Source organism: Gossypium arboreum, chromosome 10 (assembly GCF_025698485.1).
Source record: "Gossypium arboreum isolate Shixiya-1 chromosome 10, ASM2569848v2, whole genome shotgun sequence".
Classification (NCBI taxonomy): Eukaryota; Viridiplantae; Streptophyta; class Magnoliopsida; order Malvales; family Malvaceae; genus Gossypium; species Gossypium arboreum.
Window position 1 is genome coordinate 28,914,574 of NC_069079.1, and position 72,089 is coordinate 28,986,662.

Genomic DNA, 72,089 nt, shown 5'->3' on the forward strand with positions numbered 1-72,089 from the left:
AAATAAGACGTGGATGGGAGATGCTATGACATCGTTGAACAATTGATATTCGTGTAATATGTATCGATGATGAATGGTTATATGGAAATATATGTACAAAATAGTTGTATGAAATAATTAAGAAGATATATAAATGAAATAAGTATAGGTATAAGGAATTTAATTTATGTTAAGTTTAATATGAACTATTACAGAAATAAATATACATAAGATATAAGGAAATGATGGTGCATGAAATATTGATATAACGAAATGAATGATATATGCTTATGAAGAAACGGTAAGAGAATAATATGTTTCGTGACATGTACATATATGATTATTTTTGATATGTTGATACAAGGAAATTATGTAAGTTGAGACTATTATTAAACTCAAGTGTGATATGCCGAGAAAATAGGTATATCAATGTTGAAATTATATAAAATATGTACAAGTATACTAACAATCTTGATGTTTGATACTTAGACAAGTGCCAAGCTATTGATTGAACGGTAAAATGTTTATTTGTATGATACATTGAATCGGTAAGTATTTAATTGAAATTTCTGTTAAATGATATGTAAATCTTGTTAATGCCTCGAAACCCTGTTCCGGCAACGAATACGGGTTAGGGGTGTTACAACACCAGTATCTAGGTTTGTCATTGCAAGTGCACATTCACTACACCAAATTGTTAACATGAGAAGTCAACGAGGAGGAGTAAACAGGGAAGATGGTGATGGTTCACCCTAGTAACACGAAGAACTGTCACGTTAGATGGATTTAAAGGAGGAGAGAATGGTTGGGAGTAAGAGTCAAAGGATGATCAAGGGATGGAATGTTCTATTCTATTGCCCTTCCTCAGTACAATGGGAAGGTTTATATACAGGAGGTAGATACATGCCACGTGTCAAGATCTTACTAGCAACAGGGTCATATCATGTTTTCTTATAGGGGCGGTGATGTGACCTCATAGGTTGGTGTCACGATATCTTAGGATAGTTAAACAATCCATGGGCTCGAGACTCCATGCGCTCCACCTACGGAGGTTCGTTGGGCTTATTGTGAAACCACTTGATGTTGCAAGTCCTCTTGAAAAATAACACATGTAGGGCTTATAGAGGTCGTATACCAATTGCATTTTGGATTCCAAGGTTATGGTCGGAGTTGTTGAGCATTGTTTATTTTAATGGGAAAAGCTAACGTGTAGCCTGACTTCTACTAGCAACATCCAATAAGATCCATGGGCGAGTTGATGGAAAACCTAAATTTATTTGAATGAAAGCTTTAAGGTAATTTAATATCTTTTTCTTTTTGTTTGTATTTTTTATTTTTTAATACACGTGTTTTATTTATTTATAATAATTTTTACATTTTTGAAGTTTTTTTATAATTTTATCAAAAATGAAATTTTAAATTTTTTCTTTTTAATTTGGAATTTTTAGAATTAGAACTAGATTGACAAATTTTGTAAATGTTGAGGGCTAAATATATTGAATTTTTTAGAATCGAACTAAAATGACAAGTTTTGTAAACATTAAGAGCTAAATTTGTTGAATTTTTAGATTTGGAACCAAATTAATAGAACGTGTAATATTGGAGGGCTAAATTTGTTATTATGCTAATAAGAAAAGCCCATGTCAGACTTCCGTTATTGAGTTAATGGCAACTAATGGAAGAGTGACTAAAATATTTAATTTCGAAAATTAAGTGACTAAATTGAAAAAAGATTGTTGGATAACTAAAATAGAACTAAGTGCATAATTGAGTGACTATCCTTATAGTTTACCCTAAAAACAATTACTAAATAGTAATTAAGTTAATGTCCAATATTATGATAAAAATAAATAAGAATGTTACTAATATAATAAATTAAATTAAATTTAAATAAAGATAAGTGAACCAATAGAAAATAAAATATTTTTATTATTAATAGAAAATAAAATCAAATAATTTTTATTATTAAAAATTATACTTTTATGCATTTTCATTACTATTTTTTTATAAAGGATAAAGAATAATGGTTATTTAAGGATTAACCTTAATATCAATGTCAATAAAAACTTAATATAATTTTTTTTATCATTTTACTCGTGGTTCGATGAATGGGACTCTGTTGGATTGAGCTTCTCACATTTTAACTTCTAATTTTATTTTTAACATCTATTTTGAATAAAAAATATAAAAATTATAAATCTATCATGAAATAGCTTTCAAAAATATTTATAAAATTGGCATCAAAATTTTTAAAAAGAGTAATATTTTTAGAAAGAAATTATTAGTAAAAAGATATAAAATAATATTAATTAAAGGCATAATAATTCATTTGGCCCTTCAATTTATTTGAAAAAGTCAATTTTAGTTTTTCATAAAAATAACTTTTAACTTGTATTGTTGGTCAAATCACTCCAAAATAGGTGAAAAAGTTAATAGTGTTAACTTTAATGACCATCCACGTGATAGTTAACTTGTATATCACATAAGTAATTAATTTATTTTTAAAATTAAAAAGATTAAAAAGTATTATTTTATAATTTATATTAGATTTTTAAAATTTTTAAAATTTAATTAATTACTAACATAGTATTCACATGACAAACCATGTGTATGCCACAGCAACAACTAGATGTTTTAAAGTTAAAAAGACTAAAAACTAAATAAGGACTAAAATGATTTTTATTAAAGTTAGAAGGTCAAATAAGTCATAATTCATTAATTAAATGATATTATAATATTAGATCGGAGGTTTCCTACTAGGTATATATATGTACATCTGTGCATCGCCTAGAGTTTTATTTACTGCTTTCTACCCTGAAATTGGCCTCCAAGGATTGCAGCCGCCCCAGCCACAATGCTCCCCAAAGCTTACCGAACCAGCTCAATCGACTGGAAGCCGTCTCCGGTTGTCGCCCTTGCTACCAGCCCCGACGACTCTCAGGTTGCGGCCGCTCGTGAGGATGGCTCCTCGAGATTTGGCTTGTCTCTCCAGGCTCTGTTGGCTGGCATAAGCAGCTGGTACCCTCAACTTTTCTTCTTCCATGTTATTACTATATCTTTTTCGTTTTAGTTCAGTTTAATTTATTGGTGGCTTTGTGTAGACTATTCATGGGGATTCTACTTGTCGAGTTTCCTCGCTGGTGTGGTGTTGCGTTGGTTCAAAAGGCCCGTCTCCTGGCAGGTTGTTCTCCTCGAGTATTGATGGCTCAGTCTCGGAATGGGATCTTTTCGACTTGAAGCAGAAGGTTACTTTTCATTATTTTTCCTCGCTTTTGCCATTTGTGGTATTCTCTGTCGTATTAACCTATTGGTTAAATCCAACGGGGTTTATTGGATGATTCTAACCTCTCCAACCTCAATGAAACATTTATATTAATTACTTATGGCCTTTTTGAATAATGAGATTGTACCCGAGTTCTGAGTCCCTCTCTTATCATTTTCTTCCGGTTGCCTTGTTGTAGGCTTAATTGTTTATGTTGGTTGAAGTATGAGATACTGCTATGATTCAATGAGAGTGATATATGGTTACGTAGATTTTGTTGATAGACTCCCATTGAATGGGTTTCTTTCTTTCTTCCTTTCTTTCACATTACCCTTATAGTGTGCAAGAAGCTTTGAATAGAAGTTATCTTGTATTCATTGTTTATTTATGTTATTAAACCCTTATGCAGATTGTGCTAGAGTCAATTGGAGTTTCAATCTGGCAGATGGCTGTGGCACCGATTAATAGACTGCCATCTCATGAAGAGACTAGGTCTCAGAATTTTGGAAATGGTTATTTGAATGATAAATATGAATGCAATGATACTGATGATGATGAAAACTGTGAAAGTGGAGATGTTTCAGACTCAGAACAAGTTTATCAGAAACTAGTTATGGAAGATAGACGTGTAGCAATTGCTTGTGATGATGGAGCTGTGCGAATGTACACTATTTCTGATCTTGATAAGTTAATCTACCAAAAATCACTGCCTAGGGTTAGTGGTGAGATATCTACACCTGAGCAAAAATTCTTCCAAGGTTATTGCTTTTAGTTTTACTCGGAGCTTATAGGTGCTAATACTATTTGCAGGACGTGCTCTAAGTGTGACCTGGAGTCATGACTCAAACAGGATATATTCAGGGAGTAGCAATGGGTAAGTTTGTCTTTAAGTGAATATGCTGCATGTTCTTTTATGACAACAGTTTATTCATATGGTAATATGATAATTCTGGGAATGCTTGCTTATTAATTTCTCATTTTGATTGATTTTATATCATTAATTTCAATTCCACTGTACTCCTATGTAGGGATGGTAATGTAGTGGGGTGGAGGTGGGGATTGGCTCTTCCACTTCTGCCCCCGTCCTGCATGGATTTTGAAAATATCCATCCCGATGGATAACGTTTACATTAATAACTGCTCCACACTGCTTTCACTGCTCTACCCCATTTTTTACTAGTTATTTTTAAGTAAATGTTGTGTAAATTGTAATAGTTCTTTCATGATATAATCCATTAGTATTTATAACATGCATTTATATAATGAAAGTATATATAAGATTTGTATACATATGATTTAAGTACGTATACATAAGTCTAATATATATGCTAAAAGTATAAAAGGGATACAGAGTATTTTTAGGGGTAAAATATTAATTTTAAAGGTGGTGAGGAGTGGGGCAAGCTTTTTCTGAAACTGCTGCACTCAATTGCCCATCTCCACTTTCAGAAAAAAAAAACAACTCACCATTTGGAGTAGATGAATGCTAAATCCGTGAGACAGATATAGTTTTGCTATCTCCACTTCTATGAGCTGATGGTGCATGCTTTACAGTGAAATTGCTCTTATTTTATTGAATCTAATCTTGTCTAGTGTGGTAACATCTGTGCTAACTTTCTTGCAGGTTAATTAGATGCTGGAATGCTGATTTGGGTCATGAAATTTTCAGAAGTGTAGTAGGTCTTGGAGGTTTGGGAAGTGGGCCTGAGCTTTGTGTATGGTCATTACTTTCTTTGAGGTACATGTTGAATTGTCTATCTCAACTGATCGTGCACATAGTTGCATAATCTGGTGAAATGTCTATGGTTGTTGCATTATCAATGGTTAATGCGCTTCGTTTTCATAGTTGGTTTATTTGTTGAATTCAGGTGCGGAACTGTTGTTAGTGCAGACAGCACCGGATCTGTTCAGTTCTGGAATGGTGATAATGGGACTCTTCTTCAGGCACATTCCACCCACAAAGGTGATGTGAATGCCTTGGCAGTATCTCCAAGGCAGACCAGGGTGTTTTCTGCTGGGTCTGATGGACAGGTATGAATGGCAATGAGTGGATTTTTTTTTTGGGGGGGGTATGCTCTATGCACGTTTTCTTCTAAGGCCAAAATATTAAAAAAAGGAAAGAAAATAATAGTTGTATATTTTTCTCTTTTTCTACTATAAACCTATGTGCTTTTTTTATTGAAATCATCTGCATCATATTGTTAAATTTAATCTTGGTCCTTGTCACTAATGCGTACTGTGTTGTAACATTTTATAGGTTATTCTTTATAAGCTTTCCAGTGAGATGCTTCAGTCTGGTAATGACAAATCTTCTTATGAAATGTTGAAGAAATGGGTGTTTGTTGGTTCTGTAAGGGCTCATACCCATGATGTCAGAGCCTTGACAATGGCAGTGCCTATATGTTCTGAAGGTCTGTTCATGTTTTTGATTCCTTGTCTATATATTGTTTGATTTATTTCATTAAAATTTTGAGCTTTCATTTTTATTGCTCAATTAACCAATTCATGCACTTCTTGATTTTAAACATTTCCCCCCCTAATTTCTAGGTTCTTTATCTGATGAGGCAAAAGACTTGCAAGACGAAAAGAGGAAAAAAGTAAAAAGAATTCGAACTCGGGAGAAGAAGCCCCTCGATTTTAGTTATGGTAAATGGGCTCATTTTGGAGTTCCCATGCTTGTCTCTGCTGGTGATGATGCGAAGCTATTTGCCTACTCTGCTACGGAGTTCACTAGGTTCTCCCGCATGATATTTGCCCTGCACCTCAGAGAGTTCCAATACAACTTGTCACTGGCTCAAGGTTCAACCAAACTTCTTTTCTCTTTGTTCAGGCTTCTTGTTGGTTAGATGTACTCTCTGTTAATGCTCCTGATGTGGGTTCTGGCCCATATGGTGGTCAGGTGACCACTAATATAGTAGCTCGGGTTAAGAGTAAGGCAGGTCGAAAAATCATTTGCAGTGCAATGTCTAACTCAGGGGAGTTTTTTGGTTATTCTGATATCATTAGACCTAGTCTATTTGAACTAAGTAGGCAAGCTGGCAAAAGTACATGGGCCATTAGTAAAAGGCAACTTCCTCAAAAACTTCCATCCGCACATTCTATGGTTTTTACCTCTGATGGGTCACGGTTGCTGATAGCAGGGCATGATAGAAGGATCTATGTAAGCCTCTACCTTCATGGCTTTCAATGTATTATCCTTATTGTAATTTTTAAACTGTCAATTTTTACCCTAAATTACCTATTTCATTATTTATTTATTTTTAGGCTAGTGGAATGAGTATTTCCATCCACTGAAACAACTTTAGTCTTTCACCTCTTTTCTAGTGGCTTACTTAAGCAAAGATTTTCAACGTCCAACTTGGAAATTCAGATTTCACCTCTTGAAACATTATTTTGTCGGATTTATAACATTTTACTCAAGCATGTTACATAATCTTAATTATGTTAATTTGCACCCAACCTAGTATACTTGCTTATTGTAACATAATCTTAATGAATGGAGCAGACAAGGATAATAACTTACTCTTTGATCTTTGATAATAACCTCGATAAAACATAGAATATGCGAGTTCAGAAACTGCATTTCTGTGATCTTTGATAATAATGTACTCTTGGTTTTGTAGGTTGTGGATTTGGACAGCTCGAAACTACTGCATACCTTCATTCCTTGTCGTCAGGAGCATGAGAAGGAAGGACCCCCTGGTGAGCCTCCCATAACAAAAATGTTCACAAGTTCTGATGACCAGTGGTTAGCTGCTATCAACTGCTTCGGAGATATATATTTATTCAATCTGGAGATACTAAGGTAAGAAATTACATTTGAGACAATTCTTAAAGTGGTAGTACTTAATACCTGTCTAGTTGATAATGCCATTTCAAATACATGATTAATCATTAATGTCTATGAGATGAGGAAGGTTGAATTTTTTATGATTTTTCATTGCTTTGTTTTCCTTTTGATTAAGCTTTGTTTCTCTGGACTAGGCAACACTGGTTTATATCAAGATTGGATGGTGCCTCTGTTACTGCCGGTGGCTTTCCTCCTCAGAGAAATAACGTGCTTATTATCACAACTTCCTCAAACCAATTCTATATATTTGATGTGGAAGCTAGACAGTTGGGAGAATGGTCGATGCAGCATTCATTCACTCTTCCTAGAAGATACCAAGAATTTCCTGGGGAGGTTATTGGGTTATCTTTCTGCCCTTCATCATCCTCCCATCCATCAAAATCGACATCTCTTGTTGTTTACAGTGCAAGGTGCTATTCTTATACTGTTTGCTTCATGATGCTGCAGTGATTTAACATGTCCTTTTGTACTTGCGTTGCCATTGTAGCCATATCTTAATATATATACTGACCATTGTGGATAACAAGACCAAGTTAGGGCACACCTGACGCATATAGGTGCTTTATTTGTGCTGTTTTGTCACGAGTCTTTACTTCCTTCCCAGCAATGGTTCTTACACTTAGTCCCGGTTGCCTGCTGGGCCCTTCCACTCCCATGTGTGCTATTATTTTGCTAACATGTTATCTTAAAACTGACGACCTACCGCCACATGTTTGGGGCAGATAAAGTGTTGTTTCTTTTAATTGCTTTAGGCATTTTGGAGATGTGGTAAATTTAGGGTCCTTCCATAATTTTAAGGCATATGCTTTGAGTTTAACCACTTAAGTGGGAGACATGGAGTTGAATTATTATCATTTTGCATGGCCTGGAAAAATTCCATTTTATGAGTGCTTATATATTTATTTATCATTAAGCATTTTAATGGATGAAATTTTGTAAGTGCAGGGCAATGTGTTCAATTGACTTTGGAAAGGCAGTAGATGAAGATGATGAAAGTCAGTTGGTACATGAAGCATTGTTGAAGCTTCAAGGCTCTATCACCAATAAGAAATTGAAATATTTGTTGATAGATGGTCGTCAAACAGAGTCAAAACATACTAGTAGAAAAAATAATTTTGAGATAATTGGTTTTAGAGACCCAGTTTTATTTATTGGACACCTTTCTAAAAATTCCATCTTGATGGTAGACAAACCATGGATGGAAGTAGTTAAATCTTTTGATACTGCCCCAGTTCAGAGACATATATATGGGACATAACTTCCTGTGGACGAAAGGATGTTCATCACTTGAGTGCCTTGTTAGGAGAAGAAAAAAATGCAGCATCCAATTACCCCATTTGGAGTCCCACTTTAACGTTTACTATATATGTTGTTACAATGGGGGTGGTAGGGTTGGGGGATCAAAAGCATTGTGTTGTGTATTGTACTCAATTTTTGTTAACGAGCTAATATTAGTTTTTCTTTTTCTTTTTTCTTTTTCAATCCTTGATTGATAGGTTTATACTTCACCCTTACTGTTGTTGTTGCTGCAAAGTAGAAAGGCATCAACACTAATTTCAAAGTATTCTTAGTGTATATTTTTCAAGCACACTTACATGCCTTTTGTTGGGATTCTGGGATCCAATTCTAAACCTTGACTAAACAACTAATCAAAAGCAAATTTATGTAGGCCATAGTTTCAGATTGCAGCGTAAGTTGGCAAAATAACTTTTGAGTTAATTGAACCAAACATCTCAAACTATGATCTTCGTTTTAAATTGGTTTTTAAATTTTAAAATTTTGTAATTGCATCTCAAATTATCGATGCCTTAAAATTTAAAAAAAAACAGATGAATATTGTAAAAATGAAGGTCGTAAAACTATTGGTTTTGAGGTTTACTAGGCTTTTACAAAACTAATGTCTAATTTTTTTTTAATTTTAATTTTAGTTTTAAATTTTAAAATGTTATGCGATAAAATTTTATTTTTCTTTAAAATTTTTATTTTAAATTATATAACATAAGGTTTACACGTCATTTAATAATTAAATTAAATATTTTAATAATGTAATGACTTAATTGATACAACATTGATAGTTGAAAATGTAATTAAAATATTTTAAAGTTTAGAATAAATTTAAAATAAAATTCGATATCTAATGAATTTACTATATTTTTATTAATGTTATGAGTCAGATAGAAATTAAGAGATACACAAACCCTAGCAAGAGTTCTGAACCTATCTATGAAAATTGAAGTCAGGGAAGATATTGGGCGTGTCAAGTTGTTGAGGAAAAAAGTGTGATTCATTATATATGTTATTGAATTGGTATTATTTAATTGAGTCAATACCACCATATTCAAAATTTAAAATCTAAATTCCGCTAACCTAACTCATATTATGTGTTATTTATTTTTTATATAAAATAGATCAATAAAGATATAAAGGAAAATAATATTATGTGAAGTAATTTTGGGTGGAATAATAATCTTTTGTATTTTCTTTATACTGTTACCACTTACCACCTACATTGGAGTGTCATATTGTAGTTGGTTTTGGGCATGGGAACTTTTATACTTCAAGCTGCCCCAAATTGTCTCATTATTCTTTTATGTTATACTTTGGTATTATTTTGAGTCTCAACTCAATTAAAAAAAAAAAAATTTCTCCTTGACCAAATGGAAAGCAAGCAATCTTTTAAAATAAAATTAACAATTCATGGGTAAGCATATTATTAATTTTATGAGACTTTCTTACAAAAATCAAATCTTAAAAGAGATTTCTCCAAAATTGGAACTCCTATTGTTTCAGACTTTAGACTTATAAGTCTATGCAGCACCATATACAAAAAATCATATCTAAGATTTTGGTGTTGAAAAATTTAGACATCACATATATAATAAGAATAATTACATGTTATTATTTACTATCATGATAAGTTAGTATAAATTAAAAGTGATCTAATTTGGTTAGAATTTTATTGCGCTTTTAATTATTAAATAAAATATGGGTCAAATATGTGTAAATACTCTTCTAATCAAATTCTAATTAATGATGGGCTAATTAGAATTTAATTAGAACTAATATACCAAGGTTATAAATATTAGGGTTATGGTCCCCAAATTACACACAAGATATCTTTTCTAATATCCCATCATTAGAAAAGAGAGAGCAGATAGATATTCTCTGAATTTCTTGTGTGCTAATTTGGAAGATCAAATTCCTAATATCTAAAAAGTTTCAAGGAATCCATTGATTCAGGTACGCTTCCTCATCTAGTTTTGTTCTTGATTTATTCTTGATGATTTGACATGACAGATCCTAATTTATTAAGTTATATTTTAGATTTATTTTATAAATTTAACAAGTGGTATCAGAGCCTCGTCATATCGAATCATTGGGAATTGATTCAGGTTCTTCATTTGAATAATTTATTCATGAAATTTCATGGGTTTTATATTTGGGATATATATGTTGTTTTTGAAGATTTATATTAAAGTTTTTATTATCTTGAATTCATATTTTAAAAAAATTTGGGTGATTTTCAATTAATAGATTCAATTATAAAGTTTAAAATATTTCGTAATATTATTTGATACCTATGTTTTTAAGCTTTATTTGAAAATATTGCGATTCAGTTCTGTTTATTTGCAAGGCATGTGATTATTATTATTTTAATCCTATTTGACATTTAAAATATATATAAATGTATATATAGAAATTGATTCATATATATGTTTTGTTTATATATATAAATATATAATATATGCATGCTTTGATTGGTTTAATGCATGTGGTTTTGGAAAATTATATAAATATATATGTTTATCTTTTAATTTGATTGAAAGATAAAAATAAGGTAAATATTTTAGAATAAATAAATTCAGATTTTGGCTTTTAATTAAGAATGTCTAATATTTTAAATAAATTAGTTGAAACAAAATGCCGCCAAAGTGACCTCTTTTGTGTAGATTAATTTATTTGAAATATTAAGATGGTTATATATTTTTGTAATTCATGTGTTTATTAATTAACCCAAAGGTAAGTTAATATTTAGTAGAATTACAACGACATCTATGGTGATAAATGTGTGATAATTATAAGGTATTTTATGTGAGTAATAAGTTAATCCAAAGATTAATTCATTGCTTGACATAGTTTATTGTCAATGTTTGATTGTTACAACAAGAGTACCGCTTACTATTAATATTATTGTCCAAAGACTTGATATTAATGTAGTGTTTGGTATCTTGAGATGGGATTAGCCATTATCTTGAATTTATTGTTTACTTATGAATATTGATTTAAGTTTGTTTTTTGTTCTCTATTCAGCTAATTCATCTTTTGCTACCACAATATCTGCTAATATAAATTCTATACCCATGCTTAATGGAACTAATTTTAAGGAATGGAAAAGGCATTTACTTATAGTGCTTGGCTGTATAGACATAGACCTTGCACTAAGGGAAGAACAACCTGCACCTCTCACTGTGAAAAGCACCCCTAATATTCAGAGGGACTTTGAGAGGTGGGATTGTTCAAATCGCATGAATCTAATGATCATGAAACACAACATTCTAGAAGCCTTTAGGGGCACTGAATCTGAAGAGATTACTCAGGCCAAAGGTTTCCTTGATGAAATTGAGAAATGTTTTGCTAAAAACGATAAGGTTCAGATGACATCACTTTTGATTTCTTTGATGTCTATGAAGTATAACGGTCAAGGAAACGTAAGGGAATACATTATGGAGATGTTCCATACTACTTCAAGACTTAATGAACTTAAAATCGAGCTTTCTGAGGAATTGCTTGTTCTTATGGTTTTGGTATCGCTTCCTACACAGTTTAACCAATTTAAATTAGTTATAACTGTCAAAAGGAGAAATGGAACCTAAATGAGCTCATTTGTCATTATGTGCAAGAGGAAGAAAGGTTGAAGCGTGATAAGTCTGAAAGTGCTCATTTGGCCAATGTCCCTAAGGAGAAGGGCAAGAAAAGAAAATATCAGAATGAAGCTGCTAAGGGTCCAGCTCAAAAGAAACAACAACAAGCTACAGAGAGTTGTTTCTTTTGTAATAAGTCTGGACACGTAAAAATTGGAACTCATATTGTTTCAGACTTTAGACTTATAAGTCTATGCAACACCATATACAAAAAATCATATCTAAGATTTTGGTGTCAAAATTAAGACGTATTCTTCAGGATATTATATCCCTTTTTCATAATGCATTTATCAAGGGTAGACAATGTGATTCTAAGAGCTGAAATTTTGAGAAAGTTGTAATATTTTAAACCCGATCCAATCATAAGGTTCAAAAGTGTGATGTCACAATATGTTGTTGAAGCAACTTAGGCTATCTTATTACATAACCATAAAATTTAGTTCATAATTAGCAATCAATCCAATTTAAACATCAATCTTACTCATACATATGAATTCATAATGTTTAGGATCAATTCATCATGTTTTGAGGTTATGCAGGGTTAAATTTAGAGTTAGGACTCGAATCTAACTCAATTGTCAAATTTGTCTTGAGATAGAGAACTTCATGTCTCGAAACAAGTCTTATTTTATTTTTAAAAATTTTAACTTCGATATCAATATGTATCGAGACACTAGAAGTAGTGTCTCCAGGCAAGGTCCCTCATGCCTCGAGACACGATTAGTGGAATTGTGTGTGCATGTAAAGTGATTAGGTAACCTGTTATAGTAGGATTTTGGGCTAATTCTTATATAAATAGAATGAAAGCTTAATGTAGAAGGACTTTATTTTTTTCATTTCTCTGTTCATCCTTGTTCTTTCAAGAGAAAACTAGGGTGTGTTCCTAGCTGTGTGAAGAATGTAACAATCCGATTTTCAACGGTACCAAAAACGTAGTTTTGGAACTCTTTTTGTAAATATTATTTATTAATATTTATAAGGTTATTATCATGGTATACTGAATTCGGTCTAATAATTTTAGTTATATGGAAAGTTAGTAAATGTACAAGTGTATTGATATTAAAGTCAATGATTTTAGAAAATGAGGTATCGGGACCTCGTTTCAGAATCGAACTCGTAAATATTTTTATTAAATATTTACAGAGTTATTGTATAAGTGAATTGAATTTTGTTAGGTAATTTTATAGAATTAATGATTAATTAATGTATAAGAACTAAATTGTAAAAACTGTAAAATTAATCGCTATTGAATTTTATTAGCTAAAATGCATAATTAGTAATTGTTTAAGGTTTTAAGTGAAAATTACCACTTTTTAATATTAATCAATGGTTAATGTCTTTATTTAAGCAAAATATATGTTTTAATTAAATTAAAAGTTGATAAAATATAATAAAACATAAGAAACTGAAAGTGGACATCGTCACTTTCTCATTTCTCTTCATTGAATGCTTAAACTAAAAAGGATAAGCCATGGTTGTTTGCTTTAAGTTCTTTAAGCCATTGCATGGTAAAATTTTAAAATCGTTTCTCATAATTTTTATATTTTTGAAATTATTGATCTAGTTGGCTTGGGTACTGAATCGTAAAACTGTTAAAGTTTTGAAATGTTATTATTGATGGTTTTTTATTTTTTTTTCTATTAGATAGCTTGGGTATAAGCTTAGATTTGATTATGGACTAAATTGTAATGTGAATTTTATTAGTTTTGAACTTAGGGACTAAAATGAAAATATTTTGAAATTGACATGAAATTTCAGTAATTTTGAATTTAAAGGGATGTATAGGAATGGAATTGAAATTGAATTAAAAAACGAAGCTTAAAATTTAAAGATATAACTATTTTAGTTTTAGGGGCTAAATTGAATGAAATGTGAAACTTTAGGAAACTTTTGTAAAATGAAATAGAGTTGATATATTGTTGTAATAAGTTGTTAAACGATGTTAAGAATTGATAAATTGAAATGAATTATTATAGATCGAGATTTAGATCAATTAGATGATAATCAAGAAATAGAAGAAATTACAGATTAGTCCTCAACTTCTTGTTGGTTGTTGTTTTCCAGGTAAAGTTTATATGGGACTTACTTTGTTAATTTATAATATTTTTGAATTGCTTTCTAGCTTGAATTGAAAAGTATATATATATTTTTGTTGACATTAAATAGACTAGATCGGAAGAAAATAAAATATATGATAAATATGAATATGTATGCACTATGGAATGAATGGGAAAATGGTTATATGATTGGATATTTTGTACATAATTATATGGCTTAAAATGTACATGATTGAAAATTTGGTTCTCCCGATTGCATTTTGTTGCCCCTGATTGCTAATTGTGCTCCGGTTTCCCCTAATTGCACTTTTGTGCCCTTGATTTGCACTCCTGTGCCCCTGTATGCATTTCGGTGCCCCTGTTTGTTTTATCGATGTTCCTCAGAATAAATGAACGGTAATAGAGAAATGATTTTAATCTGGAATAATATATACATGCCTATGATTTAATGATGTTTATATGATGATAACTCACCGTAAATGTATGTGAATGTTATCGGAAATACGAAAAGCAAGTATATGGCTACAGAAATTGAAAATGGATTGAATATTAGGAATAATGCCCATTTTTCACAACTCATGTGAGAAATCTTATCTAGTGTGTCTGAAGGATATTTATTAGAGCTCTCCGGGCAATAAAAAAGTTGTGAAAGTGAATTGGTATAAAGGTTCAAAGATGTATTCAGTGTCGTACATGAATTGAGTATGGTATCTGTGTTTCAATTTTTGAGTATATTAATTTTTGGGTAAGTTCGTATGATCTTTATTTGGACTAGTATTTGTTTATGCTATGTTGTATGTTTATAACTTATAATTAAATCATTATAAAATAATGAATTGGTCATGAAGGACTAAGTTGTGAAATGTTATTTGATTATTGAAAATGATGTTTCATGAAAATGTATATGGATATGTTACATGATGTATAAGTAAACTAAAAATTTGATTATTCCATGGAAATGTATATGAAGCTAAAAAGATACCAAAAGATTTTTGAAGTTAGCTACATTGTGTTTCCATTGCTTAATTGTTAATTTATTAGGGTAAGTTAAGTGAATTTCATATGGATTTACTAAGCATTCATAATGCTTATCTTGTTTGCTTTTTTGTTTCTATATAGGCCATTCCGCGGAACACATCGATCGGATCAACCCAGAGCTCACACTACCTAGCCTTTGATTTGATAGTCTTTTCTTTATTCCAGACTCAATTATGTGGCATGTATATATATTTGGTTTTGATCAAGTGTTTTTGTGTTTAGATGATGAATTTGGAAAGTTGATGTAATGGTTTATATGTAATGTTGACTTTAAAGGTTTATATGGTATACTTTGACGGCATGAATGATATATATGTCTAGTTGATGTATTCATGGTTTCGAATTAAGAATGAGTTTGGTTGTAGGTGATGTTTGAATGAAGTGTTAAGGCATGAAAGTTAAAAGACATTTTCTAAGTTGAGACCTATGTGCTCAAGATTGATAGATGTTAAGGTATGTTTTAGCATGATAAAAGGTTAGACTTGGTAAGTTTATCATGGCAAAATGTACAATTGCAATATAGGTTATTATGCATGATTGAACCATATGAATGGAACATTTTAGTATCAAGTTTAGTTGGTAATTTTGGTAATGTTTATAACTTGTTTGTGATAGTGCCAATGTGGCATATGGTTAGGCACTATTAAAATGTTATGTGACATGTTTTAGCTTGGTTTTGTGGTGTTTAGAATAAGGTTAGAAGTTGTCTATGTGTACTTGAAAGTTAACTTAATGTTTGGCTTGATTCAATTACCAAAATGACATATTATGGTGTCACACAGTTAGCCACACGGCCGTGTGTCACACACGGGATTATGACACGACCATGTGCCATTGGGAAATAGGTTGCATTTAGGTCACACAGTTTTCGATTGTCACACAGGTTGGCCATACACCCATGTGAGTACTATAGTTATGGTAAGTCAGATTGCCACACGGTCACAGTGGGTTTAGGGGTGAGCCAAATCCGATTCGATTCGAAAAATTCGATAAAATTTTCAAATTTTGAATTAAATAGTTCGATGAGTTAATCAAGTTATTTGGATCAACTCAAATAAAAAAAAAGTTTTTCGGTTTAACTCAAATATGAATTACACAATTTGAGTTATTCGAAAATCCAAATAAGAAAAGGCAAAAATACACCATTTTGATAAATGTTTACCTTTTCTAAAGTTAAAAGTCAAAACCATTAAGTTAAAAGGCAAAACTATGTTGTTTTGATAAATGTTTACTCATTAAGTTAAAAGGCAAAACCATTATATTGTTTATGTAGTTAAATAATTTTATACTTTGTTTAATAGTTAAATAATTGGTTCATGTAAACGCAATATTGAGTATAAATAATAGGATTCATTAACTAGACTCAATTTGACTCTAAATTTTTTGACTTGATTCGATCCGATTCGAAAAAATTTAAATCGAGTTCGATTGTTAAAATAGGATTCATCAACTCGACTAACTCGAAATTTTTTTACTCAACTCGACTCGATCGAATACTCACCCCTAAGTGAGTTACACGTACAAGTGGCTTTTCACTACTATTATCACTCCTTTTGCAACTACGAGTATCACAAGTCATTGTGAAATCTTGGAAAGAACACAACACTTAAGAAAGAAAAATTAAGCAAACTTCATCGTTATTCAACTAGAAATGAAATCAAATTCTCAATGAGGAAAGAATGAATCTTGTGAGTCTTTTAAAAGTTTCTATATTAACTAATCAAAATGTGTGAGAATCGAACAAGCAAAGCAAACCTAGTGGTACTAGGAGTCCAAAATTGGTTAGACACTAAAGAATTGTGTTGCACGAAGGAAGGAATGTGCAATGTGCTTAAACATAATAACACAAGAAATAATAAAGTGTTAGAATGCATAAAGAAACAATAAAAAGCGAAAAAAAAAGGAGGAAAAAAAATCTAAGACTAAGAGTCAATGAAAATCGCTAAAACCCAAAAATTGCAGAGCAACATGACTAACTTCGTTTGAGGTGTTCCCGATTTTCAAAAATTATGAAATTTAAATTAGAGCCTCCTCAAATAATGTACATTTGATATGGAAAGTTTCTGTACAAAATTCAACCCACAAAATATTTTTAAAATTTTCTTTATTTTTCTATTTTTTTATCTTTTTTGATCACTTTTCTGTGGGAAATATTTTTTTAATATTCTAAGAGAGTTTCAAGAATTAGTATGTAAAATTTCAGATCATTTGAAAAACATTTACCCACTGAAATTTTTTTTTTCCAAAAAATTTCTAAAAAAAATTTGTTTGTGGTTGTTTTTTTGGAAATCAGTTTATAAAAACACAAAGAACACCCAAAACACCCAAGAAATTGATACTAAATGATATGAGCGCATGCGGAATATGATCGCAAGTTTATCCAAGTCACAGATTTGACCTAGTGTTCTAGACAAATGAAGGAAAATTTGGAGTTTGACACCACATGAAACGTGAACAAATCCAAGTCAGATCTAAAAATTAAAGTGACAACAACTAAAACAAGTAATTAAGATAGAAAAAGAACAAGGAATCCAAATCAAATTAGGGATCTTGAGAGAGAATCCAATTCGACTCTGTCGGGACTTGTTCTTAATGAGTTCTAGATAAACTAAAGTTGCCAAGATGAGAAAAAAAAAAAAGAACTATGAACATATCTAAACAGTAAAGCAAAAAATAGAATGGAAACACAAGATAATCAATAGAGAAGAATCAGCCAAAAAAGAACAATTAAACCTAGATGTTTTAGAGTGATTTGGGTCATTCTTGATGATGAAAAAGCTGTTGAATGGAGATCTGAACAAAAGAAACAAAACAAATTAGTAATTAAACAAATTGAATGGAAGAGAAACCTAATTGAAAGAAAGAAAGGGGCGACTAGAAAAGAGTCCAAGAATGATCAAATTTAGGGTTTCTTGAGTGGGAAGAAACCGTTCTTGAACTTCAAAGAAGCTCCCAACCAAATCTGAAAGCAAGGAAACAAAACAGTTTATTAGAATGAAGAATTAAGCAAAAAAAAATTGTTTTGTAACAAAAGATTTAAAACAACAAGAAAAGAAAAGAAATCAATTGATTCTTGATGTACTAAGGTAGGAAAACATCTTTTCTTGATAAATTAAAATTAAATATTAGAATAATTAAACAAGAATAAAACAAAATAACAAAGAAAAGAAAGAAGATAGATGGAAAAGATAGAAAGTGAGGTGTAAAAGTCCTAAGGAGTCCCGGAACCAAGATGAATCCACAACCCCCTTCAAACGCTCTAATTTCCCCTCCAAAAAAGAATACATGACAAGAAAAAACTTAAAGATGATTCCCACAATTTGAAAATATTGTTAAAACTCTTTTAAGAGAAAAGTTAAAGAGAAATTCTTAAAGAAAAAAACTCAAAGAGAATTTCATTAACTCAAGAGAAAAATTTACTAAAATGAATGAATATAAGAGGGGGGCGACACACCCTATTTATAGCCTACCAACCCTTAACTAATCTCCTAAATTTAAGGAATGTGATAAGTATGTCCACTAAGCATGACAACTCACTAACTAACTAACTAACTAACTAACTATTTAACATGTGAAAATAAATCTAAGTGTGGTATTGAATTAAAAATCCATCTAAGGGTCTAAATGGGCTCCTTGGGCTGCATTTTTACATGTTGATCCACTAGTTAAGTACAATTAGGTAGAAAATTTAAAATTTTTACAAATTGGGCCACTTTAACAATTTGGCATGATATTCAATTAAGTCCTTCTCCAAACTTCATGATGGGCTTATAGATATACTAATGGGTCGATTTTCATGAACTTGGACTTGTGATCCATTCACTCCCCAAAATGGTTCGTTTGAGCTAGTACATGTAATCCATCGCGAACCAGCCTCAAGATTCAGTTTCTTGGACCAAGAATTCTAAGATTTGAAATCTTGATTTTCTTGAATCTTGAAATCACTTGAAATAGAAAAATTAGATCAAGATTCGGTTTCTTGAAACAAGAAAGTAAATCTTGATTTTCTTTTTTCCCTGTATACACTTTTAATTTCACTGTCACCGCTATTTTTACACTAATAGTAAATAACACATTAATTAATAATCAAATTGTTGCTTAACGAATAATCGAATATGAGTGTGCAATGTAAAAAAGACGATGAGATGAGCAAAGAAGTCCACACAAAATTACAACAATTCCTAGTGTACATTGGTTTTACGGTTTTTTGTTTTGGATTTCAACATTTTTAATAATAATTTTCCAATTACTTCACTGTCTTTATTTCAACTATTAAATTTTAATTTTAATTCAGATTATCTATCTGATTTTTTCTCAAGTAATTATAAAAGTTTAAAGCCTTTTATGAGTTATAGATTTAGTAATTCTCTAATTGATTAGATGCCTTCTAATTTAATTAAAATTCGTTAATCAAATATTAAATAGTTGATTTTATTTACTAGGATAAATTCATTTATACTTTAATTTAATAGAAATTAAACATTAGTACCAAAAAATTAAGGTCTAATAACTTATTTAGCCCTCCAACTTTACAATCATTTTAGCATTTTGTTCATTTTTCTCTTCTTTTAACCTTTGAACTTGCATTTTTTTGTCAAATCACCCCAAAATTATGAAAAAATTAGTAAATGTTGACTTTGCTGACATAGATATACATGTGGACTGCCACGTGGATCTACATAAACTTAATTAATTTTTTAAATAATTTTAATAACTTTCTATATTTTTGGAATTTTTTGAATTTAAGAAAAATATAATTGTTGATGTGGCAATCCATGTCAACAAAGTTAACGTTTCCGACCATTTTGGAATGATTTGACAAAAAATGCAAGTTCAAGAATTAAAAGAGGTGAGAAATTAAATGAAGGGTTAAAATGACTTTTGTTATAAAGTTGGGGCTAAATAAGTTACTATGCCAAAAATAAATTGATATTTTCAATATTTAATTTTTAAAATTATCAAAGATTTAATTTTAAAATTTCCTGAGAGTAAATATGTCATTCACTATTTGTAATTTTGAATTGGTAAATATTTTTAAAAGAATTATTACAAATTTTTACACTTTATATATAATTTCAATTTTTGATATATTCTTTTAATTTTCTAAAGTTTCTAGAATTTATTTTTTAAAAAATTAGACAATTTTTTAAATTTTAAAAATTAACTAAATTTTTTTTACTTTTGAATTTATATTATATATTTTAGAATTTCTTAAATTTTTAGTTTAGAAAATCGAACATTTTCTATTTTCATAATAGAATTTATATATAAATTTTAATTTCTATTCACATGGATGGCATACGTGGTATTCTAAGTGGATAGAAGTTCCATGTGGCGTTATTAATAGGAGACATATGTTAGTCGCTTTTTTAAACAAAGTACTAACATAGAAAAAATGGATATATATTCTAGAGACAAAATCACGCTTTAAGCCTTAATTTAGTTATACTTTTTCTTCTTTAACAAGTTGGACATAATATTTTTATTTTTATTTTATTTCAAAACTTTTTCGCTTAATAATTTTTAAAATTAAATATTCAAATTATAATTAATTTTATTGGTGGTATTATTTTATTAAAATATTTATCAATGTGAAATTCTTCTATATAATATTTTAATTATACTCTAAACAGTCCAAAATAAAGAGATAATAACTGATAACTCTCATATCAACTAGTTAATACAAACCTCTTATGTATAGGAGTTTTTGGCTTGCTAAGTTACTTATCAATACAGTCAAATTCCTACTAAAGTAGCTATTCAAAAAGGATTACAATTGCCCTAAACTACCATTTGGGATTTTAAATGTATAACATAACAATGAAAACAAATAGAGAATATTATCGAGTGCAAACACATTCACGTAAATAATGGTAAATATTAAACATCTATCGAGCTTAGTATACCAATATTAGACATTGGTAATTAGGATTAATTCAACTAGTGCAATCATTGACAAATCTTGAAAAATGAAAGCAGTAGAAAGTCAGATATAAACCCAAATAATAGTTGAAAATGATAAGAGTCTATAATTAAAAAGAAAGAAAGTGTGTTAGAATTAAGTGACCCAAATTCTTATTTAAATAAAATACGATGGAAAATAAAATAAAAGTAAAATCCATATAGAACTAGACTTCTTTTATTTTATTTTAGAATAAGGTTTTAAACCTTATTAAACTCCATCTATTTTATATTGATTAGGATAAGGTGTTTCAATCCTACTAGAATATGGCTTTGCAAGCCTATAAATAGACATAGTCTATTCCTCTTGTATTTGAGTAAAAATTTTTGACATAGTGAATTTTCTTCTCCTCTCCTGTGTGGTTTTTTCCGAAAGGGTTTCCACGTAAAATTTATGTGTTCTTTATTTTATTTATTTTATTCTATTTTATTTTTCACAAATTGGTATCGAGCTTAGGGTTATTCATCTCGATCACGGTAATGGCGTCTTTGAAGTATGAAATTCATTGTTGGATCGCAACACCGATTTGCGTTGTGGCAAATTAAGATGCAAGCGCTTCTTGCAGATGGATCTAGAGGATGCCCCGCTAGGATAGATAAGATGCCTTCGACATTAACAGATGAAGAGAAGAAGCGTAAGGATCGAAAGGCATTAACACAATTACATCTCGCATTTGTCCAACGAAATTTTGCGGATGTGATGAAAGAGAAAACGCCACGCATTATGGAAGAGGCTAGAACAAATATGTATGTCGAAAACTCTAACAAGCAAGTTGCATATGAAGCGGCGTCTTTATGCTCATCGTTTGGAGGAAGGTGCGTCATACACGAACACTTAACAGTGTTTAAAGAAATTCTCTCAAACTTGGAGGCCATGGAGGTTCAAGATGATAAGGAAGATCTAGGGTTGATTCTACTTTGTTCGTTGCCCCCGTCTTATTCAACCTTTAGAGACACGATTTTATATAGCCGCGAGTCTCTCACAGTTGATGAGGTTTATGATTCTTTAACCTCGTATGATAAGATGAAGCATCTTGTGGTTAAACCCAACTCTCGGGAGAGGGTCTCATTGTTCGTGGGAGACAAGACCGGAATGTTGATGATGATCGTGGTAGAACACAGAACGGAATCCTCGTGGTAAATCTAAGGGTAGATCGAAATCTTCAAACAGAGGTAAAACTTGCAACTTCGCAAGAAAAAGGGCACATTAAATCTGAAAGTGCTATAAGCTACAAAATAAGATTAAAAGGAGGTGCGAATCAAAAGGAAAACACCAAAAATTCGGTGAAGTCGATGTTGTAGAAGACTACAATGATGGTGAACTTCTAGTTGCTTCATCAATGATTCTAAAGTAAGCGAGGAGTGGATACTTGATTCAGTCTGCACCTTCCACATGAGTCCCAATCGGGATTGGTTTACAACTTATGAAACAAGATCTCAAGGTGTTGTTTTGATGGGAAATAATGCTTCATGTAAAATCGCAGTGTTGGAACAATTAAAGTTAAGATGTTTGATGGAGTTGTCGAACACTTAGTGACGTCGGCATGTTCCGAATTGAAAAGAAATTTAATTTCGTTGAGTACTCTTGATTCAAAAGGGCACAGATACACAATGAAAGTGGGGTTTTAAAGATTTCAAAGGGTCCCTTCTTTGTGATGAAAGGGCAAAGAAAGATTGCCAAGTTATATGTTTCTGTGGTTCTCTCATATCGGTGATGCAATTGCCGCTTCCTCTTCCTTGTCGATGATGATATTACTAAACTTTGGCATATGAGCCTAGGGCATATGAGTGAGAATGGCATGGCGAATTAAGCAAAGAGGACTTCTTAATGGGCAAGGAATTTGCAAACTGAATTTCGTGAGCACGTGTTTTGGGAAGCAAAAGAGAGTTCGATTCACTAGAGGAATCCATAACACGAAGGAAACGTTGGAGTATATCCATTCGATCTGTGGGGGCCGTCCAGTACCTTCGAGAGGTGGAGCTAATTATATGCTAACCTTTATTGATGATTTTTCCGTAAAAGTTTGGGCGTTCTTCCAAGCGAAAAGCGATGTGTTTTCCATATTTAAGTCTTGGAAAATTATGATTGAAAAAGCAGACGGAAAACAGATAAAATACCTCCGCATGCAGACAATGGCTTAGAGTTCGCTCGATGAGTTTAATAGATTGTGCAAGTCGAAGGGATCATGAGACACTTGACGTTTCGTCATACTCCACAAAAAAAGGCGTTGCGAACGAATGAACGAACGATCATGGAGAAGGTTCGATGTATGTTGTCAAATGCCAACTTACAAGTCATTTTGGGCGTAGCGACCTCATCGCATGTTTTTGATCAACCGATCTCCATCCGCTGCCATTGAGAAAAGACTCCACAAGAGGTATGGTCCGTAATCCCGCTAATTATTCGATTTAAAGATTTTTGGGTGTCTGCGTATGCTCATGTTGATAATGGAAAATTGGAACCGAGATCCATTAAATGCGTTTTCTTGGTTATAAAGTGGTGTAAAAGGCTATAAGTTATGATGTCCCGAAAATAGAAAAGTTGTGATTAGCGAGAGATGTTGTTTTTGATGAAACCGCTATGCTACCTAACTTATCTCTTAAAGACTCTTCCAATAAAGAAAACCAAAAGCGGTGGAGCATTAGATTAATACGTAATCAACTCCTCAAGCCAAGACAAAATTGAGAATAGAGTTGCTTCTTCACCGCAATACTCTATCGCCAAAAACAGGACAAGAAGAGAAATTAAACCTCCAAAGAAGTATGCCGAGGTTGATCTAGTTGCTTATGCTTTAAATGTGGTGAAGATATAGATGCTAATCAAGAGCCATTTAATTATTCGAGGCGATTAGTGTGAAGACTCGAAAAGTGGATGTTTGCTATGCAAGAGGAGATGGAATCACTCCACAAAAACAGAACATGGGATCTTGTAAAACTTCCTAAAGGTAAAAAGGTCATTCGTTGTAAATGGGTGTTTAAAAGAAAGAAGGGACTCAGGAGTTGAAGAACCCGGATATAAAGCAAGGCTTGTTGCAAAGGGTTACATCAAATTCGAGTGGACTTCACAGATGTGTTCTCTCCAGGTTGTTAAGCATAGTTCGATTCGAGCTTTGCTTGGTATTGTTGCCATGCATGATTTGGAGCTTGAGCGTTAGATGTAAAACCGCATTTTTGCATGGAGAACTTGAGGAAGATATTTACATGCAACAACCGAGAGGGTTTTATAGTCTCGAAAAAGAGGACTATGTTTGCTTCTTTGAAAAAGTCCTTTTACGGTTTGAAACAATCACCAAGACAAGGGTACAAGAGGTTTGATTCCTTTATGACTTCTCATGATTTCAAAAGAAGTAGTTTTGACAGTTGTGTCTACTTTAAGAAAAATGTGATGGTTCTTTTGTGTATCTACTTCTTTATGTTGATGACATGTTGATAGCAAAGAAAAGATAAAAGAGAGATAAGAAAGGTTAAAGCCCAACTAAGTGAAGAATTTGAGATGAAAGATTTAGGACCAGCAAAGAAGATACTTGGTATGGAGATTCTCGAGATAGAAAAGCAAGTAAATTGTACCTAAGTCGGAAGGGTACATTGAGAAAATTCTTTGCGTGTTCAATATGCAGAGTGCTAAGCCTGTTAGTACTCCTTTAGCGACCCATTTCGGACTTTCATCGGCCTTATCTCCTCAATCGATAATGAGATTGAGTACATGTCACATGTTCCATACTCTAGTGCAAGAGGATCTCTCATGTATGCTATGGTTTGTTCACGTCCGATTTATCATATGCAACAAGTGCGCTTAGCGTATACATGGCGAATCTCGGTAAAGAACACCGGAAAGCGCTTCAAGGATTTTAAGATACTTACGAGGCACTACTAATGTTTGCTTACGCTTTGGAAGAACTAAAGATGGAGTTATAGGGTATGTTGATGCTGATTTTGCTGGAGACCTTGATAGAAGAAGATCTCTCACAAGTTACGTCTTTACAATCGGAGGTTGTGCAATTAGTTGGAAAGCCACTTTGCAAACTACGTCGCTTTGTCTACCAATCGGTGAGTACATGGCGATTCATGAGGCTTGTAAAGAAGCTATTTGGTTGAAGGGACTATTTAGTGAACTCAATGAAGACCTTCAAATCAAGACATATTTTGTGACAATCAGTGCCATCTTTCTTACAAAAGATCAAATGTTTCATGAGAGAACAAAACACATTGATATTCGGTATCATTTTGTTCGTGATATTATTGCTCGTGGTGATATTGTTGTGAGCAAAATTAGCACTCATGAAAATCCTGCAGATATGATGACTAAGTCACTTCCTATAACCAAGTTTGAGCATTGCTTAGACTTGGTTGGTGTTCATTGTTGAAGTTAAACCCTTAAGGGTTTTTGGAAGAGGTGAAGAACTTGTTTATTGAAAGTTCGCGATGAAGAACTTGTTCATTGAGAATTTGTGTCAAGGTGGAGATTGTTAGAATTAAGTGACCCAAATTCTTATTTAAATAAAATACGATGGAAAATAAAATAAAAGTAAAATCCATATAGAACTAGACTTCTTTTATTTTATTTTAGAATAAGGTTTTAAACCTTATTAAACTCCATCTATTTTATATTGATTAGGATAAGGTGTTTCAATCCTACTAGAATATGGCTTTGCAAGCCTATAAATAGACATAGTCTATTCCTCTTGTATTTGAGTAAAAATTTTTCGACATAGTGAATTTTCTTCTCCTCTGCCCGTGGTTTTTTTCCCGAAAGGGTTTCCACGTAAAATTTATGTATTCTTTATTTTTATTTATTTTATTCTATTTTATTTTTCACAAAGTGAAATTAAGCTTTTAAGACATCGAAGATGCAAATGCTAGTTAATAGAAGTGGAAAATATGCGAATGAGTATCTTATCAATTTTGATATTAAAAAATGTAAGAGAGTTTTGCACAAAAACTTAGAATAAGCATGGAGGATCAACATACTCATCAAATTATTGGTAAATTATGATGAACAGAAAAATCAACATTGAATTGATTAATCTTGAATCAACGGTTAGTACTGTGTTATATAATTAATATATAACAATATTTAATTAATTTCTATATGGTTTTAATATACATTATGATAAATATAACTCATTAGAATTATATTTATGATTAATTTAATGATTTATGTATGTAAATTGTCTATTTTTATTATTTATTATGAAATAATATCTTTTTATAATTAAGCACTTTTACCCATTATTATTTATTATTAAATATTTTAGTTGGTGAATAAATTATGAATAAATTTTATATATCATAATATCAATTAAATTATTATATTTACATGTATAATTATGATCAATTAATTATTTGAATACATAATACCATTTACTCCTTGAGATGATAGCATTTTTAATTTGGCATAATAAAAATATTTACCTAAAGTTTACTTTTTTTGTCATTTTGGCTCTTATTCTTTTTGTTTAGTTAAATTACTTTCTTAACTGAATAGTTATATTCGATATATTTTAAGTACTCTTTAGGTGGTATATTTTATAATTTTAATTTGCTTATAATTTAGACAAATAGTAAATAAATTACTATATTTTATAATTCTTTCAAAATAAATTAGATTATACGTTAGCGAATACTAGTATTACTAAAATTTTTAATTTTTATTTTTATAATATAATATTAATATTTATATTTGATTATTATATATATATATATATAAAAATAATATATGTCTATTTGTTGTTTGTTTATTATAATTGTTTGTGAACATGCTCAATTATATATTTAAGAATATATTCATGAATATGTTTGTTTAATGTTCACAAATTTATTTATTAAATTTAAATGAACGAACATGAACACACATAATTTTAAATAAATAAATACAAACATAAATTTGAAAATTTTAATAAACACCAGCACATTTTAGAAAAAAAAAAAAAGCATAAAAATAAGTTGGTTTATTTTAAGTTTTGATTCATTTCCAGCATACTATCTAATGAGGAGGCTAGGGAAAGTAACTCAGATTTCATAGAATTCTAGTTGATCAGGCATTAATAATCAATAAGGAGTAAAAGAGAATTCCAGTAATCCAATGCCATTCTCAATTTGATTCTTTGTTTCACCATGCAATTTCACACACAGAATAGACGTAGAGGGACCATAGAAAGAGGAATATTCATTAGGGTTCCGCCTTGATAATGTGCCAATTAAGAAACATATATACAGATATCCAAAAGTTTCCTGACGACTAGACAGAAACAGAAACAGAAACAGAAACCAGAAGCTTTGGAGGAAGGGGGAGTAGGATAATATACAAGCTTAGGTCCAACATCAGATAATTTCTAACAAGATTTACATGAAATTATTCTCTAGTTAACAAGTAAGACTTTTAACTAAGCAACACTGAAGGAATTTGCAGCACTCTCCACAAACTTTCTAGCTCCTTTAAACCACCGCTTATAACTAAGCAACACTGAAGGAATTTGCAGCACTCTCCACAAACTTTCTAGCTCCTTTAAACCACCGCTTATCCCCAGCTTGTGCTTTGCAAATGTAAAGTTTACCATTGTTTACGGTGGCTGTAATTAGTTGGTGCTTGCCACCTTCATCTCCATCAGCAGTTCTCGTCAACACCGACAAGAAGTAGTACTGTTTCCCTCCGATCACAGGAGTTGAAGTCTCCAATATGTTTGCAGTTGCCACTGCATTTGAGTCAAACCCACCCTGCATGCCATTCATTTCAAGATATCAGAGATTTGCTCGTAATTGGGAAAAGAAGCATAGGAAATAAGTGGGGATATAAAAATACGATTCCCTTATATGAGTATGTGCATGCCGGTATATATATACACATGCTAGTTTAATACCTCAGCATCAGTTAAGCCAGAGTATGCTTGTTTTCCAAGCAGATAGTCCACCTGAAAAGATCCATGAGAAGCAAATAAATCAGCAAAACACGTTATATATATATATATATGCATGCAATGAAACGAAATGATAAAAAAAATTAAACCTTAGAGAGGAAATTTTCAGGGGAACCGAAGTCAGTAATGGACTTCTTATCTGTAGGAGTGACCATGACAGCAACATTGGTGGTGGAGTCGAAGTTGTCCTCGTATCTCAGGACTTGACCTGGGTACTCAACCTCTTTGCTTGGGTTCCATTTTGATGGTATTGACAGCTTGAACCCTTCCCCATTGTATGGGATGAACTCTGTGTTTGTTTTTGGCTTTCCAAATACATTTGCTGTCATCCAATCAACTCGTTATTTCCATAATCATCATCTACAATCAATTCCTCCCTATTTGAATATCGTTTTACAGGAAAGAGACTCATGATCACATAAGGAATCATAGAAGAGCATTAAACAAATAAAATGATAGAATTAAGGAGAAAGAGAAAGAGAAAGGAAAGTTACCAGCTTCACCATAGGCAGCATCAGCAGGAGAAACCTTAGAGCCAACCGCTGCAGGACCGATGAGCAGAGTGAGAGCCAACCGACGGGAGATCACGGCGCTGCTTCGGGAATTATCATTTTCTTGGACTGCCTGTTTCTGTGAAATGCAAGCCAGCAGTTGATTTGACTTGACGATTGCAACTTGGCGCTGGGATGTGGAGGGTGGAGTTGATGATGATCTGGGTGCGGAGGTGAGTGCATGGTGGTGCAAGAAGCATGCGGTGGAGGCCATTGCTGCTCTAATGTAGTAAACAAAAACTAAAATGAGTGGGGTGATTTTATTTGTGAAGGGGAAATCCGCATTGTATTAATTAGGATATTAGACGACTAAAAAGGATGGGATTATGGGAACGGGGGATAAGGTTGATCAGCCTCTTATTGGTGCCACGTAGATTGAATTAGGTCCATGTCAGATTTCCATTTTGGATGTATGTCCAGCGATGGAGTTCCAGACTTTACTCCATCCTTCACATCATATAACCATGTTTAATTTATAGCTCTCCCACTCTTATCTTATCCAACAAAAATCCTCTGCCAATTTAAAATTAACACGTGGATTTCTTGATTAAAAAATATTAAAAATTTATGATTATTTATATTGTTAAATAGGGATTTTAACAATGAAAAGCAGCATTGAAATACGAAGCTGGATATCATCCAGAAATTAATCACCATCATGCATGATGGCCTGCTCTACTAAACAAACATAAAATCTATGACCACAATCTTCCAACTCCTAAAAACACCAAAAAAGAGTAGTATAATTTAAGTATCCTTTGAATTCTCTATATTTGCAGTGTGTCAGTGATAGGCCTTTCTTTCTTCTTCATCACCATGAACTGTGAATATACGACTACATTTGGGTTCCTGTTTTATGAGACTATGGTGAAGAGGGCTTTTGTATTGGGGTCGCGTTTAAAATTTTAAAGTTGGAATCATTTCATGAGTTTAATTTTTGAGTTTAACATTTTTATGTAAACCCTTCAAAAATTTGGGTGGACCTTTGAGGTTGTCTTTGAATAGGTTAAAATTTAAGTTTAATTATGGGTAGGTTTTAGTACTCCACTTAAATTTTTCTAATTTTAGCCATTAAATTTATATTTTTATCAAATTATTCTAAAATGAAAAGAAAAATTAATGTTTATTAACTTTGTTGATGTAATATACACATGGATTGTCATATAAATAACATGTCAAGATTTAATTATTTTTTTAAAAATCTTAAAAATATTAAAAAATTACAACTTTTATAATTTTAAAATAATTTATACTTTTAATAATTCTAATAATTTATAATTTTAAAAATAATTATATAAATTTTTTTTTATTTTTAAAATTTAAAAACTTCATTAAATGCTACTGTGTCATTCACGTAGAATCCATATATATATCACGTCAATAAAATTAAAAATATTAATTTTTTATCTATTTTAAGTGATGATAAAAAATATAAATTTAGATGAAAAATAAATAGAATGCTAAAATAAATTTTTTATAAAATTAAAGAACCAATTAAATTATTATACTAAAAATAAATATTTTAATGTTTATTTTATAAAATATTATTTTAATTATTTTTAATTAAATGGATGTTGGATTAATTTATGATACTAATCTAATCAATATTCTATAAATATAGAAAAGAAATATTATTTCATTTATCTGCCTGCCATAACCATTATTGAACCAAACTAAAATCTACCTACCATTCCACTATTTATGACGCCATCACGAAAATAGAATTTTAAAGTTAAAACACTTTTAATTTAACATTTAAATTTTTTATTTGAAAAGTTTTTTATTTGGGGTTTCTTTAGAGAAATGTCGATGTTAAAAAATATTTAGGAAGGCGTATGGTTTTTTTTTAGATATTTAAGAAAATAAATTGATTTTAGAGAAATAAATAAAAACGCGTCATGGAAGAAATGTTTTATGCTAAAAAGTGTGTTACAAATTGTGTTTTTTTTTACTCTTTTAATACATTAGCTTCTTTAGTAAGATGATTTAATGTGCCCTAATCTAAGGTTCAATTTCTCTCCTATTTATATTTGTAATTTTATTTCAGCTTGTTTCAAGCTTTGCTTTTATTTTTAATTACTATTTTAGCACATTAATTTCCTTGGTTAAATAATAATGATTTTATCTTAAGTCCTAAGTTTGATTATTTTTCTAAGCACATTTCTATTTTTCATTTCATGTTGTTTCAAACTTTTTTATTTTTAATTAATAAATATATTGTTTTCAAGTTTTTAATTCATTTTTAATTAATAACTCTTTTATTTATAAAATCAAGTAATTATCCCCAAATATCATTATTTTTAGTAAATATAAATTTTAGTATGTGTAATATTTATTTTTCAATTCATATTATGAGTGTAGTAAATTTTAATATTATATGTTTTGTATGTATACTTAAAATATTTCATATATAAAATATTTGAGATATCATACCCATAATATAGTTGAAAAATAATAATGATATTTGAAATAATTATTTGATTTTATAATATTAGAAACCACCGTACCTAAAATATAGGTGGAAAAGTTAAATATTTGACATATAAATATTATATATAATGAAAATATATAAAAAAATTAGTTGATGTTTTTAAAAATAAAATATATTTAACATAATGATAAATATTAAAAATATATTTTATTATATAATTTGTAATAATTATATTATTTTATAAATAAAAAGGTATTAATTAAAAGATGAATTAAAAAAACTTGAAAACGATATTTTTATTAATTAAAGATATTAATTAAAAATAAAAAAATTAAAACAACATGAAATAAAAAAATACAAATATGCTTAAAAAGGAATCGAACTTAAAACTGAAGGATAAAATTATTATTTTTTACCATTTAACCAGAAAAACTAATATATTAAAAATAAAAACTAAGCTTGAAATAACATGAAATAAAAATACAAATCTAAGTAGGAGAAAATGAAACCCAAAACTCAATAATAAAATTACTAATATTTGACTATCTAACTAAAGGAACTGATGTGTTAAAAATTAAAAATTTGTAGAACAGAACATATTTTCATCTTTTCTATCTAAAATTAACTTATTTCTGTAAATTTTAGACAACCTAACCCATTTCTCTAATTTTTCTTGGCCTTTTCATCAAATTTGACCCTAATTTAATCAATATACTATAAATATAAAAATATATTATTGCATTTATCTGCCTGCCATTTTTGAACCAAAATAAACTCTACCTACCATTCCACTATTTATGACGCCATCACGAAAATAGCATTTTAAAGTTAAAACACTTTTAATTTAACATTTAAATTTTTTATTTGGAAAAGTTGTCTTTTTGGGTTTCCTTTTGGGACTTAGTGAATGTGATATATATTTTGGTTAAATTCTAAACTTTAGTCCCTGTATTTATCTAAAATTTAAAATTTAATCCCTATAATTAAAAGATAAAATTAAATCCTAAAATATCATTTTAATCATTAATAATTTTAATATTTTTCATCAAAATTTACCAACTTGACATATTGACTGGACTATCCTCAAATGATGTTTAGGTGATATACAAAAATGAACAGGTTTATGTTGATAAATTTTGATAGAAATTACAAACAACCAGAATTATTAAGATTATTAAATTTAAAAAATAGGTGGATTGAATTCTTTTAATAATTAAAGTAAAAAACTAAATCTCAATTTCTAGATAAGTACAAGGACTAATAGCAGATTTTAACCTATATCTTTTTGTTCGAAGTGAATGTGATACTAAGGTTAACGTACAAGAGAAACGTGGACATAATTTATATTTGATTCCTCCAGTCCCCATTCATTTCTTGCTTGTCAGTATCACCCACTAGCCTCAAACGTATCATCAACATCTCTCTCTCGCTCTCTCTCTCTGGTTTGTGCTCTTTTGCATCTTCCTTTTTCTTCTTCTTTTACAATTGATGATATTTTCTACAGAAATTGCAGTTCTTTGATCATGATTTTTTTTCTTTTCTTATATTTGATTCTACTAAAGTTCTTAGTTTAAAAATCTGGGTTTTATTTATTTCAAGTTGTTCGTTTTGTTTGGTTCTGAGGTTTATCTTGTTTGCTCGAGTCCTTACCTTGGCTGCTTTGTCTTTCTTGAATTTCGATATTTCCGACGATTCTTTTTTTTTCTTAAATTGCAGTAGCAAATTACCGCTACTTTGAAGATACTAATTTTTTGTTTGCTTTATTTCTGCTACTTTTTCTTTTCTTTTTGTTTTTGGATGAAGTTCATGTACGAAAACACAGTTCCAATGTTTCTCTAAAAGGGTTACATGTGATGTTAAAGCATTAGTAAGAACAAGAATCTGCTTTGATATTATCTTTAGCAAATGGCAACCATAGGCTTTCTTGCAAAAGATTTGCTCTTATGAGCGTCGCATGGTGGTTATGATACTGGGTTCATCTAGCTACGCCAAATTACTTGAAATTGTTTCTTATATTTCAGTTGAGTTGTTATATGTGTCTACTGAGAAGCCAAAGCAAACGGAACTTTTTTTTTTTTTTTTTCTGTGTGTGGGGCTATAAGGTTAAGCATCAAGACTCCATTTTTGAATTTTTTTTCCATAAATATTGCAAAATATAATATTAAAAGTGAACTTCAAATTATTTGTTAGGTGTTAATATTTTGATGAGATTTCAGGGCTGTTCTGTTTATTCCAGGAGAATAAATTTGTCTGTTTTCTTGAAGCACAAGAATAATGCCTGAGAAAATAACAACAGAGGACTTATTTAACAATCTAGTAGAGACCATTGCAGATGGTGTCTCTAAGCAGAAATCCGTGTCCTTTTTTGAGGAAGAGAAATCAAACTCAGTTGTCTCTGGCTTCAATCGGCTTTTTGGACGTCAGAGGCCTGTCCATCATATTTTGGGGGGTGGAAAATGTACGACTTTCAACTCTTGTCTTGAAATTGCTAAAAACCACCTGCGTTGATCAATGTTGTTACTGTAAATTGTGCAGCTGCTGATGTTTTGTTATGGAGGAACAAGAAGATCTCAGCCAGTTTTTTAGCTAGTGCAACTTTAATATGGGTTCTATTTGAATGGCTTAATTACCATTTCCTGACTCTTCTATGCTTTGCTTTGGTTCTTGGCATGCTTGCTCAGTTTGTTTGGTCAAATGCCTCGGGTTTACTTAACAGGTAACACAAATAGGCATATGCTTATGTGCTGCTTTTATTTTTTATTATTTGTTGCTCTTCAAGGTTTTGGTACCATGTGTGCTGCTGATAGGATCGCATAATTTTTATAGTAAATTACTTCATGGAAACAGGTCATCTTCTCAAGTGCCACGCCTTGTTTTGCCCGATGAATTATTTGTTAGCATTGGGAGGTCAGTTGGTGCTGAGGTGAACAGAGGCTTACAATATCTGCAGGATGTTGCATGTCAGGGAAACTTGAAACAATTTCTTGTGGTAGGCTCTCAATATTTTCCTATCACTCTTCCCTTAACGACATATGCTTGCAAATTAAATGTTCCCTGCTGATCCATATGCCTTTAAAAGTTTCCGCCATATATTTGTAGAAACATTCAGCAAACTCTTAAGTATCGTTAATGCAGGAGGAAGAAATGTTATGATCAATTTCTTTATGCATTTTATTTATTGCGGCATTCTTCACTCTTTCTTAATTTGGTTCTCAAATTACTTCCTTATTTATTTGGTTGTAATTGATTGTTAGTGTTGAAAATTATTAAAGTGAAATATGTCAGTAAATGGCCCTTACTAACATTTTACTAGTGCATGCAACTTTAGAGACTCAATCCAAGAAAAAGTTCAAAAATCAAATGAAAAATATATTTGGAACAAGTTTCAGCATGTTTGATCCAAAAAGCTGAAAATAACTGCAGTGTTTTAGACTTTAAAAGAATATTGTAAACTTTGCTACGGTCACAGCTTGTGGGTAAAGACCATTATATTGAATCTGCATTTCTAACTAGTTTCCTCCATCACACTATATTTGCTGGAGTGGATTATTAATGATCAAAAACTTTACAGGTTGCAGTAAGCTTGTGGGTTGCTGCTGTTGTTGGAAGTTGGTGCAACTTTTTGACTGTTTTGTACATTGGTAAGAAATTTTATTAAATTATCTTGCATTAATAGCATGGTAGTTCCGTAAAAGGGGAAATAAAGCATGGTAATACTCTAATGTGTGGTTGTTTGCTATGTTACTCGGACTTGGGTGTGAGTGGCAGATTTGGGTATGTATCTAACAAGGATATGTTCAATTCTTTCTAAGTTTTTCCATATATTTTGGAGGGTCCTTGGAGGGGGGATATATCCTGGTACCCTTGTCCAAAAATGTGCTGGACACGGGTGGTTCAAGAAAAACGAAAAGTCGGAACAACATAGGTTGTCTGTACCATACTGTCTTAAGCAGAAAATATTCTGTTTATGGAACCCACCTTTGGTTCATTAGTCCAATAAATTTAGTATTGCTCAATGCCTGCGAAATGATTATCTAGTTGCATTTACAGTTTAGCTTATTTATCTTGGTTGACTTGAACATAGCCGTGTTTGTTAGCTTTATGCATTGAACAAACACTTGCCCTTTCTCTTTTTGCATTCAAAAATTTTACCTAAGATAATTGTTGCCTCACGGACATAGGCCGTGGCCCCCAACTAAACAAGTAACACCATTGCAAAAATGATTTTGTTCTGTCAAGTTGAAACCGAGATTTCCAAGATTTATCAAGTGTAATTGGTGACTGATTTTTCCAAAGTGGGAATCTGGCATTGAACTTTTATTTATTTCAGTCAAGTTGTTTCATCTAATTATCTTGTGATAACTGATGAAGTTCAGCCTATCAGATATTAATTGATTTGAACGTACAATTAAGTGTATCGATTGGCTCTAATATTGCAATTTAGAGAAGAACAAGTTTTGACAGGGAAACCTATTTCCTTTCAGAGTTCGAATTGTTATTAGTGTCTTTAAATGAGCCTTCATATTCAAGTTACAAGTTCCACGCCTAGAATACCTTTTCCTTCTTTAGCTTTCCAATCTCCTTTGCTCTCTTTCTTTTTTAGCTGCAGACGAGTTAGATTACTGACAATAACCACCTCAGTCGTGGCATGTCAAGGGAGGATCTGACTTGGTATGGTTCTGGAATAGTTGAATCCAATTAGCCTAGGCTCTTCCATGCATGGTATGCTGGTTAACCTGGATTAGACTTGTGAAGGCATGTCAGTGCTCATTTGGTTTTGGAATGGTTAAATCTGATTAATCTAGGCTTCTTTTATACATTACATGCTAGTCCTATGCTGGCTAGCTTGGATCAGACTTGTAAGGTGTTTGTGCATTGAACTTGCTAGACTCCGTCCTGCCTATGTCATGCCTGATCTGGTGCCAAATTGGCTGGATTTACCGGTGCAAGGCTGCTCATGTGCAAAATCCTGGATTGTTGCTATCAAAATTAGACATGTCCTATGGATAGGAATTTCTAAGTGAAAAAGAGAAGGAAAATGAGAAAAAATTAGGAATTAAAAGTGAAAGAAAAAGCAGTCCGCGATAGCCTGATAGACCCCTAAATTCAAATGAATAGCCCCTTTCAGAAGAAAAAGAAACCTTCTAAAAAATGTTGAACTCAGAAAATTCCATGTCAACTTTCTTCTATTTTCATTTCCACATTAGATGCCAACTAGTTTACTTATCGTACGTATTTATCATTTAATGAGTATTGGACTTGATTGAGTCTAGCATAATAAATTCTGTTTCCTAATTGGAAAAAAATAATGGTTTCACGAAGGAAAGAGGTTCTAGTTAGGTGTATACCAAATAGGAAAAATGGACATTTTTTGGATTGAGGGTGTACTATTTTTACCTTCTAACTTGATTTTTTAACAGTATGTCAGAACTACATAAATTTGTATGTCAACATTGACACCATTGGAAACAAATTTTCTTTATAGAATCTGAAGACTTTATGAAAACTCTACTATGGGAAATGTTTTAGACAATTAAAATTTTCAGGAATTTAAACCGCTTCTTAGTCCAGTTGGTCTATGCTATTACTCTTAAGAAGTGGATTCAGCGGGTCTAAGGTTCAAATCTTACTATCTACAACTCTTTCCAAGTTCCATTATCCTAGATTGCGATCACTTCTGTACTGAAAAGCTTTAGGTATTTTACTTTTGGGCTTTTGCATCATGATGTAAATGATGGCATGCTCTTCACATTGCATTTAACTGGTGGTCCATGTGATGTATATATATGGTTCTGGAGATGCTTTTCCTTTTCTATTTTACATCTTTTGAAACAAGTTTCCTGTCCCAGAGGACAAAAGACCACCATTGAAAAATCAGACTGACTGGACCTGCCGGTTGAACTGGGAACTGTTGCATAGTCCAATCTGGTATATGTTATAGAGCTAGAGAAAAACCAGAAAAATAAGAAGAAACTTGGTTAACCCATTGGAATTCTGTTAAAGACCATGCAAGTTGACTAAATATTCATTAACTATTTATTATTAGATAGTATTTAATTTCTTTTAAATTATGAAAGACAGCTTTAGCCTTTTGCTATATATGTGCAGGGCCTTTGATGTTAAAGTTTTTATTTTGCTTCTCAGGTTTTGTTGCAGCCCATACATTACCAGTCCTGTATGAGAGGTATGATGAGCAAATAGATGGCTTTGTTTACAATATGCTTGATCAGTTCCAAAATCACTATAAAAAGTTGGATTCTGGTGTTCTGAGCAAGATCCCCAAGGGAAAGTTCAAGCTTAAGAAACATGACTAGGTGCATTTGGTCACTTCCATTAGATCTTTAGAGTTTCTGTAGCACATATATACATCAAACACTTGAATAAATGGTGTTATATTTTTGTGAAATTATCAGTTTGAATATTGGAAATAACTTTGCCAACCTCAACTGCTGGGTCGATTAATGATCCGCTATGTCACATTGTTACTCAAACTCAGGTGTCACTGTTAATACGGTTATGGATATGTTTAATCGTTCTTTTCCCCCAAGTTTGTTCATGTATTTGTAGGCTATTTGGGGGTCATATCCGTGGACGTTGGAAAAGGTAATTTCAAGAAAAATGGATAGTTGAAGCAACATAGGTGATCTGGGTTTTAATTGTGCATATTTTCTCAAATCCTACTCCCTCTAAATTAGGATAAAACAAGCTGAATGAACTATAATTCAGAATCAAAATTTTATACCCTCAAGACATATCCACCTTGACGTCATGAATGAAATACACAATTATAAACGAACATCTTAGAATATATGGAAAACTTAGCAAAGAAACAGAACAATATTCAGCATTTCACACCCTCAAGTCGTGAACACATTGTGACACCATGAATGAATTTCATTCCCATTCTTTTCAAAATTGAATTACAATTAGTGGTGCAACACAAGAAGCAACAAACAGGGAATCTATAAAAAAAATAAAATGAAAACAATATTGTCGTATACATCATCTATTTGTATCTATAGTTCCGTGTATGTAGTAGTGTACAGCCAAAAACATGAACTAGCAGCCAACAAGAGATGCAGTAAGAATGAGTGTCAATCATGAGCCAGAGGTGCTGCCTTCTTGAGGCTTTAGCCGCCATTTCCAAACAGTCAATGCGCCGCTTGCATTCCCTGTGAAGAATAGGTTTTTCGGTCTTCTTTCAATCGCTCTCGCTTCTCTTTTCGAAAATATTCTACCTTTCTCACTGAACCTGTGACCACAAATGGCAATATTCCTTGGTTACCGATGCATTCAATGAGGAAAACTTCTTTTAGGCCAACAAGAAAAAGCATTTCCAGACATCTAGAAGAAATATACTCACGATGGCAACTCATACAGGCGAACAATGTTGTCATTACAAGGGCAGAAAAAAACTGGCTTGGTTTCAGCATCATTCATTCCACATAGTACGAGTACACCCTGCAAGCCAAAATTCATTTTAGACCCTTCTTTTTTAGAATAAAGAGAATCGTATAATGTAGCATTTATTCCTTTAATACAAAAAAAAAAAAATATTAAAGATGCCAAAATTCGAATTCCATAATTTCTAGATTTTATATTATGAGGGTGGCAGCATGAACTAAGCTCCAGATGTTCGTGGTAAAGAAGGTTTCTGTGTTTCTCAGAAAACTAGTATAAACAAGAAAATTTGGTTTTGAAATTCCCAATTTTGTCAACTAAAGAGGAGTCTTTTGATTGCATGAAAAAACAGCAGCAGTAAAAATATCCCGAGGCTTTGTTTGGTAGGGCAGATAGAGAAGGAACATGACAAAAATTACGTTTAGTCCGACAGTTAGGTTTCCTAACTTTGTATTTTAAACAACGATAAGAATAACCATTGTATTAAAGGTTTTTCCACCCTTCCACTTCTCCACCTTATCAAACAATTTTTTTTTCTCTTTAATAAATTCAATAACATGAATAGGTTACACATGTAAATTCAGAAAATGAAGAACTCACATATTCCTCTTTACGAGTATAGATCAACTCCCAATTTTGTCTTTCTGTTGCAAACCAAACTTTAATGGTGCAGTGAAGTGAGCTTGAGAACAAATAGCCATTACAATGAACAAGAGATGTCACAACATCAGCATGTTCACTCAAAGTCTTAATGCATTGAAATGTGTCAATGTCCCAACCTGGTGAAGAGAAACATAACCATAAATTCAATGCAAGTATAAAAACTGCACAAATGTTGTAGCAAGTGGAATTTCAATAAGCCAGTAACTGCCAATTCAAATAACTAAGGATTTGAACATTTATTTCAATTCACATCGAAAACACCAGACTAGCAGAGGAACCGTTAAAAAAGAATGTAGATTAATTTAAGATAAGTGTAATTATAGAATAATTCACTTGTATAGATTAGGAAATGATTAAATTACTCTTAAATTGTTGGACTGCTATTACTTATATATAGGTACTGTATCACAATTGTAGAGATAGAAGAAATAATATTCGTTTCTTACTTCCCATCTAGTTTCTGTTTGGCATCAGCGTTGGAATTTTTTTTCCTAGCTCCTATAGAAACCCTAAAAATTTTTTCAGCAATTCTTATCCATGTCAGAAACTTCACCAAACTCTACTTTCTCATCTGCCTAACCAAAATCTATTGGAAATCATGTTTCAAACTCTGAATCATATTCTATTCAAATCACCAATATCAAATTAAATGGTGATAATTTTTTGCATTGGTCTCAATCAGTCTAAATGTATATTCGGAGGCGAGGAAAGATTGGTTACTTGATAGGAGATAAGGAAACACCAACAAAGGAGGACCCCTTTTATGCTCTTTAGGACGCTGAAAATTCCATGATTATGACATGGCTAGTAAATTCCATAGAGGAAGATATCAGTTTCAACTATATGTGCTATTCTACAGTCAAAGAACACTGGGATAATGTTAATTAGATGTATTTTGATTTGGGAAATCAGTCCCAAATTTATGAGTTGACTATAAAACTTGGAGAGACTCATCAAGGAGAAGACAACGTCATCAAGTATTTCAATTCATTGAAAAGATTATGGCAAGATTTGGATTTGTTTAATGATTATGAATGGAAGTCTCTAGAAGATTGCAAAAACTATAAAAAGATGACAGAAGATCATCGCATTTACAAATTTCTTATTGGATTAAATGTTGAATTTGATGAAGTAAGGGGGAGAATTATAGGTCGTAAGGCTCTACCTCCCATTTGTAACACCCCAAACCTAGCCTAGATGCTACAATTGGATTGTAAGGGTTACATCATACGAGAAAACATTAATTCTTAACTTTGGAGATAAGCTTGCTTTTTAATGTAAAGAAAAAAAAGAGAATTGATTAACACATTAAGAACGCATCTATTCCAAAACCGTGGGTACTTTAAAAGAATCTAAGTTTTAATGACTTTACTAAACATATCCCTTTTACTTAAATTATTTTGTGTGATAATACGTCATAACGATTTAGTCAAAACTTGGTAGCTACAAAACGTTATAGCAATTTGAACATTTAAAACCTTAATTTTGTTGTAGGTTAAAAGCCCGTTTAAAATAATATTTTTTGCAAAACAAATACCAAAATGAGGTTTAAAGTCCTAGACAAAAATTAAATGTCTAAAAGTCCAAAAAGCCCATAAAGATAAATCCAAAACATACTAAATCAATAAAGAGTAAACCAAGCTCTAGAGTCGTTGTCCAATCCTAAGCTTGTGGATCACCTGAAATGGGACAAAACAGATATGTGAGTTAAGCCTCGTGTGTGAATTGGCCCATAACAAAATTTACTTATACAAATAACCAGTTTAGAATTTCCCATATCATATAGCATATCGAAATCATATTGTTTCACATATCAGAATCGTATCATATAGCATATCGGAGCATATCATATAACATATCATATATATCCTATCATCATTCGCTACACACCATCTTCGTCCAACCAATCACACCAATTAGAACTATAAGAGTCCATCCAACCAATCACATTGATATGTGGTGGTATGCCACTCAAAATATGCAGTTGAGCTGACAGACAGAATTTGTGATTTAACTGTCATATTTGCAGTAAAAACTGTCATATAAAATTTCCTCCATTATAACATATCCCACCCCAAATACATTGGCATAAACATAGACATAATATCATAATCTCATACATACATTTAACATAAATCAGATGACATGCATTCTTAAGCATTTTTATACTTGTATTTATTTTCGGAGCATAACATTACATATAATTTATACAAAATCAAACTTACCTATCATACTTCTAGGCTTACCCATACATATATATACTGAAACTTATGCTTTCCGGGCATACATAATGCCTAAAAACCCAATTTTAGAGTCCCTTTATCGACCCCTAATTGGGCCTTCAAATTGGCCAAAATGGGTCTACATGGCCCAACAAGCTAGCGCATGTGGTCCATACGGCCTAACAAGCCAGCCCATGTAGTCTACATGGCTTATCTACACAGGTTGTGTAATCACACACGGCCGTGTGGTGCACACAGTCTGTCACACAACCGTGTGACATCGGGCAGTTTCGAAAAATAACCTTATTTTCTTATTTTTACGAGTTTTGGGGAGTTTTTCGGGGTAGTTTACACACTTGATTGTCGATTTGAAAAACCACATGTTGAAAAGTCACAAAACCTACATTCCCTCATTAAATCACACCAATTAATCGAGGAAAAACTCATCTAAAATAAATCTTTAACACGAAATTTCAAACCCTATAACAAATTTGAGTACTTACTTCTCCGAAACAGCGTCCAAATCAAATATTACTCTGCTGGAGGAGTTTGATTTGCGCACCCTTCACCTAACCAAGCACAAGAACATTTGTCACAACCTAGAACGAAAACAAACACTAATACAATCCGTACCTTAAACAAAGAACGATTAAGAATCCTAATATTAGAAAATCAATATGATGATACTTATACTTTGTTAGGATTATGTCCTAATAATTGAACTCCACACAACAATTACTACTAAAACACAAGATGGCAACGAAGCGAAAAGCAAAACAAAAGAAAAGAAAAAGAAAAGAAAAAGAAAAAATAACAAAGAAAAGAAAAAAAGGGGAAAAGAAACAAGAATGTGAAAATAGAGGGTGAAGGATAGTAAAATTAGGTGAGTGATTTTCAGGATTTTGAAAAAATAAAATAAAATAAGATAAATACAAATTTACTTTAATCCAAATTCTAACCCACCATATTTTTAAGAATTTAATTTGAACACTACTACTCAGACAAAACCTAAGAAAAATTTTTCTAAACTTGTATAAGGTAGGATTCGAGCACAAGACCAAAGAGTAAGCTAACAAACACCTTACTATTGAACCAACAGGCTTATTCTTGTCAACAATTTGCAAAAATAATGTCAAAATTAAGAGAAAGAATTCAAAATAAGGGAATCGAACTGAAAACCTAAAACATACATCTAAGATACTTAACCAACACACCATATAAGATTATCTAACATGCTTACCAACCAAAATCTATGAAATTTAGGGCATTACAACTCTCCCCTCCTAAAGAAATTTTGGCCTTGAAATTTATTTGACTCAAAGAGATGAGGATATTGTTGACGCATCGAATCCTCAAGCTCCCAAATGGCCTCATCGGAACCTTGATTCCTTCACAGTACTTTAACTAACAAAATGATCTTTCTCTTTAAGACCTTAACTTCACGATCTAAAATTTGTATCGACTCTTCAAAAGAAAAATCTGGCCTCAATTCAATTTCCTCCACTAAAACAACATGAGAAGGATTAGACCAATAATGTCTCAACATGGATACGTGGAAGATGTCTTGGATATGATCCAACTCCGGAGTTAAATCTAACTGATAGGCGACTGGTCCAATATGCTTCAAAACCCGACACGGTCTAATGAATTGAGGGCTTAACTTGCCCTTATAACCAAATTTGAGAACTTTCTTCTAAGGAGGTACCTTAAGGAAAGCATGATCCACTACCTCGAACTCAATATCTAGTCTCTTAAGGTCTGAGTAAGACTTCTATCTATCAAAAGTGGCTTAAGTCAATCTCGAATCATACGTACCTTATCTTTAGCCTCAGCCACTAACTCATGACCCAGAACCTTTCTCTCACCCAACTTAGTCCAGCAAAGTTGAGTGCGACATTTCCAACCATACAGTGCCTCATAAGGCACCACCTGAATATTAGACTAAAAGCTATTATTGTAAGAAAATTTAGCTAGCGATAGAAATTCCCTCTAACTACCTTGAAAATCAATCACACAACTCCGAGTCATGTCCTCTAAAATCTGAATTACCCTTTCAGTTTGACCATTAGTCTGTGGATGAAATATCGTACTCAAATCCAGTCGGGTACCCAAAGCCTCATGTAACTTCTTCCAAAAACAAGAAGTAACTCGGGGATCATGGTCTGAGATAATCAATACTGAGACCCTATGAAGCCTAACAATCTCAGAGATATAAAGCTTCGCCAACTTCGCAAGGAATAGTCGGTCATAACTGGATGAAGTGAGCGGATTTAGTCAAACAATCCATAATAACCCAAACTAGTCCTTAGTAGGTGCTAAGGGCAACCCACTTACAAAATCCATAGTTACCCATTCCCATTTTCATAACAGAATCTTAACGAGTTGAAGTAACCTAGAAGGAAGTTGGTGCTTAGCCTTAACTTGCTTGCACATCAAACAATTATAAACAAAATCGGTTACCTCACGTTTCAGCCCAGACTGCCAGAATAACTCTCGGAGGTCATGATACATCTTATTGTCATCGGGATGCATAACATAAGAGCTACTTTGTGCTTCCCGAAAAATAGATTGCCTCAGTTCCATATCCTTAGGCATACAAATACGACCTCGATAACACAAAATACGATCACTGTTAAACCCGAAGTCCATAGTCTTACCCTCATCCATCTGCTGAATCCAATTAATCAAAGGCTCATCTAGAAGCTGCTTACTCTTAATCTCATCCAACCAAGATGGCTTAACTTGCAACTCATCTAAAATCCCATCATCATCAAACAAACTTAAGGGAGCAAACATCGTCTTTAACTCGGATATTGATCTTCGAGTAAGAGCATTGGCCACCACATTGGCCTTACCAGAATGATACTTTATCGAACAATCATAGTCCTTAAACAACTTGAACCAACGACGTTACCTAAGGTTCAAATTCTTCTGAGTGAAGAGGTACTTAAGATTTTGATGATTGGTGTAGATGATGCACTTCTCACTAAACAGATAGTGCTTCCAAATCTTAAATGCAAAGACAGTCGTGACAAGCTCAAGGTCATAAGTTGGATAATTACCATCGTATTGCTTAAGTTGTCTAGACACATATGCTACCTCCCTTCTTGCATCAGTACACAACCCAAACCAATATGCGACGCATCTGTAACAAGGTACCTTAAGGAGGTACCTTAAGGAAAGCATGGTCCACTACCTCGAACTCAATATCTAGTCTTTTAAGGTCTGCGTAAGACTTCTATCTATCAAAAGTGGCTTTAAGTTGATCTCAAATCATACGTACCTTATCTTTAGCCTCAGCCACTAACTCAGGACCCAGAACCTTTCTCTCACCCAACTTAGTCCAGCAAAGTGGAGTGCGACATTTCCAACCATACAGTGCCTCATAAGGCGCCATCTGAATATTAGACTAAAAGCTATTATTGTAAGCCTAGCGATAGAAACTCCTTTTAACTACCTTGAAAATCAATCACACAACTCCGAATCATGTCCTCTAAAATCTGAATTGCCCTTTCAGTTTGACCATTAGTCTGTGGATGAAATGTAGTACTGAAATCCAGTCGGGTACCCAAAGCCTCATGTAACTTCTTCCAAAAACAAGAAGTAAATCGGGGATCACGGTCTGAGATAATCAATACTGGAACCCTATGAAGCATAACAATCTCAGAGATATAAAGCTTCGCCAACTTCTGCAAGGAATAGTAGGTCATAACTGGATGAAGTGAGCGGATTTAGTCAAACAATCCATAATAACCCAAACTGAGTCTTTAGTAGGTGCTAAGGGCAACCCACTCACAAAATCCATAGTTACACATTCCCATTTTCATAACAGAATCTTAACGAGTTGAAGTAACCTAGAAGGAAGTTGGTGCTTAGCCTTAACTTGCTTGCACATCAGACAATTAGAAACAAAATCGGTTACCTCATGTTTCAGCCCAGACTGGCAGAATAACTCTCGGAGATCATGATACATCTTATTGTCACCGGGATGCATAACATAAGAGCTACTTTGTCCTTCCCGCAAAATAGATTGCCTTAGTTCCATATCCTTAGGCATACAAATACGACCTCGATAACATAAAACACGATCACTGTTAAACCCGAAGTCCGTAGTCTTACCCTCATCCATCTGCTGAATCCAATTAATCAAAGACTCATCTAGAAGCTGCTTACTCTTAATCTCATCCAACCAAGATGGCTTAACTTGCAACTCAACTAAAATCCCATCATCATCAAACAAACTTAAGGGAGTAAACATCGTCTTTAACTCTGATATTGATCTTCGAGTAAGAGCATTGGCCACCACATTGGCCTTACCAGAATGATACTCTATCGAACAATCATAGTCCTTAAACAACTTGAACCTACGACGCTACCTAAGGTTCAACTTCTTCTGAGTGAAGAGGTACTTAAGATTTTGATGATTGGTGTAGATGATGCACTTCTCACCAAACAGATAGTGCTTCCAAATCTTAAATACAAAGACAGTCGTGACACGCTCAAGGTCATAAGTTGGATAATTACCATCGTATCGCTTAAGTTGTCTAGACACATATGCTACCTCCCTTCTTGCATCAGTACACATCCTAAACCAATATACGACGATTCAGAACGAGGTACCTTAAGGAGGTACCTTAAGGAAAGCATGGTCCACTACCTCGAACTCAATATCTAGTCTCTTAAGGTCTGCGCAAGACTTCTATCTATCAAAAGTGGCCTTAAGTCGATCTCGAATCATACGTACCTTATCTTTAGCCTCAGCCACTAACTCAGGACCCAGAACCTTTCTCTCACCCAACTTAGTCCAGCAAAGTGGAGTGCGACATTTCCAACCATACAGTGCCACATAAGGCGCCATCTGAATATTAGGCTAAAAGCTATTATTGTAAGAAAATTTAGCTAGTGATAGAAATTCCCTCTAACTACCTTGAAAATCAATCACACAACTCCGAGTCATGTCCTCTAAAATCTGAATTACCCTTTCAGTTTGACCATTAGTCTGTGGATGAAATGTCGTACTCAAATCCAGTCGGGTACCCAAAGCCTCATGTAACTTCTTCCAAAACAAGAAGTAACTCGGGATCACGATGCGAGATAATCAATCTGAGACCCTATGAAGCCTAACAATCTCGAGAGATATAAAGCAGCCAACTTCTACAAGGAATAGTCGGTCATAACTGGATGAAGTGAGCGGATTTAGTCAAACAATCCATAATAACCCAAACTAGTCCTTAGTAGGTGCTAAGGGCAACCCACTCACAAAATCCATAGTTACCCATTCCCATTTTCATAACAGAATCGTAACGAGTTGAAGTAACCTAGAAGGAAGTTGGTGCTTAGCCTTAACTTGCTTGCACATCAGACAATTAGAAACAAAATCGGTTACCTCACGTTTCAGCCCAGACTGCCAGAATAACTCTCGGAGGTCATGATACATCTTATTGTCACCGGGATGCATAGTATAAGAGCTACTTTGTGCTTCCCGCAAAATAGATTGCCTCAGTTCCATATCCTTAGGCATACAAATACGATCTCGATAACACAAAATACGATCACTGTTAAACTCGAAGTCCGTAGTCTTACCTTTATCCATCTGCTGAATCCAATTAATCAAAGACTCATCTAGAAGCTGCTTACTCTTAATCTCATCCAACCAAGATGTCTTAACTTGCAACTCAACCAAAATCCCATCATCATCAAACAAACTTAAGGGAGCAAACATCGTCTTTAACTCGGATATTGATCTTCGAGTAAGAGCATTGGCCACCACATTGGCCTTACCAGAATGATACTCTATCGAACAATCATACTCCTTAAACAACTTGAACCAACGATGCTACCTAAGGTTCAACTTTTTCTGAGTGAAGAGGTACTTAAGATTTTGATGATTGGTGTAGATGATGCACTTCTCACCAAACAGATAGTGCTTCCAAATCTTAAATGCAAAGACAGTCGTGACAAGCTCAAGGTCATAAGCTGGATAATTACCATCGTATTGCTTAAGTTGTCTAGACACATATGCTACCTCCCTTCTTGCATCAGTACACAACCCAAACCAATATGCGACGCATCTGTAACGAGGTACCTTAAGGAGGTACCTTAAGGAAAACATGGTCCACTACCTCGAACTCAATATCTAGTCTCCTAAGGTCTGCGTAAGACTTCTATCTATCAAAACTGGCCTTAAGTCGATCTCGAATCATGCGTACCTTATCTTTAGCCTCAGCCACTAACTCAGGACCCAGAACCTTTCTCTCACCCAATTTAGTCCAGCAAAGTGGAGTGCGACATTTCCAACCATACAGTGCCTCATAAGGCGCCATCTGAATATTAGACTAAAAGCTATTATTGTAAGCAAATTTAGCTAGCGATAGAAACTCCTTCTAACTACCTTGAAAATCAATCACACAACTTTGAATCATGTCCTCTAAAATCTGAATTACCCTTTCAGTTTGAGCATTAGTCTGTGGATAAAATTTCGTACTGAAATCCAGTCGGGTACCCAAAGCCTCATGTATCTTCTTCCAAAAACAAGAAGTAAATCGGGGATCATGGTCTGAGATAATCAATACTGGAACCCTATGAAGCCTAACAATCTCAGAGATATAAAGTTTCGAAAACTTTTGCAAGGAATAGTCGGTCATAACTGGATGAAGTAAGCGGATTTAGTCAACCAATCCATAATAACCCAAACTAGTCCTTAGTTGGTGCTAAGGGCAACCCACTCACAAAATCCATAGTTACCCATTCCCATTTTCATAATAGAATCTTAACGAGTTGAAGTACACTAGAAGGAAGTTGGTGCTTAGCCTTAACTTGCTTGCACATCAGACAATTAGAAACAAAATCGGTTACCTCACGTTTCAGCCCAGACTGCCAGAATAACTCTCGGAGGTCATGATACATCTTATTGTCACCGGGATGCATAACATAAGAGCTACTTTGTGCTTCCCACAAAATAGATTGCCTCAGTTCCATATCCTTAGGCATACAAATACGACCTCGATAACACAAAACACGATCACTGTTAAACCCGAAGTCTGTAGACTTACCCTCATCCATCTGCTGAATCCAATTAATCAAAGACTCATCTAGAAGCTGCTTACTCTTAATTTCATCCAACCAAGATGGCTTAACTTGCAACTCAATAAAAATCCCATAATCATCAAACAAACTTAAGGGAGCAAACATCGTCTTTAACTCTGATTTTGATCTTCGAGTAAGAGCATTGGGCACCACATTGGCCTTACCAGAATGATACTCTATCAAACAATCATAGTCTTTAAACAACTTGAACCTACGACGCTACCTAAGGTTCAACTTCTTCTGAGTGAAGAGGTACTTAAGATTTTGATGATTGGTGTAGATGATGCACTTCTCACCAAACAGATAGTGCTTCCAAATCTTAAATACAAAGACAGTCGTGACACGCTCAAGGTCATAAGTTGGATAATTACCATCGTATCGCTTAAGTTGTCTAGACACATATGCTACCTCCCTTCTTGCATCAGTACACATCCTAAACCAATATGCGACGCATCTGTAACGAGGTACCTTAAGGAGGTACCTTAAGGAAAGCATGGTCCACTACCTCGAACTCAATATCTAGTCTCTTAAGGTCTGCGTAAGACTTCTATCTATCAAAAGTGGCCTTAAGTCGATCTCGAATCATACGTACCTTATCTTTAGCCTTAGCCACTAACTCAGGACCCAAAACCTTTCTCTCACCCAACTTAGTCCAGTAAAGTGGAGTGTGACATTTCCAACCATACAGTGCCTCATAAGGCGCCATCTGAATATTAGACTAAAAGCTATTATTGTAAGAAAATTTAGCTAGCGATAGAAACTCCTTCTAACTACCTTGAAAATCAATCACACAACTCCGAATCATGTCCTCTAAAATCTGAATTACCCTTTCAGTTTGACAATTAGTCAGTGGATGAAATGTCGTACTAAAATCCAGTCGGGTACCCAAAGCCTCATATAACTTCTTCCAAAAACAAGAAGTAAATCGAGGATCACGGTTTGAGATAATCAATACTGGAACCCTATGAAGCCTAACAATCTCAGAGATATAAAGCTTCGCCAACTTCTGCAAGGAATAGTCGGCCATAACTGGATGAAGTGAGCGGATTTGGTCAAACAATCCATAATAACCCAAACTGAGTCCTTAGTCGGTGCTAAGGGCAACCCACTCACAAAATCCACAGTTACCCATTCTCATTTTCATAACAGAATCTTACCGAGTTGAAGTAACCTAGAAGGAAGTTGGTGCTTAGCCTTAACTTGCTTGCACATCGGACAATTAGAAACAAAATCGGTTACCTCACGTTTCAACCCAGACTGCCAGTATAACTCTCGGAGGTCATGATACATCTTATTGTCACCAGGATGCATAACATAAGAGCTACTTTGTGCTTTCCGCAAAATAGATTGCTTCAGTTCCATATCCTTAGGCATACAAATACGACCTCGATAACATAAAATACGATCATTGTTAAACCCGAAGTCCGTAGTCTTACCCTCATCCATCTACTGAATCCAAGTAATAAAAGACTCATCTAGAAGCTGCTTACTCTTAATGTCATCCAACCAAGATGGCTTAACTTGCAACTCAACCAAAATCCCATCATCATCAAACAAACTTAAGGGAGCAAACATCGTCTTTAACTCTGATATTGATCTTCGAGTAAGAGCATTGGCCACCACATTGGCCTTACCAGAATGATACTCTATCGAACAATCATAGTCCTTAAACAACTTAAACCAACGACGCTACCTAAGGTTTAACTTCTTCTGAGTGAAGAGGTACTTAAGATTTTGATGATTGGTATAGATGATGCACTTCTCACCAAACAGATAGTGCTTTCAAATCTTAAATGCAAAGACAGTCGTGACAAGCTCAAGGTCATAAGTTGGATAATTACCCTCGTATTGCTTAAGTTGTCTAGACACATATGCTACCTCCCTTCTTGCATCAGTGCACAACCCAAACCAATATGCGGCGCATCTGTAACGACCCAAAATTTACTGGTATTAGAAAATTGAATATTCGGGTCATCATTTCTGCAAAATGAATTCGTAGTGTAGTTAGACTTTGGTTAAGTGAATTAGCTTGAATTAAAGCTAATTTAGTGAAAGGACTAGATTGAATATAGTGTAAAAGTTTAATTATAGATTAAAGAAAAGTCGATGGACTAAATTAGTAAATAAACCTTAAGTGACAAATATGTGGCAAAAATTATTACATGTGTATAAAGTATAATACATACATGTGTAGTATAAATATATGTTTACTTATATTATAAGTAAATAATAATAATAATAATTACTAAAATATAATAATAATATAATATAATAATTAAAAGTGAATAAAAGAAACAAAATAGAAAAGGGAACAGAGAATGAAAACGAAATAGAAAGGAAAGAAAAGGGAAGAAAAAGAAAAGAAAAAATTAGGGTTTTGAAGTTTGAAGCTTAGTTGGACCAGAATGAGTGCTTGAGTCAAAACTTATTTGAGCTTCTCAAAGCTCCATTGTTGCTCAATAGGCTAAACAAATGGAGTGTTATTACATAGTAACTTAGTCAAATGAGCTGATATCAGTGAAAACCCCTCGACAAACCTCCGATAGTATCTCGCCAACCCAAGGAAACTCCGTTCAGTCACATTCCTAGGCTGCTTCCAATCCAGAATCTCCTCTATCTTTTTAGGTCCACTCGAATACCCTCAGCAAAAACCATATGCCCCAAAAACATAACCTCTTTCAATCAAAAATCACATTTACTCAACTCGACATAAAGTTTCTTTTTACGGATAATTTGAAAAACTACTCTAAGATGTTTATCATGCTCATCCTCAATCTTAGAGTATACCAAAATGTTGTCGATAAAACTATAACAAACTGATCCAGATATGGCTAAAAAACCCGGTTCATGAGATCTAGGAATGCTGCCAGAGTATTAGTCAAACCAAAGGGCATGGCGAGGAACTCGTAATGCCCATAGCAAGTTCTAAAGGTAGTCTTATGCATATTGACCTCTTTAACCTTCAACTGATGACACCTCAGACGAAGATCAATTTTTGAAAGCACAAATGACCTATGAAAATTATGAAACAGGTCATCGATCCTCGGAAGTGGTTACTTATTCTATATTGTCAATTTTTTCAAATAACGATAATCTACGCATATTCTCATAGATCTATCCTTCTTTTTGGTAAAAAGGACCGGTGCTCTCTACGGAGACACACTAGGCTAAATAAACCCCCTATCTAAGAGTTCCTAAAACTGCAACTTTAACTCCTTTAGCTCATTGGTGCCATTTGATATGGGGCAATGGACACCGAAGCTATACCTAGCAGAATCTCAATTCCAAAATCAACCTCCCTATTTAGAGGTAAACCCAACAGTTCTTTCGAAAAGGCATTTGAAAAATCTTTAATAGTACGAATCCCTTCCACTACCGAGCCCACGATACTCGTATCATGCACATATGCCAAATATGTGTAGCATCCCTTACGAACCAACTTTTCTACCACAAGAGCGGATATCACATTAGAAAGGTAACCTTGACGCTCGCCCAACATCACAACTTCCACATCATCTCCAACTTTAAAGATCATTCTCTCCGATTTACAATCTAATCAAACCCGATGCTATCCATACCCAAAATTAGATCAAATTCTACAAATGACAACTACATAAAATCAATCAGGAATACGAACCCCTGAACCTAAGCAGACACCTCTTAAACATTTTACTAACTTAGACAGATTGAACCAAAGGACTAATTATAGAAAGTTCACAGCTAGTGTCCTTAGCTGAAATTCCCAAGTTACCTAATACACTACTAAATATGTACGAATGTGTAGAACCACAATCAATTAATGCAAAATAAGATAAAAAAAATGCATAACAAATGTACCAACAATCACATCAGCCGTGTCACTATCCTCACGGCGCCTCACTGTATAAACTAAGGATGGCTGCATAGCCTTAGTCTGAACTACACCTCTACCCGGTGCCCTCTAACCACAACCACTACCATTACCTCATCTCATCTGACCACGGCTTCTAGTAAGCTGCTGAAGAACCCTTTAAAGCTGAATCTGACCCTGAATCAGAGCTCGCACTGGCTTAACCATACGGGGGCACTCGCTAATCTAATGCTCTGTAGGTTCACATCTATAACATGCCTCGATCCTCCTGCAACACTTGCCAGGATAGCGTCTATTATAGTACCCACAGACCAGTACTTGCTCAACTCTAGCAGGCTCAACTCTGACGACTGGCTCTATCTACTTAGGTCTCTCAAATCTGTTCCGTTTCATAAGTTGCTGATAAGAACTGGAAAGACCCGAATCCTTCTTGTTCTTGTTCTAATTTTTCTCCTTCTTTCTTTTCTCGCTCTCAGTGTGCTTAATATCCTCAATTATTTTATCCTTCACCAAAGTTTTGAAGACTTGCTCTCTCTAAGGAGCTACCAATACCTTTATGTTGTACCCCAATCCTTCCTCGAACCGAATGTTCTTATCATAAGCAGTGGCTACCAAACCGCAAGCATACCTATTCAATCTCAAGGACTCAGCCTCATACTTGGCCATCGATCTATCCCCCTGAGTTAGCCTCATAAACTCGCATATACGGACCTCAACATTGCTTGCCCTCGTATATTTATTCTGGAAGGCATTCCAGAAGTAATCCCAAGTTAACCGCTTAGATTGAGTACTTTCCACAACTGTCAACCACCATTGATAAGCCTTGTCATGAATCAAAGATATTGCTCCCTTTTCTTTCTGCTCGGGAGTGAAGTTTAAATCATTCATTATTCTTTCTGTGGCCAACAACCAATATTTGGCCATAGTCGGGGAGACCCCAGCAACGCTTTTAAACAGTTCGGCTTCTTTAGACTGGACTCATTCAGTTACCGACCCACTACTCCCTTATCCAATATGGGTTCTAATGACCCTCTTCAAAATCCTCAACATTGCCTAGGGCAGTACGTCGTCCTCGGTAGTTTAAGCCCTAAACCAAGTCTCAGCGATCAGAGTTCCTATAGTCTCCCTTATATCTAATTGAAGCATACTGCCCGTTGAAGATGATTCGATTTGAGCCTCCCGACGGTTACCACTGCACCTACGGGTATCACATCCTCGAGATCCACGAGTACTCATTATCTTATCTACACTTTCAAAGTTTTATGAATCAGTTTAAATTTTTAAACCATTATTTCAAAATTTTATTGAAAGTACTTATCAATATTTAGAGAGTGTGTTATTGCAATACAATCTATAAAGGCAAATACTTATACTAAAGTGTCATACACAAAAGTATATCTAAAGCATATCGGAGTCTCAGTTACACTTTCCCAAAAATTCAAAGGTCACTTTAGTAAAATTCTAATTTAAAACAAAAAATCATTTTCCAAAATATTTTAGACCCAAAATACAAGCTTGAGTTTTGTAGCTTGACTCTGATACCGCCAAATGTAACACTCCATATCCAACTTAGACGTTACGATTGGATTGTAAGGGTTACATCATATGAGAGCATTAATTCTTAGCTTTGGAGATAAGCTCGCTTTTAACGTAAAGAAAAAAATAGAATTGATTAATACATTGAGAACGCATCTATTCCAAAACACCCATAAGTACTTTAAAAGAATCTGCGTTATAATGACTTTACTAAACAAATCCTTTTTAATTAAATTATTTTATGTGATAATACGTCATAATAATTTAGTTAAAACTTGGTAGTGATGAAACATTTTAGCAATTTGAACATTTAAAACCTTAATTTTGTTGTTAACCATGTTGTTTAGGTTAAAATCTCGTTTAAAATAATAATTTTCCTAAAACAAATACCAAAATGAGTTTTAAAGTATGGGAGAAAAATTAAATGTATAAAAGTCCATAGAGATAAATCCAAAACATACTAAATCAATAAAGAGTAAACCGAGCTCCAGAGTCACCGTCCAATCCTAAGTTTGTGGATCACCTAAAATGGGATATACCAAATATATAAGCTAGAAGCCTAGTGTGTGAATTGGCCTATAACAAAATTTACTTACACGAATAACCAGTTTAGAATTTCCCATATCATGTAGCATATCAAAATCATATTATTTCACTATCAGAATCATATCATATAACATATCAGAGCATATCATATAACATATCAAATATCTCCTACTTCTATTCATCCACATACCATCTCTATCTAACCAATCACACCAATTAAGACTACAAGAGTCCATCCAACAAATCACATCTATATGTGATGTTATGCCACTCAAAATATGCAACTGAGCTACCGGACGAAATTTGCAGTTTAGCCACTATATTTGTAGTAAAAACTGTCATATAACATTTCCTCCATTATAACATATCCCACCCTAAATACATAGGTTTAAACATAAACATAATATCATAATCTCATACATACATATAACATAAATCAGATGAGATGCATACTTAAGCATTTTTATACATGGATTTATTTTTAGAGCATAGCATTATAATTTATACAAAATCAAACTTACCTATCATACTTCTAGGCTTACCCATACATATATATACACTAAAACTAACACTTTGTTGAGCCTACATAATACCCACAAACTCAATTTTAGAGCCCACTAATCGGGCCTTCACATTAGCTAAAATGGGCCCACACGCCTATGTGGCCCATATGGCCCAAAAAGCTAGTTTGTCTGGTCCACACAGCATACCTACACGAGCTGTGTAATCTGTAACACCCCGTACCCGAGACCGTTGCTGGAGTCGAACACGAGGTGCTAACAGACTTAATTCATTTATTTGCACAGTCTATTTTAAAATTTCCAGACAAGCTGGCTAACTGCGTCACTGTCACCTTAAAAATCATATCTCGAGTTCCAAAACTCGAAAACCAGTTCTGTAAATTTTTCCTGAAACTAGACTCATATGTCCATCTACAAATTTTTTTTCTAGAATTTTTGGTCAAGCCAATTAGTACAGTTTATTAGTTAAAGTCTCCCTGTTTCGTGGTTCGACTACTCGACCTTCATGCATTACGATTTAGATATCTCCGCATGTGGCTTCAATACTTATGCCGTTTGTTTCTAATGAAAATAGACTCGAAAAGGAATCTATATATATAGGGAATGACTTCTAATTATCTCTGGTTAATTTATAATGAATTTCCAAAGTTAGAACAGGGGATCCAGAATTCGCTCTGGCCCTGTTTCACGAAAACTTAAACATCTCATAACATGATCTAATCGAATCATAATCTAAGTTCCATTACTCGAAAACTTACCTCGGATGTTGTCGAATGATTTCAACGGATATTCGATCACCTTTTCCTTTCCTTTATTGGATTTAGTTCCCCTTTGTTCTTGAGCTTAATTTAACAAATAAATTGATTTAATCATTTTGAACATCAAAGAGAAACTCAAGGTACTTAGCCCATGTATATTAGGCATTAGAGTCATATATGTATGAAATCATGAATCAAATTCAACATATTTGCCAATATTCCCCTTTAGCCGATTTTCTAAGTCAAGATAAAGCCATCAATATGCTTACCTATAGCCGAACGTACACATCAACCTATGTATTCATTCATGTGGCCGAATATGCATGTCTACGTTGAGGCCGATTGTATACTTAATACATTCTACAAATATGGTCACTTGTATTGACTAAATACCATTTTGTTTCAAGTTCAAAACTCGGCTAATACACATATATACACTAGTAATCAAATACTAACATTTGCACTTCACCTTAATAGCTAGCTTAGTAAACCTTAATTTAACATATAATTGTGCATAACACAATTAAAGTATCCTCTCCATTCCATCAATTCAAAACACATACATTACTCAATAATGTTCAAAATCATATTCGGCCTTAGTACATAACTTGCTAGCCGATTTTTCTCCATCTAGCAACTAATGCACATATGTGCTCATTGTTAGACTCTACTTCATCTAACTACTAACCCCTTTTTTTTTCATCCAAATAACATGAACAACAACCATATTTCTCTTCTACTTCCTACCATGGCGAATGCTCAAGACACCATACCATGATTTTCATAATTTTGACATGGGTTACTAAAATAACTTGATACCTCATCAACACAACATCAACACCAAGCAAGAATGACAACATCCATGGCCGAGTATCATCTCCATCAAATAGAAAAAAGAATTTAAACCATGGGCTAGGTAGAATTCAAACTAACATCTAAAAATATGCATGAATTTCATGGAATAACATCAAACATACCTTAACCTAGTTACAAGCATGGCCGAACCTCTTCAACCTTTCTTCCTTTCTTTCCTTTGATTTTTCGGTCAAGAAGAGCAAAATGAGAACTTTTTCTCTTTTTTTTTTTCATCACCTATGCTCCTTATTTTATTATTCCTAACATAAAACACTAACATAAAATGTTTATAATACCTTTTAACCCATAGCATGGCCGGCCACTAGTTCAAATTTTGGGTAATTTGACATGCAAACCCATCATCTTTATAACATGCATTAATAGGCCACTTACATTTGCCTAGCACATTTCTAAATTTTCTCACATAAGTCCTATTAACTAAATTCACATGCAATCGACTAAATCGAAGCTTAAAACTTTCACACATTCATATTCACATATTCTAGACAATAAATATCATATTCAAATACTTCGGTGACTCGGTTTAGCGGTCCCGAAACCACTTCCCGACTAGGGTCAATTTAGGGCTGTCACAACTCTTCCCCACTTTAAGAAATTTTTGTCCCCGAAAATCTTACCGGTAAATAGGTTTGGGTATCATTCTTTCATAGAGTTCTCGGGTTCCCAAGTAGCTTCTTCCATCCCGTGTTTGAGCCATAACACTTTTACTAAAGGAACCTTTTTGTTTCGCAACTCTTTCACTTCACGAGCTAGGATACGAATCGGTTCTTCTTCATAACTCAAGTCAGATTGAATTTCGACCTCTGATGGACTAATTATGTGCGAAGGATCAGATCTGTAACGTCGAAGCATCGAAACATGAAAAACGTTGTGAATCCTTTCAAGTTCAAGGGGTAAAAGTAACCTATATGCAACTGAACCAACTCGTTCGGAGATTTCATACGGCCCAATAAATCTTGGACTCAGTTTGCCCTTACGGCCAAATCTGAGTATCTTTTTCCAAGGTGAAACCTTAAGAAACACTTTGTCTCCCACCTGATACTCAATATCTCTTCGTTTTAAATCCGCGTCGACTTCTCGACGATCGGATGTCGCCTTCGACTTTCACGAATTATTTTTACTTTCCGCTCGGATCTTTAATTAAATCAGCCCCGAAAATTTTACTTTCACCGAGCTCGGTCCAAAACAATGGTGTACGGCATTTACAACCGTACAAAGCCTCGTAAGGTGCCATCTTAATACTTGATTGAAAACTATTGTTGTAAGCGAATTTAATCAAAGGTAAATACCGTTCCCATGAACCACTAAACTCAAGGATGCAACATCTTAACATATTCTCGAGTATCTGAATTATCCGCTCGGATTGACCATCGGTTTGGGGATGAAAAGCGGTGCTAAAATGCAACTTGGTACCCAAAGCTTCTTGCAATTTCTTTCAAAATCGCGAGTTGATTCTTGGATCTCTATCTGACACAATAGAAATGGGTACCCCGTGTAATCTCACAATCTGAGAAACATAAAATTCAGCTAGTTTATCCAATGAATAATCCGTACGTATGGGAATAAAATGAGCCGACTTAGTCAGTCTATCAACAACAACCCAAATCGCATCTTTCTTACTCGCCGACAATGGTAACCCAGATACAAAATCTATCGTGATTCATTCCCATTTCCATTCAGGTATCATGATCGGCTGAAGTAAACCTGTAGACACTTGATGTTCCGCTTTCACTTGTTGGCATATTAAACGCTTAGAAAAAAAATCAGAAATGTCTCGTTTCATACCATGCCACCAAAACTGACGTCTCAGATCGTTGTACATTTTCGTACTCCCAGGGTGAATTGACATTCGGCTACAATGAGCTTTGTTCAGAATCGTCGAAATAAGTTCTGAATTTTTTGGAACACACAAACGACTTCTGAACCTCAAACAATCTTCATCATCAATTTGAAACTCTGATTCCATATTCGAAACACGTTCAGCCCGTTTTGCAACTAATTCATCATCGACTTTCTGAGCTTCACGAATCTGATGAATCAACAATAGTCTAGCCTTTAATTCCGCTACTAACACATTGTCAGATAGAACGGACAAGTGTACATTCATCGTCAGAAAGCAAAGCGGTTTTTACGACTCAAAGCATCCACAACCACATTAGCCTTTCCTGGGTGATAGTCAATGACAAGCTCATAATCTTTTAACAACTTGAGCCAACGTCTTTGTCGCAGATTCAAGTCTCTTTGAGTCATCAAATATTTGAGACTTTTGTGATCCGAAAATACATGGCACTTCTCACCAAATAAGTAATGTCGCCATATTTTTAAAGCGAATACGATGGCAGCTAATTCGAGATCATGGGTTGGATAATTTTTCTCATGTGGCTTCAATTGTCTTGACGCGTAAGCTACAACTCGACCTTCTTGCATCAATACACAACCCAACCCAAGTAAAGATGCATCACTGTAGATGACGAACTCCTTGCCTGATTCGGCCTGCACTAGTACTGGAGCTTCCATGAAATGAGTTTTCAATTGATCGAAACTTTTCTGACACTTTTCTGTCCATTCAAACTCAACATATTTCTGAATTAGTTTCATCATTGGTGTGGCTATCATCGAGAAACCCTTTACAAACCGTCTGTAGTAACCGGCAAGTCCCAAAAAGCTCCGAACTTCAGTAATATTTCTCGGAGGTTTCCAGTTAAGTATGGCTGAAATTTTGCTCGGATCAACTCGGATGCCCGATGTAGATACCACATGAGCCAAGAAGCTAACCTCTCTTAACCAGAACTCGCACTTACTGAACTTAGCATATAACTGCTTATCCCGTACAATCTGCAACACTAATCTCAGGTGTTCAGCATGATCGGTTTCATTTCTCGAATAGACCAAAATATCATCGATAAACACAACTACAAACCGATTTAAATACGGTCTGAAGATCCGATTCATCAGATCCATAAATACCGCGGGGGCATTAGTGAGCCTAAACGGCATCACTAGGAATTCGTAGGATCAGATCTCGCTCAAAGCGCTTTTGGGTATATCCGAATCTCGAATTCAAGAATCGATAATAACCCGATCTCAAATCTATCTTTGAAAACACCGAGGCTCATTTTAGTTGATCAAACAAATCATCAATACGCTGAACGGATATTTATTCTTTATTGTCACCTTATTCACCGACGATAGTCGATGCACAACCTCATGGTTCCGTCCTTCTTTTTCACAAACAATACTGGTGCACCCCAAGGTGAGAAACTTGGTCGAGCGAAACCTCTATCCATCAACTCTTGCAACTGAGCTTTCAATTCCTTTAATTCCATTGGTGCCATATGATACGGAGCTATCGAAATCGGTGTAGTCCCAGGTACAAGCTCGATGCCAAACTCTACCTCCCGAACAGGTGGTAAACCTGGTAATTCTTTAGGAAAAACATTCAGATATTCACAAACCACCGGCACAAATTTAGGCTTCTTTTCTAACTCTTTGTCATCAAGTACATACGCAAGGTATGCTTCACACCCCTTTCTTACATATTTCTGAGCCAACATCGATGATATTACAGCTGGCAACCTATTTAAGTCAGTAGACTCAACTCGGATTATCTCGTTATTTACACACCTCAAATCGATGGTTTTTCTTTTGTAATTTACAATTGCATCATGTACGGTCAACCAATCCATACCGAGGATAACATCAAATTCATCAAACGGTATAAGCATCAAATCGGCCGAAAAACAGGAACCTCGGATTACTAGGGGACATTTCTTACACACTTTGTCGACAAGAACGTAACGACCCAAGGGATTTGACACCCGAATTACAAACTCAGTAGACTCAACAGGTAAAGTCTTCTCGGATGCTAAGGTTTCACATATATAAGAATGAGTAGAACCGTGGTCAATCAAAGCAATCACATTAGTATCAAAGAGAGTAAAAGTACCCAGATAACATCTGGCGAGGAAGCATCCTCGCATGGCGATAGCATAAGCTCTAGCAGGAGCACGAGCCTTAGATCTGGTTGTAGCATCTCTAGATCCTCTCTGACCGCCACTAGCATTGCCCGTATTCATAGATGGTCTACCCCGAGCAGTGGTAGCACCCGGTTTCCCATTCTGATTTACATTCTGTTCAGACAATCTCGGGCAATCTTTAATAAAGTGGTCAATTGATCCGCACTTGTAACAGGAGCGGTCATGGAATCTACAACTCCCCGAATGCCATTTACCACAATACTGGCACTCCGTTCTGTCTCGACGATCATTTTCAACACTGGCGACCGAAGTGACTCGTGTACTCACAGGGGGTCGATCACGATCTCGTCTAGAAAAACCCGAAGTGTCTCTAGACCGGCCTAAGTCATCTCTAAATTTCTTCGATGAGTGTTGAAAGGGCTTTCCCGAAGATCTCTTACGAAACTCCTTTGCTCTCATATCAGCTTTTCTTTTCTCCTTACTGAGCTCTTCGGCTTTGCAAGCTCGTTCGACAAGTACCACAAATTCTCGGATTTCTAAAATGCCAACATATAGCTTTATATCATCGTTCACCCATCCTCAAACGCTTTACACATCACACTTCAAGAAATGCATTCTCGAGCGCATCTGGCTAAGCCTTACAAACTTTCGCTCATAATCGAGAACCGACATGGAACCTTGTTTAAGTTCAAGAAATTCCTTTCGTTTTGATCAATGAATCTCGATCGATATACTTTTTTCAAACTCGGTTTGAAAAACTCCCAAGTTACTTGCTCTCTGGGCACAACAGAAGTCAACGTATTCCACCAATAGTAGGCGTAATCACGTAGCAAGGAGATAGTACACTTTAGGCACTCATCGGTGTGCAAGATAGCTCATCGAGTACCGAATAGTGTTGTCCAACCAAAATTCAGCTTGCTCGGCATCATCGCTATGCGTAGCTTTAAATTCAAGAGCCTCGTGTTTTCGGATTCACATCAATCGGGGCTTATTTGACCTTATTTGGTCGATTCCATCGGAGGTATTGTAGGTGCGGGGTTGTATTAGTCGGGAATGGAGGTTGTGGAACAGTAGATTAGTTCGAATGTATTGGTTGAACCAATCATTCATCACGCTATAAAAAGCTTGTCTAGCTTCATCATTTGGATTACTAGCAATAGGTTGAGAGTCCGCGGCCTGTCCCTTGTACGGAGCAAAGCGCTACACTCTCAAGATCATCACCACCGCTTCGGTTGGGATCGGGATCCATTACTATAAATAAACACATTTTCAATTGTCGAAATCACCACACTATCAAATAATCACATAATGGCATGTATAGCTAGACCCAAACGTATTACGGTAGTCCTAGAATCGACTAAACCGTAGCTCTGATACCAATAAAATTGTAACACCCCTTACCCGAGACCGTTTCCGGAGTCGAACACGAGGTGCTAACAGACTTAATTCATTTATTTGCACAGTCTATTTTAAAATTTCCAGACAAGCTAGCTAACTGCGTCACTGTCACCTTAAAAATCATATATCGAGTTCCAAAACTCGAAAATCAGTTCCGTAAATTTTTCCTGAAACTAGACTCATATGTCCATCTACAAATGTTTTTCTAGAATTTTTGGTCGAGCCAATTAGTACAGTTTATTAGTTAAAGTCTTCCCTATTTCAGGGTTCGACTACTCTGACCTTCATGCATTACGATTTAGATATCTCCCTGTACAGGGCTTCAATACTTATGCCGTTTGTTTCTAATGAAACTAGACTCGAAAAGGAATCTATACATATAGGGCATGATTTCTAATTATCTCTGGTTAATTTATAATGAATTTCCAAAGTCAGAACAGGGGATCCAGAATTCGCTCTGGCCCTGTTTCACGAAAACTTAAACATCTCATAACATGATCTAATCGAATCATAATCTAAGTTCCATTACTCGAAAACTTACCTCAGATGTTGTCGAATGATTTCAATGGCTATTCGATCACCTTTTCCTTTCCTTTATCGGATTTAGTTCCCCTTTGTTCTTGAGCTTAATTTAACAAATAAATTGATTTAATCATTTTGAACATTAAAGAGAAACTCAAGGTACTTAGCCCATGTATATTAGGCATTAGAGTCATATATGTATGAAATCATGAATCAAATTCAACATATTTGCCAATATTCCCCTTTAGCCGATTTTCTAAGTCAAGATAAAGCCATCAATATGCTTACCTATAGCCGAACGTACACATCAACCTATGTATTCATTCATGTGGCCGAATATGCATGTCTATGTTGAGGCCGATTGTATACTTAATACATTCTACAAATATGGTCACTTGTATTGGCTAAATACCATTTTGTTTCAAGTTCAAAACTCGGCTAATACACATATATACACTAGTAATCAAATACTAACATTTGCACTTCACCTTAATAGCTAGCTTAGCAAACCTTAATTTAACATATAATTGTGCATAACACAATTAAAGTATCCTCTCCATTCCATCAATTCAAAACACATACATTACTCAATAATGTTCAAAATCATATTCGGCCTTAGTACATAACTTGCTAGCCGATTTTTCTCCATCTAGCAACTAATGCACATATGTGCTCATTTGTTAGACTCTACTTCATCTAACTACTAACCCTTTTTTTTCATCCAAATAACATGAACAACAACCATATTTCTCTTCTACTTCCTACCATGGCCGAATGCTCAAGACACCATACCATGATTTTCATAATTTTGACATGGGTTACTAAAATAACTTGATACCTCATCAACACAACATCAACACCAAGCAAGAATGACAACATCCATGGCCGAGTATCATCTCCATCAAATAGAAAAAAGAATTTAAACCATGGGCTAGGTAGAATTCAAACTAACATCTAAAAATATGCATGAATTTCATGTAATAACATCAAACATACCTTAACCTAGTTACAAGCATGGCCGAACCTCTTCAACCTTTCTTCCTTTCTTTCCTTTGATTTTTCGGTCAAGAAGAGCAAAATGAGAACTTTTTCTCTTTTTTTTTTTTTCATCACCTATGCTCCTTATTTTATTATTCCTGACATAAAACACTAACATAAAATGTTTATAATACCTTTTAACCCATAGCATGGCCGGCCACTAGTTCAAATTTTGGGTAATTTGACATGCAAACCCATCATCTTTATAACATGCATTAATAGGCCACTTACATTTGCCTAGCACATTTCTAAATTTTCTCACATAAGTCCTATTAACTAAATTCACATGCAATCGACTAAATCGAAGCTTAAAACTTTCACACATTCATATTCACATATTCTAGACAATAAATATCACATTCAAATACTTCGGTGACTCGGTTTAGCGATCCCGAAACCACTTCCCGACTAGGGTCAATTTAGGGCTGTCACATAATCACATACGGTCGTGTGGTCTACACTACCTACCACACGACCGTGTAGTGCACACGGTTTGTCACACGGTTGTGTGACGCTGGACAGTTTCAAAAAATAACCCCTATTTTTTTATTTTTATAAGTTTTTGGTGAGTTTTTTGGGTTAGTTCACACATCTGATTCCCGATTTAACAAACCACATGTCTGGAACTCATGAAACCTACATTCGTTCATTAAAGCACACTAATTAATCGACGAAAAACTCATCTAAAATGCATCCTTAACCTGAAAATTCAGACCTTATAACAAAATTCGAGTACTTCTCCAAAATAGCATCCAAATCAAAGATTACTTCGCTAGAAAAGTTTATTTGTGCACCCTTCACCTAACCAAAGCACATAAATGTTTGTTACAACCAAGAATGAAAACAAACACTAATAAAATCCCTACCTTGAACGAAGAACGGTTAAGAATCCTAATATTAGAAAATTAATATAACAATACTTACACTTTGCCCAGATTATGCCCCAACAATCGAACTGCACACAATAATTGCCACTAAAACACAAGATGGCAACGAAGTAAAAAGAAAAACGGAAGAAAAGAAAAAGAATAAAAAAGAATAAATAACAAAGAAAAGAAAAGAAGAAGAAAGAAAACAAGAATATGGAAAGGAAGTGGGTGATGGACGGTAAAATTAGGTGAGTGATTTTAGGGGTTTTGAAGAATTAAAATAAAATAAGATAAATACAAGTTTACTTTAATCCAAATTTTAACCCACCAGATTTAAGAATTTAATTTGAACACTACTACTTCGACAAAATCGAAGCAAAAATATTCCAAACTTTTGTAACGCAAGATTCAAACACAAGACCAAAGAGTAAGCTAACAACACCATATTTTTAACACAAGATTCAAACACAACACTAGATTTTTAAGAGTTTAAGTTGAACACTACTACTCAGACAAAATCGAAGCAAAAATATTCCAAATTTATGTAACACAAGATTTGAACACAAGACCAAAGAGTAAGCTAACAAACACCTTACCACTGAACCAACAGGCTCATTCTTGTCAGCAACTTGCAAAAATAATGCCAAAATTAAAAGAAAGAATTCAAAATAAGGGAATCGAACTCAATATCTAAAACATACATCCAAGGCATTTAACCAACACACCATATCAAATTATTTAACATGCTTAACCAAAATTTATTAAATTTGGGATGTTACACCATTGGAGAAATGTTTGCAGAAGTTAAAAGAGAAGAAAGTCATAGACACATGATGCTTGGAAAAAGGAAGACTACTGTACCACTTGAGAGCTCAACCCTAATGACTTCTGATGCTAATAAAGCCCAGCTGAGGTAGAAAGGACAAAAGTTTTAAGTGTGGTGTGATTTCTACAAAAAACCACGCCATACTTGAGAAACATGTTGGAAAATTCATGGCAAACCAGGAAATTGGAAGAGTAAAATATCCCGTGATAAGCCTAAGAGTACTTTTTTCTCTATAAGTGAAGCTGAGATAGGTTCGTTCAATAAAGAGCAACTAGATCAACTTCTAAACTGTTAAAACCCAATTCCTCATCTAGTATTCCTAGTGGTTCTCTTGCTTAAACAGGTAGCAACTTTAATGCTTATCTTGTAGTCCAAATTCTTTGCCATAGATTATTGATTTAGGAGCTTCTGATCACATGGCCTCTCTGTCACACTTGTTTGATACCTATTCACCCTATTCTATGAAAGAAAAAGTTAGAGTCGCAGACAATAATTATTCGTCTATTGCAGGAAAAGGAAAAATAAAAATTTCAAAGGATATACACCTTGAATCTATTTTGAATGTTCCTAATTTTTCCTACAACCTATTATCAGTCAGCAAATTAACTAAAAATTCTAATTGTTATCTTGTTTTCTTTAATTCTCATTGTAAGGTTCGGGATCGAAACTCGGGGAGGATGATTGGCAGTGCTAGGATGATTGACAACCTATATTATTTTGATGATTATTGTTTTGCGAATATAATAACTCAAGGCTTGAGTGGTATTAGTTCAAGTTATGTTCATGACCAAATTATGCTTTGGCATCATATATTAGGACATCCTAGTTTTTCTTATCTAAAATACTTGTTTCTAGATCTGTTTAAAAATTTGAATTGTTTTTCTTTTCAATGTGTGAGTTGTGTTTTATCTAAAAGTCATAGTGTAACTTATCTTACTAAACCATATCGTGCATAAAAATTGTTTTACCTAATTCATAGTGATGTATGCGGACCTTCCAGGGTTACCATCATGTCTGGAAGAAAATGGTTTATAACTTTTATTGATGATCATACTTGTCTTGTTTGGTCTACTTGATGCATGAAAAATCAAAAGTAAAAAATGTGTTTCAAGAATTTTATAAAATGGTTGAAGACCAATTTCAATCTAAAACCAGCGTTCTTCATTCTAATAATGGAACTAAATATTTCAATTATAATAGGCCCATTTCGCCCGGGCCCATACCAAAAATAAAATTAAAAAAAAACAAAACAAAATAACAAAAATAAAAATAATAAGTGTCCATAGTCCAATTACAACAAGCCCAAAGTTATATGACCCAACAAAACCCCATTACACCCAAAATAGACCTAACAATAGCCCAATACCCGAATAAAATAAACCAAGCCCAAAAGGCCCAAAACCTAAACCCTAGCTTCTCACGGAATTCCGATTGCCCTAAGGCAATTAAGTGAAATCCGCGCTGGGGAAGGGGAGGAAAGGCTACTAAGGCAAGTGGAGAAGAAAATCAATATAGAATAGAAAGAATAAGTATCGAATGCTGCAATTGAATCAACTCTTGGCTTGCAACAGACACCAGCAACTTCTGCAGAGCTTCTGAGCCTCCTTCACGTCATCCCCACGAGTGTTCTCCTCCATACAATCGAACCTGCGAGAAGAAAATAACAGAAAATAACAAACAGTAATTGACAGCAAAGGATAACAGATTACAGCAAGGAAATCTATTTTTATTTATTTTTCGGCTATAAAAACCGAAGGAAAACGATGTAAAGGGGGATTTCTTTCCCAGAAACACACACGTATATTGAAAAAGCAATAAAAAATTGAAAAAGGTGATTTCCAATTCGAGTTTCTTTATACTTTTGAATTTTCTTTCGGCTTATTCCTGTCACTTTTTATTATTGCATCCAAAAAACGAAAAATGAGGTCTTACCTTGCGAGTATGCCACGAATTTCCTTTTGCTTCATTGAAATCGAAGTTGAAAGGGGATCTCAAGGCTGAGAAACCATTCTTCCAAGCTTGAATACACTGGTTGCTGTTTATGGAGGTAAATCGGTGTTTGAAGCAAAAGATTTAGGGTTTTCCAAATGAGAAAGAAGGGGCTAGGGTTAATGCGGCTGAATTTGGCTTGATTTTAACCTTTATAAAGAGGCAAAAGCAGTGCCGTTTTGAGCCTTTCTCAGTGGCTCCAAAACGGTGCCGTATAGGCACAAACCCGATGACCTGACCCAGATGCGACTAGATCCGCGTGTTCTGATTCTTTGAGGGTTATTTGCGCTATTAATCCTCCCCTTTCGTGTTGGCATTCAATTAGGCCTGCTTCAGATTTTCTTTGTTTTTTAATTTTTCCTCTAGAGTTTGTGCGCTAATTCAACTTGGTCCATGCCTGAACGTTGCGTTTTTTGGATTTGGATTATTTTCTTTTTTAATCCTTGGACATTAGCACGCGTTGTGTTTTAATCTTTAATTCTACTTTATTACTTTATTTATTTATAAATTGTCTCTTTGGTTTTATTTTTGTTTCAATTGAGTATTTTTTATTTCAAATTATGTTTTTTATTCTTTGTAATTCTTTTATTTTAAAAACTTATTTGTTATGCATCTTTTAACATATTATCTTAGATCATTTTATTAATTTTGCATGATCCTAATTTGTTATTTTATACTTTCATTTATATGTAAATATATATAAATTTCTTACAATTTATTTATTTAAAATTTTCTTTTATATATTTCTACATTTAAAAATTTAATCTAATACTATTATACATACATATACATAACTTATATTAAATTTCTTTTATTTCTAAGTACTCACTAAAAATTTCAAATTATTCTATATTTTCTTTTAAATCTTTATATATATATATATTCTTTTAAATTTATTTATGTATAACTTGTTTATTTATGTAAATTTTTATATTAAACACTTTCACAAATTAGCATATTTGTATATACATTATTTATATTAGGTTTTCAGTTTCAAATATATCATTAGTTAAATCAAAATTTTTTATTTGAAATTATTCTATATATTATCATTTTAAATTTCTTTTTACATAATATATATTTTAATAATCATTTATATTTTATTAATTTTTATATACACATAAGTTATTTGAATCCTAGCATGTGTTATTCCTTTGTATATTTTTTTATGGTTTTTAAATTGTTTTGTAATATATTGGTTCCTAGTTTTCATATCGTTTTGCATATTATATGTCATTTTTAGTTTTGATGTTATTTCACATATTATTGTTGCATATTATTTATTCGTTTTTATTGTATTATTATATCAATTGTTATTCATCCATGTTTGAAAATTTGGTTACATTTTTCTTAGATTAGTTATATTTAATTGTTTGTTGTGTTAGTTGGTTAAATAAGGTTATATTATCTTCATTCACCAAGTATAGTATTTTATGTGTGCATATTATCCCATATTTATTATTTTTCTTTTGGTTTACAAATGTTTCTTTATAATTTCTAACTCTTTAAAATCAATTGTTCCATTTTATTTCAAGTGAAATCAATGCGTTTTGAGCTAGTTTACAATTTTTTTCTTCTAAAACCAGGCAATGTTTAATATTTGGAAATTCGAAAAATCGTGCCCTACCGTGCTGGGTTTCAGTTTTTCGTTGGACTAAGTAATTGGACATCCTTTTATAATTTTCAACATATGAGCTTTTTGAAGTCAAAAATCAATTGTGTTTTCAAAGGTATAAAGGATCGTGTCCTATCATGCTGGATGTGATGCTGTATACCTTTGAAACAAGAGAATTTTGACGACTATCTTGAACCACTCAAATGTTTTAAAAGGAACCATATTTCAATTTTTTTTTTAAATCTTAGACATAAGGGCAGCACTTAATCAACCTGGTACCAATTTTTGGGCGTATTGAGGGTGCTAACCCTTCCTCATACGTAACCGGCTTCCGAACACATTTTTAAATTTACGTAGGCCGAAATTGATTTAAATGGAATAAAATATTTTATTAGGTGATCCAATCACAGCTAAACAAAAAGATTGATGGAGACTCCACACTTTGTTTTAAAAGTCGATCCCTGTTTTTTTCTAGCTCTAAAAAATGGTTTCGACATCAATGATTTTTTGGAAACTTTTTTAAAAGAAAAAGACATTTTATATCAGTCTACTTGTCGTTATACTCTACTTGTCGTTATACTCTTCAACAGAATGGAATTGTAGAAAGAAAAGAACATTTACTTGAAGTGGCTTGTGCCATTATGTTTTCTATGCAAGTTCTAAAATATTTGTGGGGAGAAGCTATTTTGACTGCATCATATCTTATCAATACGCTGCCTACTCGTGCTCTGAAATATGTCACACCTATAGATCATTTTAAAAGGTTTTTTCTTGAGTGTAGAATCTATTCAGATTTGCCATTAAATTTTTTTTAGTGCATTGTTTTTGTTCATGTAACGACCCGAATTTTACGGTTATCGAAAAATATATTTTCGAGTCTTTGTTTCTGAAAAATGAATTCGTAAATATTTATTAAAAATATTTATGAAGTTAATCGAGTGGTTAATTAAGCTTTAATTAAGTGAATTTAGCTTAATTAAGAGTAATTAGGAAAAAACTAAATTGAATAAAGTGTGAAAGTTTAATTGTAAATTAAAAGAAAATAAAAAGGACCAAAATGGCAATTATACCCTTTGTCCTAAGTGAGGCGACAAATGATGCATAAATATGTATATTAAATTATTATTATGATTTTATATTTGATATTTATTAATATTATTTTATCAAATTAATATTATATTATGAAATAAATTAAAGTAACGTAAAATGTATGTTAATAAAATATACATGTGTAATAATTATATTTGTACAATTGTGATATATTTATTTAATTACTTTTATTTAAGTAAATAGATATTTATTATTTATTATTAAGTAAAAGATATTTATTAATTAAATAATTATATTATAAGATTTTTATGTGATAAATAAATTAAGATATGACAAATGTATGGTGATGAGACCATACATTTGTAATAAATATAAATATTTACACTTGTTATATAATTATTAATTTACTTAATATTAAAGTAAAAGATATTTTAATATATAATATTAAATAATAAAGCATAAAAGAAATAAGAAACAAAGATAGAACAGAAGAACAAAATAGCAAATAGGAAAGAAATGAAGAAAAGGAGAAAGAAAAAAAAAAGGAAAGGAAAAACTAGGGTTTAAGCTTTAATTGGTAAGTCAATTAAGTCATTTTCTTTTAATTTTGATGTTAACAAAGTTTTGTAGAAATTAAGTTGAGATTTTGAAAGTTCTTAGGTTTTTGAGTATAGTTCATGTTGAACAAATGATTGAACTAGGGATTAAATTGATAAAATTCTTATTTAGAATTGATTAAAGGATTAAATTGTAAAGTAAGCTATAAGTTTTGTGTTTGAAGGGCTAAATTGAAAAAAAATTGAAATTAGGGTTTTATCATGAACATTGGATATTTATGTTGAATATGATAGAAAATTGAGTAGAAATAAAGTATGAATTGAGTTAGAAAAGTAAGTGAACTTAGTTAGGATCAAATTGAAAATAAGGTAGAAATTGAATAGAAATTCAATTATTCAATATAAATTACTGTTGTATTAATAGTATAAATTATCTTAATTTTTCATAACTAACATCACACTCGAGGCATCTATGAAGAAAGGAAAAGAAAAGGTGGACGAGGAGTAAACTCGAGAAAAATTCACGGTTTGTATTTCTACAATCTGAACTTAATATATAATTGTTGAAATTATTATTTAATATGTATGTTGTAACGCCCCAATTTTCGGGAATCCTGTGAATGTTGGCATAGGTTTAATTATGTTAGTGGGCCTCTAGAAGGCCCAAGCTTAAGATAGAACCCGATAATTTTAGTTAATTTTTGTTCCATAAGAAAAAGGGAGTGAAATTATGAAATAGGACCTATGTGAAAATGTTTGAAAATGCTATAGGCTAAATTGAAGTGGCCAAATATATAGGAGTGCAAAATAGGAGGATTTGCATGACAAACCTCCCATTTTACATGAAGTGGCCAGCCATGATGTTGTTGTAGACAAAATGTACACTTGATATCCATAATTTATGGTACAAATTGATACAAATTGATAATAGGTTAGGTAAATGTTCCATGATAATAGGTTAGGTAAATGTTCCATGATAATGAGTTAGGTAAATGTTTCATGATAATGGGTTAGGTAAATGTTTCATGATAAGAATTTCATGTCTTTTGTATTAAAGAATTAAATGGATGAAATATGAAGTTTTATTAAAAGAAAAAGGGGTGAAAAGAACAAAGTTTTGTCCATCTTTGTTCATTATAGCCTAAAGTTAGAGAAGAGAAAGGAGAGGAGAAAGCTCTTGAATGTTCGGTCACTTGGGGAAGAAAATTGAAGGTAAGTTCATGGTAGTTTGCTTCTATCTTGATGTTCATGAGTTCTTCTTGATTCTACCTTAACTCTTGAAGCATATTTTGGTTTTTGGTTGTGTTGTGAGCATTTGGTCATGAATTAAAATGAAGGAAATGGTTGTTGTTTCATGTTTTTTTAATGAAAAATGGAAGATATGTGAAGTTGAGCCAAACAAATGAGCATGCATGTGCTTAGATGCTAAGGGGAAAAATCGGCTAATATGTTGTGCTTTAAAATGATGAAATGGAGATTATACTTAAGTAAAATCATAGATATGTGATGATTGATTGGTGATATACATGTTTAAAAAAAAACATGCATGCAAGTTATGTGTGAAAGAGTGATTTGGTAATAAATTTGCTTGGGACAGCAGCAGTAATGTGACTTTGGAAAATCACCATAAATTGTGGGAGATGAATTAGAAGCTGAATAAATTATGTAATTAAAGCTTATTGAGTCTAGTTTCTAATGAAATAAACAAGAACATATTTTGAATTCTGTACAATGAGAAATTTGATTCGTAATGAAGAGTGGTCAGATTAGTCAAACAGTGAAACATGGGAAACTTTGAGAAAAATCTGGTATTGATTGGCTAAA

General features: G+C 33.3%; 3 protein-coding genes across 6 annotated transcripts; 2 read left to right on the forward strand and 1 right to left on the reverse strand.

The window, feature by feature from the left end:
* The first annotated feature begins 2,750 nt into the window (after positions 1-2,750).
* LOC108489108 (WD repeat-containing protein PCN-like) lies at positions 2,751-8,573 on the forward strand. Its single transcript, XM_017793393.2, is given in 13 exon segments — positions 2,751-2,945; positions 2,948-2,997; positions 3,081-3,224; positions 3,651-3,963; positions 4,052-4,115; positions 4,866-4,979; positions 5,110-5,272; positions 5,499-5,652; positions 5,789-5,977; positions 5,980-6,401; positions 6,865-7,046; positions 7,226-7,501; positions 8,037-8,573. Coding segments are annotated over 13 exon segments (2,496 nt in total). The 5' UTR covers positions 2,751-2,833; the 3' UTR covers positions 8,350-8,573.
* An 18,642-nt stretch (positions 8,574-27,215) lies between these two features.
* On the reverse strand, positions 27,216-28,846 carry LOC108489109 (putative oxygen-evolving enhancer protein 2-2). Of its 2 annotated transcripts, none has more exons than XM_017793394.2 (4): positions 28,478-28,846; positions 28,073-28,305; positions 27,927-27,977; positions 27,216-27,783 (listed from the first exon to the last, which is right to left on the reverse strand). In XM_017793394.2, the coding sequence occupies exons 1-4, from the start codon at positions 28,746-28,748 to the stop codon at positions 27,523-27,525; spliced, it is 816 nt and encodes a 271-aa protein (XP_017648883.1). In that variant the 5' UTR covers positions 28,749-28,846; the 3' UTR covers positions 27,216-27,522. The 2 variants fall into 2 exon arrangements, with proteins under 2 accessions (XP_017648883.1, XP_052876099.1); XM_053020139.1 differs by having other exon boundaries at positions 28,073-28,360; positions 28,478-28,611.
* Positions 28,847-32,279: 3,433 nt separating this feature from the next.
* On the forward strand, positions 32,280-37,396 carry LOC108489110 (reticulon-like protein B8). 3 transcript variants are annotated; one of them, XM_017793397.2, is made up of 6 exons: positions 32,280-32,407; positions 33,202-33,423; positions 33,501-33,681; positions 33,813-33,954; positions 34,537-34,606; positions 37,110-37,396. In XM_017793397.2, the coding sequence occupies exons 2-6, from the start codon at positions 33,240-33,242 to the stop codon at positions 37,277-37,279; spliced, it is 747 nt and encodes a 248-aa protein (XP_017648886.1). In that variant the 5' UTR covers positions 32,280-32,407; positions 33,202-33,239; the 3' UTR covers positions 37,280-37,396. The 3 variants fall into 3 exon arrangements, with proteins under 3 accessions (XP_017648886.1, XP_017648888.1, XP_017648887.1); XM_017793399.2 differs by having other exon boundaries at positions 33,230-33,423; XM_017793398.2 differs by having other exon boundaries at positions 32,284-32,407; positions 33,182-33,423.
* Positions 37,397-72,089: the final 34,693 nt, after the last annotated feature.

What these genes read in the sequence shown, in the direction of transcription:
- LOC108489109 (XM_017793394.2), bottom strand. Translation starts at nt 28,748, where the DNA reads ATGGCCTCCACCGCATGCTTCTTGCACCACCATGCACTCACCTCCGCA. An exon ending in CTGAAAATTTCCTCTCTAAG is followed by an intron (nt 27,978 to 28,072) that starts GTTTAATTTTTT and finishes GGATCTTTTCAG; the next exon opens with GTGGACTATCTGCTTGGAAA. An exon ending in CTGGCTTAACTGATGCTGAG is followed by an intron (nt 27,784 to 27,926) that starts GTATTAAACTAG and finishes AATGGCATGCAG; the next exon opens with GGTGGGTTTGACTCAAATGC.
- LOC108489110 (XM_017793397.2), top strand. Translation starts at nt 33,240, where the DNA reads ATGCCTGAGAAAATAACAACAGAGGACTTATTTAACAATCTAGTAGAG. An exon ending in GCCTCGGGTTTACTTAACAG is followed by an intron (nt 33,682 to 33,812) that starts GTAACACAAATA and finishes TCATGGAAACAG; the next exon opens with GTCATCTTCTCAAGTGCCAC. An exon ending in ACTTGAAACAATTTCTTGTG is followed by an intron (nt 33,955 to 34,536) that starts GTAGGCTCTCAA and finishes AAAACTTTACAG; the next exon opens with GTTGCAGTAAGCTTGTGGGT.